This window comes from Hippoglossus stenolepis, chromosome 4 (genome assembly GCF_022539355.2).
Source record: "Hippoglossus stenolepis isolate QCI-W04-F060 chromosome 4, HSTE1.2, whole genome shotgun sequence".
NCBI lineage: Eukaryota > Metazoa > Chordata > Actinopteri > Pleuronectiformes > Pleuronectidae > Hippoglossus > Hippoglossus stenolepis.
In genome coordinates this window covers 19,480,066-19,552,154 of record NC_061486.1, presented here as the reverse complement: position 1 = coordinate 19,552,154, position 72,089 = coordinate 19,480,066, and the positions used below count along the sequence as shown (strand labels likewise).

Below are 72,089 nucleotides of genomic sequence, written 5' to 3'. Positions count from 1 at the left end.
ACACACAGTCCTTTAAAATCATTGTGTCAAATGTCTACCTTTGGTGCCCCTCAATAGAAAGCAATACATTTTTGCTACAACTTCCTATAAAAAAAGCAAATTAAGGGGTCAATCTTCATATTGAACATTTTAATCAATCAAATTTCATTTATTGCCCATATTAACAAATCACGATCTGTCTCAAGGTGTGACATCCTCTGTCCTTGACCCCCAAGAGTAATGAAAACCACCCAAAAATCCCTATTAACAGGGGGAAATGTAGCAACTTCAGAGAAAGTCACATGTGAAGGATCCCTCTCCCAGGACGGAGAGAAGTGCAACAGATGTTGCATTTGAAATTTCAGAAGTGATAAAAATGAGAAGTTCATTTTACTAGTAGCAGGGTTCTATAGATGCTTATTTATCTTGTGATGTTGTGTGTGTGTGTGTGTGTGTGCCCTCATTCATAGAAAGCATGAAGCAGCCATGAGTCAGTCTGATTGTCTCCAGTGATTCTTCAGATCACTGATCACTTCCTTCGCCTCTCTTTGATATAACCCCATCACAAGCCCCTGTAACCCCGAAGTAGAAGAACACCAGGTAAATGACTTTCTAACTACCCCCTCATTGTTTCCCTCTCCATTGCCGCAGTCTTTTCCTCATGCTGTCCTGCTCTAATTGAATCACCATAGACTCAGTGTATCAATTCTAACTTTGCTATTGAGATTTAATCGGGTGTGCAGGAGACCGGCTTGGCGGGCTGAGGGGTCCTTTTGTGAGAGGCCCATCTGTTAGTGACACAAGGGCCCCAGATCTGGCCGGGCTCAGACACAGAGCGGGGGGATATGGGAGTGATGACAGGACGGCAGGATGGACCGTTTGCCTCAGTGCAACCCAGGACCTCCCGCCCCTCACTTCTTGTATATCTGTTTAGGATGCTGCTGTCATAGCCAACACAACCACACAATGAATTGTATCACTGGAAACATAGAAACCGTTATTTGCATAGCCAGAATTCACGAATCACAATTTGTGTCTAAGGGCTTAACAAGGTGCGACATCCTCCTCCCTTAACCATCAGCAAGAGTTAGGACAAACTTTTAAACAGGTAAAATAATGTAGAAACCTCAGAGTTACAAGTGAGGGATTCCTCTCCCAGGTCGGAGAGAAGTGCCATTGATGCCACATGTCGTAGAGCACATCAATACAATAACAATTGTCACAACATTTCTGAAAAAGACAGTGTTACATAAATTAAGAGGTGTATCACATTTTAAAGTATTTATACAAAAGAAAATATCTGACAGAGATGGAGGGAGCAGCAATGCCAATTCTAAATATAGCATTATTGCCAATAGTACAAGTATATGTGAGTAGATTTATTACACATCTTAGCAATATGGTTGTAATTATATTTCATGATCAGCTGCCGCCACCGTCGCGATCCATCATCACGGTGATCACTGAGAAGACGAGGAAACAGTAGAAGGAAATCAACCTCAACTGGAGGGGAAAACAAAGGTGACTATGACATATTATTCAGTTTCCATCCATCCCAGTTCAAAGACCCACTTCCTGGTTGAATCTTGATCTGCTGTTATTACCATTAAATTGACTTCCTATTTTACTTCCAATAAAATTCGAATAGATAATATATATATACTATCCTTTAGGTTCCTGCTCAATTTAGGAAGTTTGTCTGTTTAGTTTAATGCCCGCAAGCTCCAACCTTCTGTCCACTTTTAGCTCCACCTGTCAATCAGCAGGTGTACCGGACCTTATATGGCTCATACGTAATTTGCACAAATGCAGCATGCAACTGAGGCGGCACAATACACCATAGAGCGGCACACAATGTGAATGAGAAAATCAGCTCTGTGCTTCTCAAAAGAAATAGATCATGACAGCATTCATACAAAACACACACATGTGCACACACTCCCTCTGCTGTTATATCCCCTCCTGCCAGTCACGCATACTGACAGATCTGTGAGTGTGTGTGTGTGTGTGTGTGTGTGTGTGTGTGTTGTGTGTGGATGGGGGTTGTTGGTCATATTGGCAGCGTTGATAGGTTCCAGCTCAGCATTCCCATCATTCACTGGGGTTATGACCTCTCTGTAAATGGCCTGATGGCAGGGAGGTGGAGTGTGTGTGTGTGTGTGTGTGTGTGTGTGTGTGTGTGTGTGTGTGTGTGTGTATGTGTGTGTGTGTGTGTGTGTGTGTGTGTTCGCACTGAGATGTTCATGAATAAGTAAAATGAAGAACCACAGGGTACCCTACCATTGACCACGACGGAAAAATCACCATGGTGATGTGAGGATGACAAAGGTGGTGACAACCCTGATCAGGATCATGATGCTGAGGTGGAGGCAGACAGATATTCGGACCGAATTGACGTTTTGTTACCACTGTGTTATTCAGTCGGTCTCTGCCTCCACACAAGCATTTTTCTCCATTTCTTTTCTGGTGGTCGGGTTCCATTTCCCACCAACCCGACCATCAGTGGCCTACACCGAGCACTTTATTAGGAACACCTGTACACCTGCTTATTCATGATGTTATCAAATCATGTGATCTTGTAGATAATCAGGGAAATGCTTTAAATCATGCAAATACAGCTCATGGTCTTCAATTCATGTTCACATCCAACAAACCAGAGAAAACAAAAGATCTCGGTGACTCTGACTGTAGTATGATAGTTGGTGCCAGTTTGTGCCAGTTGAGTATTTCTGAATCTGCTCATCTCCTGAGATCTTTCCACTCAACAGTCTCAACAGTTTTAACTGGAAATCAAAACCATCCAGTGAGCAGCAGTTCTGTGTTGATGAGAGAGGAAATCGGGGCAGAATGGTCAGACTGGTTGGGGCTGACAGAAACAGAAAGGCTGCGGTGACTCTTTACAACTGTGGTGTGTATTGTACCAGTCCCACGTCCAATGATGGCCCTTTTGTGCAAAGGTTAAGTATCAAACTTTTTCCAAAAGAAATGAACCCTCCAAGAGAGCTTGCTAGATGTCCCTCGATGATGTCACACATTCATTTCAATATGTATGACAGCACGATTTTTACACAAAGCATGTATGTGGAGGTGGCTCAGAGAGCACATCCGAGTGAACCAGGGTTGATTGGCTCAGCTCTCCTTGGTCTCTCATTCTGCCTTTTGAATCCAGTTAATTGGCCAAGTAATCTGAGCTTTGCCAATCAACTCTCCCTGGGTCACCCAGAGGTGCTCTCTGAGCCACCTCCACAATTTATTAGTACAAAGTGAAACTCAAGTTAAAAAATATAATCAAAGTTAGCTTTTTATTTATGTTATATTTTTTAAGCTACAATCAGACTATTAGGTAAGCATTTAAATCTATATCATAAATAATAATTTCAATATGTCAAGTGTCCAAAATCTATATTACACCCAATCAATCACCCTCTTGGGAATTCTGTGTTTTGAGAAAATAGTAAAACTTGTTTAGAACAGAAAAAAAGAAGTTGGTTTCCCACATGGACAGCTCCTTCAGGTTTCTGTCTGGCTGCTGATTGGTCAACTGAACCTGTGGCTGCTTGATACATCCATGCTCGCCTTTCCAGCCACCACCAAACAGTCAGTCAACAAGGTTGCAGGAAAGGACATTCACTGTATCAGCTACTTTCTGCAAGAGAAAGGAGTTTAGCTCTGCCCAGAGGCTATTACCTTTTTTTTAACGGAACAAAGTTTTGGTAGTTTGCAATGCATGACCTCAATAAAGGTTTTTTTTGTCTACCAAGAGATAGCCATAAGTTTTGGTTGGTACTGAAGAGTATAGCTGTTACCCAGGCCTGCTGACCTGCCTGATGAATACAAAGTACATTTCATGCCTGGCAGGGACACAGTGACTGTAACATTTTCTAGAAATACAAGGGGCGAGCCAGACAGAGACAGATACATTGTTTTTATATGATGATATAGACTATAATGATGGATTCTGTCATCAGTTCACAAAAGAGAAATTCGGCAGAAAGTCGGGAGGTTCTCACTTGGACATTTGCGTTCTCACATACAGCCCCTGAGGAGAATTTCCAGAGGTTCTCCGGAGTGCATTGTCTGCAAGAAACTAAAGACAGCTAGATGACCCAAACAGCACAACACTGTTCCAGCCAATCAGCAACAAGGGTATTCATGCTTGTGTCTCTGAACCAGAAACAGCAGTTTCCCCAGGAACGTTCATAAACAGCTAATCCTCTTTCTTAGAGCGATGTTAAATAAAACGTGGGGAAACATCACCTGTTACATCTCAAAAGGAGATAATGTCATCATTCATCTGCCTTCTGCTATCGAGGGATGTGACCACGACCTGAACAAAAGGCCTCAGTTAAAGTAAACCGCCACTGCTACTACTGTTTACCACTGGAAATCCTAACAACGCTATGTCACTGGACGCTATAACCACAATAATTTCCATAGTAGCGTATCAAATGCTAAGTGCTGAAGACCCGCTTGAACATCTGTGAGCTATTTCAATGGAGAGACCACTGGGAGTTGCTTCTGACCGTGCTGCAGGCTGCAGCCTCCACACACCGGTCCGTGAAGTCAGCTACAAACACGGTATTTCAGTGTCCGACTGTCTGCTTTTTCAATGGCAGACAAACACTCACTGTCATGGATGATTCTGGTCGTTGAATTTGTCGCTTGTGTAAATTAACTTGTGTATTTTGTGGAGATATAATGCTAATGTTTGTGATGCATAATTCTGACTTTTTGCAGTGCGAATTGAAATGAATGAATGTGGGGGGGTGGAGCTTCTGAAGGAGCAGTACAGGAAGGGGTGTATTTGTTTTCACATGTCAACTGTCATTCGCCGGGATCAGAAACCTTTAACTGATTTGAGTTCATAAATGTGATGTTGAGGCTATAAAAAGTGACTGGAAAACAGATATTTCAACCCCTGCAGGTTTCTGCCCATGTCAATGGCCTAGATTACAAAGTGGTAGCTACATGGAAACTGTATGGTTTTCTTTTGCCTCATAAGTTATTTTCATTTTTTTATATTTTAATCACATTGTCGGGAAAGCAAGCTCGGGTGAAGCTATGCTGTCTTGTTTCATGGCCACAGGGGGCAAAAAAAACGATTGTGTTCTTAACTCAGGACAATTTATGACATTTACACATTTGAGCATTGACCTGTTAATCTAATAAACATTTGCTAAAATGCTGCCTGTGTCTACTTTCACATTCCTGCTCCAAACCCAGAGTCATTCAATTCCTTATTTAGAGGAAGAAACCATTCGACTACAAACTACCTGCACAAACAAAACACAAGTTTGTGAGAGTGTAGTTTTTGTTAAAGGAAAAACAAATGGATCAGCCTGAAGTAAGATCAGTTATTAATCATCTGGCTCATGTAGCTTGTTGCTAATGTTCCATGACAACTATTCAATGCTATCAAAAGAAAGTGAGGTCTTGTTTTGGGCTTTGGCTAAATGCAGAGTTGTGTCATGAGAACTGATTTGTATTGACTGCAGCTTTTGTTTGTGGCGTCCTGATCTGTGTGATAACACCACCAACTGCTGCTCGGCCCTTGGAGGGTGCTGATTGGCTCAGTTGTTTCTCACGAATAAGATGACATCACCTACCGACTCACAACTTGAGCTACAGATTGGTGATCAGATGTTTGGAACAGGCTCCGGTGGAAGAAGAAGAGATGACGCCAGGTTTGATGCAAGGAACAAGAGGACGATTGTGGTTATGTTAATGTTACTGATTATGGTTATGGTGATGGTCATGGTACACTAATGATGGCAACAATAATGAGCGCATAGATGATAGACGTTAATGTTAATGAAGATGATGATGTGTATTAGATTGGATTTGTCACACTGTTCTTTTAAAAATTCTGTTTAAAGAACCCTTTTGACCTGGAAGGATTTCCTTACATCCCCAAAGCCGTTACACAACACCCACGCACACACACAAATTAGCACAATGCACAGGCAGTGCACCTCAGCTGGCCTCCACACCCCAGCTGACACGGGCCTGACCTCTGTTCTGCATGTGTGTGTGTGTGTGTCTGGCCGGTGGGCCAATCTCAGGGTGGGCTGTCACTCCACTCACCTCTTGCTGCCAACAACAGACGATGGGAGGGTCGAGGGGGGCAGTCTGACATGGCTTGAGACATGGAGAGGGAGGCGGCAGGAGGGTGACCTAAAGGCACGTGTGTGTGTGTGTGTGTGTGTGTGTGTTTGTACTTGCCTCCTGGAGTTTGCAGGTCAATTAAATTCACATTGAGGATAAATGATTTGCAAATGATTTACAAACAAGTGAGCGTCCCGTCCTAAAGAGGCTGTCAAGGTGCAGGATCGAAATGTAAAGGCACGGGGTCAGAGAATGTTCACCAATGTGGACGTGACTTTTAGAAAAAGAACCCAAAGAAATGTGTGGGTGTTTTCAGATGTTTTGGTTCTTCCTAATGGGAAATATGAAGAGAAAACGGAATGTTTGCACCTACCTCTCCTCTCTACCCCAATTCTCTCATCAACAGCTTTGGTTGGTTGACAATGTAATGATTTGTGTTTTTAGTTACGAGTGGGGTCTGGACTCTTTATATTGGTATTGCTGCCTCTTTGTGTTGGTTGGAGGATGTGAGACGTGATGATTGGCTGTTTGAGCAGTGCTGCCAAGAGTAGAACATACTCAAACCTAAACGAGGCTCCGATAGATTTCAATTTGACAGCTGTCGTTTTTCACCAACTGTAATTTTATGATTAATGTACATCATTACCCCAACAACAGCATCATCAGGGATATTATCAGGATAGAAATAAGGTCATAAATAAGAAGGGAAAAAAATGAGGAGGATGATTTTTCTTTTATTGTCTTTTCTTTGGATTTTAAGTAGAAAGTTGAAATACTATTTTGCTTCTACTCTCTGCTCCATCAAATCCAGTTAGAGGAGTGACTGACAGCTGTGTGAGCTGACAGTGTTGGTGTAACCATCAATATCTTTGCATTTGTCCGTCAGCTGCTATCCAAGTTTGCTCAAATGTGACCAACTCTTCCCAAATCTCTGTAATAATTTCTCAAATAATTTTAATCACCACATTGTGTTGATTGTTAAAGGATAAATCATTGGCAGACAGGCGGCGGTGGCTCAGGAGGAGAGTGGGCCGTCCACTAACCTGACGGTCTGCGGTTCAATCCCATTCTCCCCCATTCTGCTTGCCGCAGCGTCCTTGGGCAAGAGGAGTGAGTGATGTATGATTGAGAAAGTGCAGCATGAATGGGGGAATGGCAAAACGGTACTGTAGAGCAAGATTAATGACTCTTTAAATACAGACCATTTACCATTTATAACACATCTCTCTCCCACACAAGTATGTTCTAATGTTAGTAGTTTGTTTTGTAATTAAAGTTTATTTTCAACATTTCGACTTTATTCTTGTCATGCCAACTCAATTCTCGATATGCATAATGGAAAAAACAAACTTCCTCTTCTGGCATTTCCTCATTTCTAGCCCTACTACTCTTATTAGAATTATGTTTATGCAAACACAAAAGTATGCTAATTTTCATTCAAAATGTTTTTTTTAAATAAAAAATAAAGTAAACTGACCTAAAGAGCAAAAAAGCACAACTAGGTATTTTTTCCTATAAAGCAATATATGACAGTGTCTGCTCTAAAGGTGTACATATGACATTTATGAGGTGACATACAGGGAACAACACAGTGTAAATGGGTGAAGGACCGATATCTGATGTTTCTGTGTTTAATTCTGCAAAAGCTGCACTTAGTGTGTGTGTGTGCGCGCACGTGTGCATGTGTGTGTGAATGAGACGGAGAAGGAGAGACAGAGAGCATCAGGCTTGGAGGAGACCCCCTTCTGGCTATCCTCTGAGGGGTTGATGATACTAAAGACACTGGAGAGCGCCCCGGCTGTGACCCACCCACCCACACACACACACACACACATGCACCAACCCTCCAACCATTCTGTTCTCTTTACAACTTTACAAAATAGGCTTTTAATTTAGCTGGGCGGCCGGGGCGTGTGGGGCCCGCCAGCATCAATCATCATGAGGAGGCTGAGGAGGCCAGGCTGTCCCCTGGGCCCTCTCACTGACGAGGATGTCCCTGTGCACACACACACACACACATACGTGCGCACACACTCACACACACACAGACTCAACACACTTCTTCCCTCTGCTCTCTTAGACAGACAGTCTTTTGCAAGACCCCAAAACCTTATCATTCTCTCAAACCCACACACATTCACATGTACAAGCATGTGTAGAAGCCCAAACGTGCGCACACATGCGCACACACATGCGCACACACAAACACACCACCCATCCCCTCCAGGCTGTAGATGATGAGACCAGACTGAACACAGATGGGTAAAGGGGGGAAAATGTGGAAATGAAGCATCTCTCCTGCTCTGTATCATTTCAATTTCGTATTATTTTTAATCACAAACAAGCCCAGACTCAACAACATGGCAGTACACACACACACAAGTGTGTTCATTGTGTATGCAACATAACCAGAGTCTCCTCTCCAGATCATTTCTCTTTCCCTCATCTTTTTTGGAACCCTTTGTACAGTCATGTTCTTCTCTAAGCCAATTTGTATTTACATTGCAAACATTCATTTCCATTTTGGGTTCATGTACACACCTTCTTTGTTAATTGGATTTGGATCATTTCCAAATGTTCAGTGTGTACCCAACAATAATTATATTCCCGAAGAGATCGGTATGAATTTTTGTCACAGACTTTGAAGTCCTGTCGGCGCATCACCAATGTGACACTGATGTTTTATTGCACGTAAAAGACCTCACATGAACCAAAATGTCAGCAGAATGTCTGGAAGAGACATTAGCGCGTTAAGACAGTGAGATGTGATGAGCCTCCAGACGGTTGTGATTTTATAGTTAATTTTACGTTTACTCAAGTACCGTGGAGAATATCTATTTATTGCACTCTATTCTTCTACCTCCCTACATTTGTGTTACTCCACACCACTCACTTGAGAGCTACAGTTTCTTTGCAGATTAAAGGTGTTGGCCAATAAGTTAGTGTCACACCCTCAAAAGAGACACAGTTAAAATAAGGAATGCTACACATTGATGTCTGAGATATCCTGACTTTTATTCCCTGTTATCTCCAAACACACTGAATCATGTCTGTCCAATATGACCATATTTTTCATAAGATCATCCTTAGTTTGAAAAAGTCTTTCAAATGTCAGTCAAAATTTAAATATATAAGAATCTCTCAGACTCATTTAAATATGGCATCGAAATGTGTTTATTGTCCACATTGTATTATGTTGTATTCGTTAATGTCTCTTTTTGACTGCCCTGTTGTTGCTGTAATGTTGCAAATTTTAGGGTTATCTTATTTTATCCTAATAGTTTTCCCATGTTTCCATAGTCATAATTAATTACATTCTAATATTATCATTTGCTAAGACATTCACATAAAGATGCATATGTATTCACTGAATGTATGCAAAACCAATGAGGAAGTTTGGTCAAAATGTGCAGTACAGTACATTCGACAAAACATGTTATTATATAAAGTATACAGGGAGAGTAGTTTTTCCTTGAATGGGCAGTTTGCAAAGAAACTCATTTGACCTCCAACAGGGAGACAAAGATTGCAGAAAGCCGACCAGTAAAGCCATATTCAAGTGTTCGAGAGAACCACTGCATTTCCTTCACTGCAACAGATGAAAAGGAGATCTCAACACATCTTCACACATACACACACTCAAGAATGACAGTCAATGCTTATCCATACAATGACGGGAACAACATTCAAACGCCACACCTCAAATAATGATCCAGTTATTGAAAGGATCCAAATACACCTTTTGCTTGCCTGATCCTGGCAGTGGTGGTGCGGGTATCGACATCCTTCACTTAAGTAACAGTACTAATACCCCATTTGAAAAACACTGCCCTACGACTAAAAGTCCTGCATTCTGACCCTTGCTTTAAGTTCAATATTATCAGTAAAATATCCCTTAGTATCTAAAGTAAAAGTACTTCAACGTAAAGTAGTCCCTGCCAATGTTTTACTCTTAGTTTAAGGATTAAAATGACCACACCATGAATGTGTATGTTGCACTTTACTGCTGTAGATGTTTAAGGTTGAGCTTTTTTTTAAAGTATATTTATAAACTGTTGGTAGTAATGTACAGTTATGCATCATATTCTATACTCATGTTTGTAGCATCACTGTTTTGTGAAAACCACGTATCTCTAAAAAGTCAACATTTCATGAGCTCAGAAAATCGGCCTGTTTTCAGCCGTGTGAGAATGCATTTCCCAGCTAATCCAGGAGGGTTTTAAACAGTTTAAAGGAGAATTTTCTCAGCTCATAAAGGAAAACTTAATCCTGCACTTTATCGCAAACACTCAAAATCAACATATTTGGAGATATATGGTTTTAGTTCTGGACAATGGAGGTTTAAAACTCTAATTTGTAAAGTAACAAGTAATTAAAGCTGTCAGACATACAGTTGTAAATGGTGCAATATCTACATTGTAGTCAAGTACAATTACTATATATTGCATTAAATGGAAATACTCAGGTAGGTTAAAAGTACCTCAGGTTTGGACTTAAGTTCATTACTTGAATAAAAGTTAATATGGTAAAGGATAGATTTTGTCCTTGTGCTTTAGTACTTGTATCTGAAATTGACCTAAACTTAACTTAAACATCCAATCTGAGGGTCAAAGTATAAATACCCTCATACGAAAAAGGTTCTTCATCAAACTCCTAATCATTGTTTCATGTCAAATGTGCTGGAAAATATAAAATAACCAAAAAATGGTGTCATTGTCCATTAGAGTTGTAACAGTATGAGATTAGATAACCGTCTCAGACAAAATCACAGTATATAAGGGTATTTCATGATTTATATTATTGTTTTCTGTTCCAATGGCCCAGAAAAAGAATGAAAACAGAAGGGTTTTTCTTTGGGGGACCATGTTAGAACAAGTCAAATTAGGATAGTGCTCGGACTTTATTTTTTTAATACATACGGTATATGACCTAAATGTCTGTATATCCCAAACCAACCTTTCAGGATTTCACAAGTGGATCAGGAGATACAATGGGTAGTCGACTAGAAGGTCAGTGGTTCGATCCCCGGCTCCTCCTTCAGTCTACTTGTCAAAATGTCTTTGGGAAAGACACAAGACCCCCAAATTGCTTGTGACGTCTGTCGTGGCTGACGGCAGCGTATCAATGGTGAGTGAAGTGCAGCAAATGGAATTCCAATGTGAATGTGTGTGGAGTGTTAGACAGCACTAGAAAAGCATTGTATAAATGCAGTTCATTTACTATTTTACCATATATGTTTCTAGTTCATTATTATACCCTGAGCTAAAACAAATGCAAAACTCAAAATACCACAAAACAAATAATTTCATGAAACACAACATTTATAAAAAACATTTCAGAATGAGAAAAAAAAGTTAGAAAACACAACCTTTGAGAAAACATCACTTAAGCAGCAACATTTCAGAAGACAACATTTTACAAAACACATTTCAAAAAAACATTACAAAATATATTTTCAAATATATATTTCCAAAATGTAGAGATGTTCCAATAGCATTCAAACAAACGTACATCATGTATTTAAACAGCTCTATGCTATTAACCCTGTGATGATTGTTATCATGTCCTGGTTCAGCCTTTGGAAAATAAATACATACAGAGAATATTTGCTATAGAACATCATGCTCTTTCATATGATGCTTCTTCAAATGCTTTTTAATATTGCTTGTGCTGCAATTGGTAACACTGGTGCCACCCCTCAAAACTGAATTCTTGTATACAGTACACTTGCAAGTGGCAGTACAGCGCAACTGCTGTTTTGGAGTGATTGATCGCGAGTGATTTCCGGGAAAAGAAAATTCTCGTTTTATCTGGGTGAAACTAAAATATTTTCAAAGACACGGTACTGGATCGGCACTTAGATTTGTGTACTTGCCACTGCCCACCCTGGCGTTTTCGGTCATACCTGAGGCATTTCCGATGCTGGGATCGGCATTCATACCGAAATGTTTTCCAAAATATTCGGAAACTGGTATGTGGGTAGCCAATGACGGTGGGAACTTTAGGATCTAGAATTTCTAATTGGACCTGGTGTGATGGGACATAGTAACAACAGAATCAAAAAGTTTGACATGTTACCTTTAATAATCTCAAACATAGAAACACACTAATAGAGTCAACCACGTTATTCTGTTTACATCACGACAAATATCTGATGCTGGTGACAGTGATTGAATAGGAAAAATAATTTGCCATCAGCACCAATCCCCAGCACTCCATTCTCTCTCTTCCTCTACTTCTGTGTCTCCCTGTACCTCCGTCTTCCCAGTTGTGTGTAATCAGATAAACTGAGCCGAGAGGTGCGATAAGGAAGGGTCTCCCTGGGGTGCTATGTCGCTCCCTCCTCCCCTCACCTCACCTCCCTCCCCACAACCCCTCTTCCCACCACCCCTCTTCCCACCACCCCTGCTCCCGTACACCATCCCCCTCCACCCCACAGCTCTATCTTTGCCGCCGGTGGCGATGGCGGTTTTAGTATGCATAGAGCTGAGCTATCTGCTCCGCTGCACCTTGACTCCACCAACACACAAATACAACCACATTCACACCACTCGCCACCACAATATTCACCCATGCACATGCTATTTTAACATGGAACACACAGCACAACACACACCCATACACACACAAACACACACTGCCATTACTGACGCCAAGGAAAGGTTGTTCGTAGCCTTCATAACGATTAAAAAACACACACAGTCTACGTACATTCACACAATAGGTCTGACTTAGAAACATTGTACGTTGAGCCAGATGCTGTGATGTGTCAGAAAACTGAAAGGAAGTGGCAGTAAAGTGGCAGAAGCTCTTTCATATGTCAGAGCTCTGAACTGATGATGTGAGCGACAAATAAACACAGCTTCCCTTCCCTTATTGGGCCTCAATCACAAATATCCTCTAAGGACTTTACTTAAATGTTCTCTTAGAAGGTCCTGAAGAAAACTCTACGATTCATGATGTGTTGGGTTCGCACACAAAAAAACAAATGACTGTCAGGTTCAGGTTGGGCTCGGTGCACGGTGAACCCACAGACCTGGGTACAGTGAGCACCGTGTGGTTGCATCCCCTGAGCCCTCTCTCATCTCAGAATCAGAAATAAACTTGTGTTTCAGAATTCACAGGCAACAATTAGAGGGAACAGTTCAACTAAAAGTTGATGCTGTAAAACAAATTTATTTTGTAAACACCAGTGTGTAAAATCTAAAGATGAGTCACTATGAGTGTCCACTCTTCTACATGTCCATGTGTTTAACACTTATAGAAATTATAAAAAGAAATTCAAAAAACTAAAAAATGCACTGAAGCCTGTCTGGCTTTTTTAAGATTAAAATGATTAAATATCATGTTCATTTAAATTGTATCCTACAAATACAGAGTAAAAAAAAACCTACTGATTATAATGTTATTTTACAAAAGCATGCCAGCAGTCAAGTGTGCATAAGACAAGATTCTGTTTTTAACAAATCCCGGACAATAAAACATTGGTGAACGTCAGAATCATCGTAAAAACTCTGGAAGTGGGTTTTAAGACTTATCACTGAATCTTCGGCTTCCCTTAGCTTTATGGAGCTTTATACTATGTCTCTACTTATTGTTTAGTTGTCAGGCCCACAAATCTATTTGTCGCTCTCACTGCTCTAATGGCGTTGTTTCCAGCCACTGCCATTCTTTTCCTAGTGCCACCCCCTTTGTACCATGCTCAGTACCAAGACTAGCTGTTAAACATAGTGGAGCATTTTGCAATTAAATAGTTAGATATCTCTCTCAGGAGTTGGCTGACACCAAAAACAGAGCTACAAGAGAGAGAGGCTACATTGAAAACGAGAGCTTTAGATCTGTGTCAGAAACGATGAAGGTGGAAATGTTGCTAAAAGCTATTGTTAACAAAGCGTGTACTTTGCAATGTGTTGTTATTACAAGTTCTACCTATCCTGCTGAAGTCTACCTGTTTTAAACTGTACTCATCTGGGTGTGTAACATTATTTATGTTCTACTGTGTTGTACTGCGTTTCTTTATATGACTGGCAGTTAGTTAACAAACATATAAGCCTCAAACTCTGACTTTATTTAACTTCAGTAATTGCTGAGACAAAAAGTCTAAGAGGGTAAGAAGCACAGAGTCTTACAATCAGACATTTTGTAAACAAATGCACACAAGAGAAAAAGAAGGCAAATTTAAAATAATAGAGAAATTGTAGTTTAACAATCCACATTTTCTTTTTTAAAGTACTTACAGAAAAATGTTGTCCATAATTTGTCACCAGTTTGTTACAACTATAGTGTGCTTCAAAAACCAACCACCAACAACCTCCAAAATAGAGATATTTTAACTGAATTATTGCAGCTCCAACCTGTATGAGATATACACTATACTATACACTGTACTGTATGTGAATGGCACGTACAGTATAGCAGTATGAACATGCATGAACCTACGTAACCGCTTTAATACTAATTGTGCTTCACACATTAAAGAGCAGTTTGCCAAAGACAGTCAACGTGTTTATTCTGTGAATGGAATTGATCAAACCCAAACTTTGTAACAGCACAGTAAATTGGAATTGTCAGGTAGAGTGATTGTGTGTGTGTGTGTTAGTGAGTGCGTGTGTGTGTGCGTGCGTGTGTGTGTGTGTGTGTGTGCGTGTGTGCGTGTGTGCGTGCGTGCGTGTGTGTGTGTGCGTGTCGGTGTGTGTGTGTGTTTAGCCTGGGCAGCTAGAGTCTGGTGATAAGACAAAGGCAGGTTGTTTGCTGTCTCTTTCTGTGCTGCCTGTCATTAACCCATTGGCTGATGGAGGCCAGGCTGGACATGACCTGTCCGACTGACCAAACTGGACATACTCAAGACATGTGTGTTTGCTCACACACATACACGTGTGTCTGCAGGTATATGTGTCTGTCTGCTCTCCAAATGTGGTTTTAGAAATATTTTTTCTATACAGCTAATCTGCAAAAATAAACGTGTTTTGCAGGACATGTAATATCTAGCTAGATCATGTTCGGAGGCAATATCATTTAAAAAATGTATAAAAGGTAATATTTAAGGCTGTGGAGGCACCAGGAGGTGATTGGATGCAAACCAAGTCTACAGCTATCACAACAGTGACCAGGACTCCCAGCCAGTCCTCTGTGGTTTGGTTTAGGCAACAAAAGCACTTTAGTTAAGGTTAGGGAAAGATCACGGTTTCAATGAACATGTATTTAAATTCACTTTGAACATGTGTCTGTATTAAACCAGTCATTTATCTTTTACATTTTAACAAATGGTCATTTTAGTGTTGTCCTATTTTCTAATGTTTGTGGAGGACCAGTGAAGAGAGGGATGTATTCGTTTTGGTCTTGAGTTCAAATATCCCCAGAATCACTTACCCCACCTTTAAGTCCTTATATGTTTAGAAACATATATCTGGTTAATTATATAACCTGTAAATCCACCTCTAATCCACCTGTAAATCCATAATGAGTGTGTGTGTGTGTGTGTGTGTGTGTGTGTGTGTGTGTGTGTGTGTGTGTGTGTGTGTGTGTGTGTGTGTGTGTGTGTGTGTGTGTGTGTGTGTGTGTGTGTGTGCATTCAGGCTTTATAGCTGTGGAGCTACATTCTTCCCAAAACTTAACAAACAAACAAAACATGTTTTACACATTCGGACATTTGCTTACATTTGCTTCTGTCACATCATTTATTAGAATTAGAATTTGTTTGTCGGGTGCATTTTGTATTTGCAAAACAAAATGTATTAATCTGTTAATGGTGTTTTGCAGTTCACACTGTGTTTGCAAGTGAATGTTAGGGGATTTGTAAAACTTCTTTGTTTCTTGAATTTTGGCATGAATCTAGCTCCATATATATCTGCCTTTATACATACCCAGTGGAGTGGAGCTCCAGCTATCGGCCCACAGCACTGCTTTGTTTTGTTCCTGGAGAGTGGATGTGTGTTGTTTTAGAACTGGCTGGTTAAGTGGCTCTTCCCTCATCTGCTGCATCTAGTGTGTGTGTGTGTGTGTGTGTGTGTGTGTGTGTGTGTGTGTGTGTGTGTGTGTGTGTGTGTGTGTGTGTGTGTGTTTGTGTGTGTGTGTGTGTGTGTGTGTTTACACCTGTTTCCAGTGTCCAGTCCTCCAAAAAATACAAACCATTACTAAACAACAGCACTTCAGCCAGTAATTCAGCCATGCTCAGACTTGGTTATGTATATGTATTATTATGTATGTCCATCGAGGTTGAAATGTCCCCTCACCACTTCCACGTGTCCATGGCTGCATGTCATTTGGAAAATCTGTGGAGCGAATGAAGGAAGGTGAACTTTGACCTCAAGCCTGCAATCACAATCACAATCTGGCTAGTTTAGCAGCTGGTAGCAGCTTTTCATAGTACAGATTTAAAATAATAATATGTAAACAAATTTAGACAAAAGAGTCTCAGGTAGGGAGTGCTGCTTTGTCTCTGACCTTCAGGGGAATATTCCAAAAATATTTAAGCAAAACTACACAGTAACAAAGTCTGTTAGAAATGTATGTCATGTTTAATTGCTTATAACATGTTGTCTTGCTAGAACTTAATTGAAACTACAAAATACTGCTCTTACAAAAAGGGAAACACTGAGTCACACATCCAGTCCTCACAATACAGCCATTACACCCTGGACACGTCGCCAGCATTTGGGAGCGTATCGCAGGGCTGACATAAAGAGACAAACAATCATTAACTCTCACATTCACACCTTCAATCACCATCAATTTAGAGTCTTCAATTCATCTAAACCCAATCTGCATGTCGTTGGACCGTCAGAGGAATCCATGGAACACATTGTCCACAGACTCCACACAGAAAGACCCTGTGTTACACATTTCACCAAAGTGCTGCCTACTCAAAAAACAGATCACTATGTGTGTTTGCAAGCTTCTCTCCTTGTTTACATTTTTTTACATTTACTCCCCAATAATTGAGTCAACATTGAGCTGAATACATGTGGACATTAGTCCACCAAGAGTAACACACTGCCTTAAAAACACACACAGCATGTAGCATTACAACAGGGCTCAATGTTGTCTTTAACATATTTTATATATTTAACACAAATCAAGATTCAAAAAGACTGACACTAATTTATTGCACAGATTGAGCTACCTATCAGTATATCTCACAGGAATGAAACAGAAACCGATTTGAAACCTCAACATTTCAGTGTGAACGTAGCCAAAGTGGTTGTAAAAAATGTTACCAAAAAAACCCACATCACGTTATTAGGCAGCTTTGTTGTCAGCAATAGACGATCAATGTACATATTTGGGAATGGGATATCTTCTGTGTTTCAGACAGCCAACATTCTTCAGTCATTGTGTTATACACTGCACAGTAAATGACTGGCAGGTCTCTCAGGACGGATGAAAACACCATCTTTCAATTCTCAGAGTAGGAACCTGTGTGCCAAGTGTTGGAATAAACCCGTGATGAGAAACATGCAGCTACACAATCCGTTCACTTCAGTTTTATTTTATAAGGATCAGTTTCAAAGTCATTAAAAGTTTCAAGAAATTCCAACTAACGTATGCCTCCTATCTGCGGCTGCTATGATTCTCCGTGAATGTGCCACTTATGTAAATCTCATGGTGAACGTGAAGCTACTGAGATGAGGCCTTCACTGTCACGTTTAAAAGATGTGATTCCTTCTGATGAAAGTAAACAGGATATAGGTCTTTATTTGCCCAGATCAAGAGAGAGCAATGCCTCTTTTACATCAAAATTACCAGGTAGTCGAAGAGAGACACAGAATGCGTCGTGTTCGACGTCACAAGTCCACCGACAACCGACGGTCTCACTCACCTCGCTGTCTTGCCAAATTAGAGCGTTCACCCAGGTGTCATGTTTCCATCACGGCCAATCGGAGCCGATTAAAACCCACGTCTACTGCAGACTCATTTGACCTGAGAGTGAATGCCGATTAAATGCATTCCCATTTCAGACAAAAAACAGATGTTAGCGGGTGTCACTGGGTTTTTTAACCAGTGGAGAAGTGGCTTTACTGACAAACTTTTACTGACTTAATGAATGAGAGTATCAGAAAAGAATCACACGAGGGATATTTGAACCAAAGCTGAGCCTACAGCAATGTGGAGGTGTATGGAGTTTGAGCAGACATCAGAATCCAGGCTTCTGCTGACCAGAACAAAATTCTAAACCAAAACACACACACACACACACACACACACACACACACACACACACACACACACACACACACACACACACACACACACACACACACAGAGTGTAGAGGGCTCGGCCAGTGGCAGCAGCTTCTCTGAGCTGTGGCTTGTGCTGGCTTGGCCTCATGCAAAGCTGCTTAACAGGACTCATCTGGGATCAGTGACCGATGACAACCTGTCCTGGAGGCCAGGGCACCACCCAAGCTCCAGGTGACAGGTAAACCTGGTCAGAGCCCCGTGGGGACCCTTGGACGCTAATAGTGTAATCACAAGATTTAACTGTCGAGGTGCAAGTGCAAATGACAAAAGAGTGTGGCTGTATGAGTTGGGGCATGGAACTCCTTCAAGCTGCCTCCAGGGGGCTTTGAGGCTTTTAGAAGAATTAGTTTTTTTGTCATTTCACTGACTGAAATAAAACAAATTACAGGGAAAAGTATAGTTTTCCTTCTCTCACTTTTCACTTCAATGTTAAGGAGCATAAACGTCAATGCGTCTGCCATGTTGGACCTGCTCTGTAAACACATACATGTAATTGGGGGAGCTGGGATTTGTCTGGATAAAAAACTCCATATTTAACATCTACATTTATCAATTGATTTCAATGGTGTCTTTGTCCAAAAATTTTTATCGGCTTTGATCACTGCTAGACACACGAGAGAGGAGTGCATATCAATGTTACGCTACATGAACTGATTTACTGATGTGACGCTCATTGTCATGACATAACTTGTTTGTCATCATGGGTCTGGCTTTTTTTTCTAGAAAAAGACGTGGGTAAAAAGTCCCTGTGCAACATAATCTAACGGAATATGCTGTTGTGGTCAGTATTTTTCACTCCATATTTTTAAAAGGAAGAGTATAAAAACTGAACTTTTTAAAAGTGTCTTCACCAATTAATTGTCTATATTTAATCAATACTGACTGTTGTAATGTTTGTTGTACAATTACACAATATTATTATATTTGTATTACACACTCCAGAAAACTGCAGCTCCCCTGTTTACAGGCCAGTCTTACCTGGTCCAATGTGGCTGTAATGTTAATATATGACCCAGGGACCAAAAATGTATATATATGCACACACACACACACACACACACACACACACACACACACACACACACACACACACACACACACACACACACACACACACATTCTGAGATGCATGAGATGGACAAACTCTACATTCAGGTCTTGCCTCATAATCATGAGGCTCAAGAGTTTGGTTTTGATCACAAGTTATCCCAGTGATCGCTGTCCCTACATTGAATAAAGGCTCTGGTGTGTAGTCCACAGCCAGGAATGGAAGGAGTATTGGAAACTCAAGCAGAAGACAGAAGCGGAAGTATTTTACAGATAAAAGTAACAAGGGAAGTCAGTTTAAATGTACTCAGTACATTACCACATTACATTTTTAAAAGGGAGAAATGGGTGATGAAGACAAAAATGTTATAGGGTATTAATAATGTCATAAAATTGACCAATTAAATTAAAGAGCGAGCTACAAAAAGTACATTAAAACATCAGAGTATGTTCCACAGAAACATCTTCACACCATTACAAAAAACTGAATTCTCTGTGAACAGGCACTCTGCATCCATTGAATACAAGTGATTATCAGTGACAAATACAGGACAGAGTGCCTCTTTACAGCCTCAATGGAATTTACCATACATTTTATGTAGAGATAAAAGGCTACATTAATAAAAGTCTGTCACTTATAGAATTAACAGAAGAATAAAGCATAAGTTAATCAGACAATGTGGACATACTGACAATATAAACATTGCACATAGCCTACAGCCCCCCCCCCCCTGGTATTAACATGTGGTTTTTGTGATCTGATCTCAAGTCGACAGCTCTAAGTACAGGTTTGAACGCAGTCAGATCAGATACTGATCTGTTCACTGCAGACCACATTCTGAGGTGTTCTGGGCCACATACTGTATATGGAGCCAGATCCAGTCCAATGGAAAAATGGAAAAACTGAATCAAAATTATATTTAAACCAAAAAAGAACTTTGAATACATTGTTGTATTTTTCAAAGTTCAAGATCAAAACTTGAACTTTCAGTTGTATTTTATAATTTTTTTTCAAATGATCCAAACCTGCATTTGGCTCCATATACATGTGTCCACATTGTTTTGGCAGTGTGTAAGAAAATCGGTCCTGGGCCACATACATGTATGTATTTCGTCTCTTCTCTTTGATTGGTTTGACCACTTCCACAATATCAACACTGATCACCACATAATGATTGATACTTTCCTTAAACTGGTAAAATCTGCTTGTACAGCAGTCATTCAGACTCATCTCTTACCTGTCCGACACACACACACACACACACACACACACAGTGACATCAGACACACTTGTGTACTCAAGACTGGATAAAAACAACAGAACTTGGTCTTTGTGAACAGAAATGGCGTACATGTTTGTGAACACGCACTCAGAGCTGGCCACTTGTGATCGGATCACAACATGTTAATACCAGGTGTATACGTACACACACACACACACACATTTAAAAAAGAGCCTTTTTCACACACACAAAATGCAGTGCTGCTACAGGTGGGCAACACAGTAGGATTCAGTGGCTGTTGATGTTCTTCCCTGGACAGTGAGTGACAACAGTGTGTTGTACTCTGTTCTCCTCCAGGAAGTCCTCCACTGTCTGCTCTTGGTCCAACGTCTTTGGTCGCTCATTCTCAAAGCAAAATGAAACGGGTCCACCAGGCCTCTCTGTTTGTCTGTCTGTGTTCGTCAAGGTGTCCAAACACTGAGCTGGACAAAGGTCACACAGAAGTCACAGCTGGAGGGTCCACTGTGAGCCTTTCAGCATCCAGCATTTAGCCTGTTGGTCATGCAACATCATGGGGGGCGTCTGATTTGGGTCACTTGCACGCATGCTGGGTGGTGTATTAAATCAGTGATTAATTAGGATGCAACCCTTTTCTCTTTTATTTTTAATGCTAATTTTAAATGATAAAGTCAGTGATTTTCTTCATTTTTGTTGTAAGTAAATCCCATGAAAAGATCTGGACAGCATTATCTCTGTGCAAACCCAGATTTAGTTTTTTCCCATGTGCCATAAAACTCTAACGTTGACCAACAACTGTTACACTGAGTGAAGTCCTGCTTGTAATGAAAAGCTCCACAATCTCTTTTCAGACCCTGGAGATTAGTTCCATTTTGGCCATTGCGAAAAAAACTTTTTATTTGCTTTGCCTCCTCAACTTGTACCAAGTTATCATTAGAACATGAAGCTCCTTAGCTGGCTGCAGGAATGTTTCGGATCACATGAGTATCCAGTGCAGCATCTACAATCTACCTCTAAACACCCCAAAACTTAAACCATGCAAAAAAATCGACATTGTAGCTTGAACGGAATAAATGTAATTTGTAACCTCCTCCCCTGCAGCGAACTCATTCAGTGGCAACATTGTATTAAAACCTAATGGAAACTCTCTAATGTAATGTAATGTAATTACCCCTACACAGGTCTGTTAATGAAACTCTGTCAGAGCATTCTGGTGCTGCGTGTGCTTAGAGAGGTGATGTAGCACTTTAATTCAGACAATGTCAGTATGTGAAAGTGTGTGGCTTTAGTCTATTTGGCTAATTGCCGTTACGTATATTTATAGAGATCCTGATATGAGATCAGTTTTCACACATGAACCAGCAATGACAAACCCCAGTGGGTAAACAGAGAAAGAACAGAGCGGGATCCACAGAAACTCCTGCACAGCAAACCGAAGGAAAAGTAAGCCACAGTAATGGCTGTGACAGACAATTTTTAGGTATGTGAAATGTAAAAATGTACCATACTTATACATGCATTAGCAATGGAGGCAAAACCTAAAACAACAAAGCAGGGGATGTGTCACTGACACACATATAGGTTGTCCCTAAAAGCTGCCATGTCTATGATGGCAGTATATAGCGAGGATAGCCTCCGTGCTGCCTCACCCAGCACTGTATGCCACGTTGCATTTCACACTCTTTGGGGTCGCCAGTTAAGTCATCAGCAGCTAAAGGATGGAATTAACTCCATTGCTGTCATCCTTGGCCTCTTGTCAATGGCTCTTAACGCATTTGTTCTTGTTTTTGCTGTTGTTTTAGGTCCAAAACGGTATGTGTGGCAATGCCGGGGTGGTGCTGGATGGGTATGCGGGGAGGGCAATAATTAGTGTTGGTATTGAAAAGTAATAACAGTATGGATTAATGTGGGAGAAGTGGAGTGGAGCGCATCATCGAGTGAGACAAATCCAATGCTGGGAATTGGCAGACAAAGCGAGAGGCAGTCAATAGGGATTATGTGGGAGCTAAGCCGACCCACTTTGGCTGGGGGAAGGGAGAGGAGGTGGTGGTGGTGGTGGGGTGCCTTGATAGTGGTGGTGGCAGCTTTTGGACTGGCATCGATACACGCTCATGCAGGTCGGCTTGCCGCCGCCGCCGCCGCCTCAGCAGACGTTGCACATGCTCTCCGGTAAACAGTGTGGGGCAGAAGGGTGGAGATGGCGCAGAGGGGTGGTAGGAAGGAGGAGGGAGGACGGGCATCTTGCTCCATCTATTTGGCTCTACTAACTCCGCCCACCCAGCCCCCTTCTCCCCTTCCATGAGTCCGTGAGGCCCGAGATCCCTTTGCCCCCTGGGGGAGGTGGTGCATTGGCGATGCCAGAGCCGGGGTCCGTGCCAGCTGGGCAAACACCCAAGTCGTTGACAGAATAAACACCTTGCAAATAGAAGTGGAGATGACACAGCTTTAGAAACGGCGAGCAGCACGATTCCCACCACATCACTCACTCCATCACAACATGAGAGGAAGGATCCATATACCCAGTATCTGTTCTGACTGTATGAAGTGTAACGATGTTGTTAATATGTGAACTATGACTTCAGATGTTTGGCTAGTTTTAATGTGGTTTCCATTATTATCCCTCTGGTACTCTCCATTATTTAATTAATTTACTAACATACAGTATTTCAACAACCAATGTGCAGATCATATGCATATGGGAAAAGAAATTGAAATGGGGGGAAAAAATGGAAACACCAAGGATGCTTAAAGCCAATACTTTTACTCAGATCTAGACACTTGGCTATTTCAATTTTCACGATTTTCATGTTGGTATCATCACACGAGTTGAATCGAGTCCTGAAGGTTTGTACCGGCCACAAACAGGAAGCTTATGTGACTTGTGTGCTGCTTAGAAACCTCCACTTCCATCTAATGCCCCTAAACTGTTAAAAAACATGCTTTGTATACAGTTATGAGACAGGGAATGTGTAAATCAGAAAGTAAAACATGGTCACGGATGACCTCTTCAGTATGAAAGCTGCAGTTTGACATGTCAGGAAGTGTCGAGGTCAGCGGGTCAGTGTGTGAGCTGGTGTCAGTCACTCGTGCTCCATACTGTTTAAGCAAACCAAGCTTTGTCACAAATTGCACAAGTGCGTTTGTAACACTATGAGTGGGGATGTAATGCTTTCATATATAGCTGTATAGCTGATGGCTAGTTTGAGAGCATAAAACAAATGACTAAGCCGGAGAAGTTGAACGTTTTGTGTCAGTGCGGGTCAGGACCAGTGTGTGCCAACAAATCATCTTTTTCCTGTTCACTGTTTGGCATACCCATCATCCACTTGTTTAACATACCCTAATGATTACTTTATCCACTTGACCAGACTACGGTCAGCCAGCACAACCACCCCAGTCACCTCCATCTGAAGTTGACACTTATTCTGTCATATCTTGAATTTGACACTGGACACTGATACTTCTCAACACTTTCCAGTACCACCAAGAATTAAGTGCACACTGTGATATGTAGTACCATGAACGAATGCCATGAATACCGTAACACTATAATACAAGACTTCTGTCAACTGTCCACCTGAGGTTCTCAAGGTGAACAACTTCTTTAGAAGAATTCCTCCCAAGGCTTCGATCAGTGGAATGTCCCATCCTCTTTGCCTCAATGACAGTTGCTTGTCCTCTAAGGAGAAGAAGAAGCAAGGACTTGTTGTTATGAATTCAATCTAAATGAATTAATTCAGCAGGGGAGACGGACACAACAGCATTTGCCGGTTGATCTGTGTAGAACCTTCAAGCCGTCTACCTTTATACTGTCATGCAACTGGATAAAGGAAACACTATATGCTGACTTAATCACAGTTTAACAGAAGAAGAACCTGGTTCTAAACTACATTCTGTAGTATTTACTGCAATACTAGTCGTTGTACCTAGAGTGACAACAGCAGTTAATTTCCTCTTAACAACTAAGCATTCATTCTAACATGTTCAGGATAAGTAGGGTGGTCACGGTATACAAACCTGATGATAAAAGTGAGAATTAGGAAATTAGATATTGACATGTCAATAATACACATATTATATGATATTGTGTGAATATTTGAGAAACCCCATAAAGGTTCAGGGTGTAAGATTCAGGTGACAGTGATCTATTGGCAGCAATTGAATGATTGATGTTTTCACATGCAACTTCACCACTAGATGTCACTAAATCTTGTCACACTGAACCTTTAATCCACGTCCATTTCTCTCCAATGTGTCACATTTTTAACATAGCAAGTGTTATTATTGTCTGATATGTAGAGTGGAATTGATTTTTCATAAAATAGACAAACACGCAATGAGTAAAGTTAAAGATACAACTTTTCAAAATCTCTTTGAATATTGGGATAAAAGTTGACGTCGACTGTAGTGAAAGTCTGATATTGTGAAGGTCCTGAACAAACATTGAGATGTCAACTTCATGGTTTATCAGATCTAACATGTTAATTTCCCAAATAAGCAGCGACTCAGATATAAAAATGTATGTATTTTAGTTGGGAAACAGTCACTAAAAATCCGTAGGAAAATAAATAATGTCAGGAGATTCCCAAATTCAAACTATTCGACATGTATGGTGTTACATAGCCTTTTGAAATTTGGTCTTGTTTCTCAAGGCTGTGTGCATGGAAAGTGGGGTGAATGGACAACTTTCACTGGAATTTTGATACGTTTCCGTGCATGGCAGGTGGTCAGCATTTCCTCTGAGCTTCGGAGTTGATCAGTTTTTGAACTCAAAAACATTTACAAGCACATGAGCTACTGCGACACCTCGAGGGCGCCTGGGCGAGCAACATCCGCTCCCTCCCGTCCTGAACAAACTGCTCACTGTCTGTTCACATCTCTGTCTTCCTGTAAGTCATTTGTAAACATGTGTTTAGGCTCACTTCTAAACAAATAATCCAATAAGATAGGAACAGCCTCATTCTGTCACTTTCTCTCAGCAAAGAGGGGCGACACGGAACGGACCAGGAGATGGCTGGCTGGGAGATTTATACATTTTTCATTTATTTATTCATTCATTCATTCATTCGCTGCCCATTTTATCTGCATATAAGTCTTTAATTTTTATGTTAATGGCCACATGGGGTGGTGGCCGGGTTTTGATTACATATCTCCAGTGGAGATCCTTGGACGGCTTAGCCCGCCCAGCCAAAAATAGCTGTGAAATCCGACGAAATAATGGAAGGGTGGTGGGAGCGGTGGAGGGGGGCAGGAGGGGGTGGATTTGCAGCAGCTGAGGCTTTGCATTCGAATGGCATGGTCTGTCTGGAGTGAAGGGACCCCCCACCCCACTCCTCCACCACCACCACAACACCCAAGAGAGAGAGGGAGAGAGGGAGAGAGGAGGTGTTATCGGGTCCTTGCAGCCAGTGCCCCGACTTGTTCCTGAATACCAAATGTGGCAGAGGACCAGAAAAGTGAGTTGTCTTTGTTTTGTCAAGTGTGCCATGACAAAATGCCGGGGAGCCCCCTCCTCGTGACCCCTCCCTCTCCCCGGCCCACACCCCCATGCACCCACACACACATACATGCAGGTGAGCTTGCTTGGCAAGGGGACCTGCTTGTTTGACCTGCTAATTATCTTTGCTTAAATAAAAGACACACACACACACACACACACACACACACACACACACACACACACACACACACACACACACACACTTAGAGGATGGGGAATTCAGGTGTCTTTACAGGAGCGTCCACAGTACCTGAGGCATAAGAATAGCGGTCCCTGTGATCATCATGCACACATGCTTCCATACAAAAAAGAATACACACATGGAGAAATGCACAAATACAATTTTAAGAAATCTGTTAAAGCGTGTACACACACACACACGCACAAAGACAAAGCAGAAACACAAGGCACAGACTCTTGGGAACTGTGTTTGAATATATACACACACTTACTCAAACACACACAGAGAGAGAGAGAGAGAGAGAGAGAGAGAGAGAGAGAGAGCAAACCTCTATCTTCACTCCAACAAGTCCTGCTAAATATTCATGAAGCTTGACAACAACAGTGTCCTCCCTCTCCCCGTCTGCCTCGCTCTGTCCCTGGTGGTCTTTGTCTTAGTCTCTTGTCCATGTGGTGATTTTATATCTGTGTGTGTGTGTGTGTGTGTGTGTGAGAGAGAGAGAGAGAGAATTTGTGTCACTTCAGACAGTCTTTGAAGGGTTTATTATTATTAAGCAACTGGTTGCCGTCTACCTCTGATAGTCGACAATGACATGAGCACGCACAGCCGTACATCACACACAGCATCTCACAAACACGCAGGAGGCCGCAATGCTTGTATCTGCGCACGTTCGCACGTGTCCGAATTGACCACTCACACCGACTAAATCCCAGATGCATACGCCCAATGTGGGAGCTAAAGCATGGTTCAGCCATGTGTAGTGTCATGGCAGGCATAGTGTTGTGCTTGTGAGAGAAGTTAAAACCCTGGCTGCTTCCTCACCTACACAAACCTGTCCACTGCACAAAGGGGCTGTGAATGTTAGATCATTCATTTTTGAAAGATACATCAGGCATTACCATTACCAGGGTTTGGAGGCCATCCAAGTTCTTCCATTCGAGTCTTCTGGTGCCACAGAGCTTTTGTTGATGTTGACTACCAGTGTACGCAATTCCATGTTTTTAGCTTGCTGGCAGTAGAGTTCTTGAAACGTTGAGGCTACGGTTTGGATGTTTCACTTTAGCATTTGCCTGGAATTAGCATTAAAATTGCAAAAATAATTCATATTCAATAATAGTCAATAAGTAGTGACATGGAGGTGCTGGATTTTGGTTAAGGTCTCAAATTTGACAATGCTAGTGTATATAAACGCGAACATAGAAGTTTGCTGATATTATATTGTTTGTTAATTTACCCAGACAGAAATTTAAATAAAAAAACATTAACAAGTGGATGCTGTTGGAGTGTAATGGAAACTTCACCCGAGGAAGAATGACAGAATGGTTGTTCATATATATCAATGTGAAGAATGGACACTAAAGAGATTGTGCTATAGGCCTGCTGAAGACCTTTAATGTAAACTCCCCATTCTCTTGGCTGCACCACATTGCCACTCTAATCTTTTGTTTCTCTCCGTACTATCAACACAAGGTACAAACTGAGGTAGTGGTGTACACTTTCAATCTCTCCTTGAAGGTATTCGTCCTTTTGCATCAGTGGGTCATAAGACCAATCACTGCATTCAACTGTTGGACTGTCCGTTTGAAGATGCAGCCCCCTGAAGTCAACCAGTCAGATGACGTGAGACAGTCCAGCAAGAAGTTTGTCCGACATGCCTGGATCACACTTTCAGGAAGCACTATGACTCCACCATCTGCTTTCACAGTCTTGCACCTTGCAGAAATATTATCAAAAGTAACCAAGGGCATCATCCACAGCATCTTCCACTGTTTATGTTTGTGGGCCCTGATTTCTGAGCATTTTTTTCAGGACAGGGTACGAGTGAGTGTTGTAAACTGCCACATCTGATGTCCTTGAATTGTCCCTTGCAGCTGCAAAAATAAGCTGCAGTAGTCCACTGTTGTCGGAAGTGGATAATCCACAAACCTGAAGGTGGACTGCTTTCACTATTTTGGGAAAAAAAAATTTCATGTGAAAACTGAAGTCTGTGAATTGTCCACAGAAGGAAGGACATTGTTTCTGGACAAAAACATGACTGTTGTGTTAATCAAATGTCAAAGCTAATGGTTGAGGTAGTGCTAGGGCTAGGCAGTGAGGGGTAAAGTTAGGTTTAAGGTTTAAAGAAAAAAAGGGTCAAATAATGCTGATAGCAACATAGCACGAGCACTAGACTTGTGGCTTAGACGTGAGAGCAGATTGTCAACTAGTTGGGGGTTCAATTCCCCAGCTCCTCAAGTCCACATGTCAAATTGTCCTTTGGCAAAATACTGAACCCTGAATTGTGTGTGTGTTAATGAAGAGCTGTATGTATAGCATAGTGTTAATGAGTGAATGTGATTTGTACTTTAAAGTGCTTTGAGCGGGCGATTAGACAAGAAAAGTGCTATATAAATGCAGACCAGTCAAACTGAATTCATGTTTTATAGTGGAGGTGGATAAACGCTGCTGATATCCATCAAACCACCACATTGGTCTGACTCCAAGACACACACTCACAGGGTAAACAGGCGGCCCCTATTGTCTGTATGTGCTTGTGGGCATGGTGGCCGAGGTGTGAATGTGTGTCAGATGGTTTGGTGGGCAGCCTGGCAGCCCACAATGTGGCGCTGCCCACACCTACAGGAGACACACACACACACACACACACACACACACACACACACACACACACACACACACACACACACACACTTGCTTGCTTGACCTGCATATCAACCTTGCATGAATAAACACACATACACATTGCCACAGGTCACTTTTGGGCACATTACATAGACATAAATACATACATTTTATAAATAAAACTAACTCTAACCATAACCACAACTAACTAAGCCTACCTAAACCTAAGTTTAACCTTACCTCATTTAGTAACACACACAGACACTTACATGCACACTGCTTTTGTCTTTCATCCAAATTTTTGTCTTTACTGTATAATTGTTCCATATTGTCAGTGGAACTGAACTGATGTCAAATGCACAAATAACATTTGTGATTGCTTCGATATCACTTCATAGTTTAAACGGTTAATAGTTCAGTCTTGGGCATTGACATATGTTGTAGTTCTGGAAATAGCTAGAACTGGAGCCTGAGAACAACAAAATTGAGGCAATTTAGTCGTAATCATTTATCTCTTCATCTCTTTTTTTTGTATCCTGGTCAACCTGACCCAACAGGCATTGGGTTTCCATGCAAACGCCGCAGAGAAAGTATGTACCAGCTCATCTACAGAACTCATTTATACGAGGCCACATATTGTAGCAGCTGAAAACATACTTTTGGTTTGAACTGGTATATTGAGATATTGACCTTTTTAATCTCCGAGACTATGCAGTAGCTTTCTGGGGATTTTTTTTTAAATTATGGGGAATGTGATTAATTCCAGTTCCAGTGTAACATAACCCTTTCATGGTTACAGTAATAGCGTATCCGGCCTGCAGACCAAGAAGAGGACACTACATACCCATAGTATATATAACTATCTTTTAACCATTTGCTACTAGGGAAAACAAAGCTCAAGACATTTTTTAATTCTTTGGTGTAAAGGCCAATTTATAAGAGATGACTCAAGCTACCAGTAATGACAGAGTTAATTTGTTGTTATTTCACTGAAAATGAAGATTGATATTCGACCTAATATTCAACATCTATGTTAGAGATGGTGTGTGTCAAGATTTGTTTGTCTTCAGCCAATCAAATCACTTATATTCTAATGGATTGCACTGTCTCCAGATCATGACAATGTATGCTCCTTGTTTGTATGTTGCTCCACTCTCAATTTTTCATCCCTCTCCTGCCCTCATCATCACGGCCCCCTCTCTCTGTCTTACTCTCACTCTCCCACTCCCTCTTTCTGTGCCCCCCCCCTCCTCCCCCTCTGTCTCTCTGTTCCCTCTCTCAGCAGTAAGCCCTCTAATCTCTCCTGTTCAATTGCCTGGCAGACACATGCCCTCTGTCTGCAGAGCCAGCGGGGATGCTTCCTGTGCAGGTGCACCACAGAGCATGCACAATAGGTACAGTGAGCGCGACACCTTTGGTACGGCAAGCAGGGCAAGGTGAGGTAGTTTGGTTAAGTATGCTCCGTGTCCTGATATGGTGAGTAAAGCAAACATGGCATGTATGGTGGGAAACGCAGCGATGTGGGACATTGTATTCAGCGATGAAGGTGATTGGGAGGGATTTGCACTGGGCAGGGTGCACATGGGAAACCAGGGTGGGTGCGGCGGGCGTGGTGGGCACAGTGCGACCGGCAGATGGTGGACACAGTGAGAACGGTACATGGCAGACACTTTGAGTACAGTGAGCGTGGCAGGAATGGTAGCCATGGTAGTCACAGTGTGACCCCATGCAGGGTGGTGGGACCAGGGGCCAAGGTTGCCAGTCATGCCTGGACTTGCGCCCAAACTGCCTGACGTCCAACATGACGTGTCCTCTCTTGCTGAGTCATTAGTCATTTCTGATAGTTGGTCGCTTTTATCCCCCCTTGTTGCTGGCATCTCTTAATCAATGTTAATTGGCTTGGAATTAGCATATGTTAATTAATGATATTTACTTCAAATTAAAGGTATGAGTGGTCCCACAGGGTTTCCTGTTCATCTAATTAGAACCAATTAGCTGCAATTAACACGTGTAAATGAGACGGTACTGAGTCCAAAACAAACAGTGTGTACATGCAGGCTGCTGCCCAGCTTCCCTTGTGTTGCTGAGCACGCACTGGGCCTGTGTTTTCTTTTGTATTTGTGTCTTTCTGTGTGAATATATGTTTATAAATATGTACTCAGATTACATTCATAACGGTTAGGTGTGTTATTGCAAACCAGATGAAACATAAAGCCATTCTAGCTCAGACAAATAACCATTCAGGACCTCCTTGCTCCCAGTTTTCCTGCTCACATCGTCAGCGCGTCTCCTATTTTTAGAGAGTGCTGCCAAACTAATTTGCTTTACAGACCTTTCTATCAAGTGAAGAAAATCCCGGAGGTGTATTAATTGAAATTCAGTCGACGGCACATCTTGTTTTGGTCTAAGAAACCACCAGCCGTGCTGAGTGTGGAGAGTAATCTCACACAGGGAAAATTGCCAGGAAATGAGAAGATGTAAACAAGGGAGAAGGTAGAAAATAAACAGAAGTCATTCAAGCATCTATGGCATCTCACCATACTCTATTAAAAGTATGCCGCCTGTTTTAGTTTTAACTTGTTCAGTATACTAACTAGCTATTGGTTCATTCTTTCCCCCAGTGTTTGTTTGGTCACACAGTAAGCCAAGATGGGAGAGAGGACATGTCCCTGTTTGTAGATACTAAGTGTAATGTGGGTTGGGCGTCACAGTCAGGGGCTTTGTTTGCAGCTGTGTGTTGTCAGTCTGTGTCCCCATCAGCCAATAGCAGAGGAGTTGGTTTCTGCAAATCCATTTTAAAATCAAATGATTCCATTGTCCCTATGCAACGATGTGAACTCCAAGAGGCTCCTCTGCTGGTGGATGGAAGCTATAAAGCTATCATTATGTATTACCAGTATTTACCATCCAAGTTTACTGGGTTGTCTTTGTAACATATTGTGTTTACTCATTACCTTTGCCAAGAAGGTAAGACAATGTGGTGTTGCGTTGGTTTGCTTATTTTTGTGAGCAGGATAAAAGAAAAAGTGCTGAACCGATTTGCACCAGACATGGTGGAGGGATGGGGGAAGGGTCGGGGAAGGACCCATTGCAATTTGGGGCAGATCCAACCAAAAATGTCAATAATAATATTCCGTTTTTTTCAGCTGGACTTTTAAAAGTCACATTTGAATGCGTGTAACTCAATTGTGCCAGGTCATTTGTATTATATATCCACGCTGTTTGCTCCCTTCTCTCTGCTCTTGTATCTGGATTACAGGTCTGTCCGGATGAGTGAAATCCACAAAGAACTGCAAAACAGCATTCTCCGCATCCGTGCTCGGCTCCTAAACAGACCTAAAGCACTGGCTGGAGTGTTTTGGCAGACATAACACTCGTCTTTTCATTCCACCTGGGTATTATAAGTTCTTCCCTATGCACGTCCCTTTTGAAAATCCCCAGACTTCAATTATCCACCCAGCATTGGCAGGGTCTCAACGAAGAACCCGGTAGTGACATCCGCAACTTTCCACACTGTTCTTTAATGATAAATAGATGCAGATTATATTTCTTTTTGTGTCGTTTCATCGCCCTCACCTAAACCCCGCCACCACCACCCATCGAGGTAAAGGAAGGTGTCTTGTTGAAATCCGTCTCAGCTCAGAGCAGTGTCTAATCTTGAGTTAGTGGTTGTGTGGATGCAGCATTGACAGGTCTCTCTCTCTCTCTCTCTTCCTCTCTGTATGTAGCATTTGGCAGACTCCCCCTATTAGTCTCCAGGTTTAGCGGCAGGAAGCGGCAAGATGCTTCTGCGTACTTACCAATATAACAATCAGGGGGATGGAGGCTGTGGGGGTAACATTGCAGGAGGTTTTTCGCTGCTGAAAATACAGCATCCGCCTCCTTTGTTGGGCGATAAGGGAAGGTTGGAGGGTGGGGGGGTGGAGGGATACATGCACACAAGGAGCGATCTTGGGAGCTGAACAAATCTGAGAGCGGCATTATGGGTTGGTAAACATGAATGCCATAAGAGGCTGCAGGATTTGCCAGTTTCCTATTTTCTTTTCTTTTTTCCCCCCTCTCTTTCTTTTGGAGGGGCTGGAGTGCAAGACACAATGATGAGATTGGAGGTATGGTGTGAGTGGAGAGATGGAATGAGACAGACGAAATGAAAGGCAGGAAGAGAAGAAAAAAAAGGGGGAAGGCAGACATGGGAGTGAAGGGGGCGGGGGTGAGGGGGCAGAGGGATAGGACAGTGACTGGAAAAAGTAGTGGGCGAAAGAAAAGGCATGACAGAGGAGGACATGGAGAGAGAGAGCCCAGAGATATCCAAGCGCATCATAAAGGCGGAATTTAGTGTAGCTTTAATTCACTTTCACTCACCTCCACACCCGCACGGTGTCACTCCACTGTGGATCTGTGTGGCCTGCGGTTGTAGCTAGTTGTCACAAATCTGAATCCGCAGCATAAGCAATAGGCGCCTGAACTGCACCTGTGTTGCTTAAAGGACAACTCTAGTGCTTTTTCCTTCTTCTACATTAAACAGGAGATTTTCCCAAAGCTTTGTTGCTCCCAGTTAGCTATTAGTTCCCATTACTTTTGCTACTAATAGAAAAAAAAATACATAATTTAACAGCATTCCATCACGTTTGACATTGTGTATCGTGCAATTTCTGTATGTTTTGTCAAGTTGTACCATTGTGCCAAATATGAATGGAGAAAACGGTCCCTGTTGGTACATCCATGTTTGCTAGGTGTGTCTCTGAGTGCCATTTTCTGACAGTAACATCTGGCTGCCCAGGTTAAATGACTCATCAGTAAACACAGGTTTTTATCAGCTCTGGCTGAGATTGGCAGTTCCCGAAAGATGACACCCGGGTGAACGTGTACATTTCTTTTTCCAGGTGTTGGTCAAATAATCATGAACGTTTGTGTACTTGCTATTTTCAACATCATGGCAACAATGTTAAACGGTGATTTTGTTTGTATCATGCAAGATGCAACACTGGCCAGACGGCGAGGTGAGTGAGCTTCTCAGTTTCTGGCATGTCTGTGATGTTGAACATGACTCACCTGGGGAAAAAATACAGAAAGGCAAACTCCTCTACTGACAAAGGGAAAGGAGTCAATTACCTTATTTAGTGGCTTCACATTTTAAAAATCTTCTTATACTTATTTATTTTTGTAAAAAAGAGGTATAGGATATTTGTTTCTAAATACAGGGGGTTGGCCCTGATGCTGGTGCGATCAGTGGCATTGAACTTATCTGGGCCCGGTTTGTCCCGTGTATATAAAGCCAGAGAGTAGAAGCCAGCAGGGTTGAGATCTCCTCTCCCCATAGGCAACAGATGTGGCATTTGTTGCCTTTTCTATTCATTGCCACTTTCCAGCAGGTAATTATTCATCAAACACACTGAATATTCGTCTGGTCAGAAATTCCCCATCGTACAGCAGAGGAGCTCGCATCATATGCTCTCGTGGCACAGAGTTATAAGTCCAGATGCAGTGTGGGCTGTTGTTACAGGTCAGAGTGAAGTCTTAACAGACAAGAACTAAGCACATCAATATGAAAAGGTGGTGCTTGTGTTTGTATTTACCTATAGAATCCATTTCATGTAAAAGTTTACTTTTTCCCATCAAATATCAAACTGATGTTTAAAAAGCATACTGAGTGGGTTTGAGGATAGACGTGCATCTGTGCAGCGTGCACACACACAGGTCTTTAATCCGCCGTGCTTGTGTCTGTTGTGATTTGTTCTGGTCTCCGTCATGACTTGAATCTCCTTTGAAGCTGCTCTTAAAATTGACTTGATGTTCTTCTCCACAGATCTACATCCACAACAACTGAGTGAGTTTAAAGCATCTGTTGGGACTTGTGGGGAAGAAGTACATAACAGCTGCATCCCTGCCAGTATTCAGTGTTTTGGCTTGAGGGAAAGGAGAACTCTCACCCTGCCGTCGGCTGCTTGGTGGAGATAAAAGATTCCGAGTTTTTTCACCTGCGTTTGTCTCTGCCACTCTCTATCTGGGAATTACACCAGGGAGCTGGTCGATAACGCCACTACAATCAGGCTCGCCACAGTGAGTAGCGTGTTCTCCTTTCAGGGCTGTCACAGAGGAAAGACAATGCAGCACACCTGTAGGCTCCACTGAGAGCTTCCTCTGTTTTATTGTCAGCTCAGCGTGCTGGGACTGAGGTGTGAGCTGCTGCTAGCCCCTCTGGATACTCTCTTACATCGCACAGAAAAGACTCTAGTCAGTCTTTCTGTAAGACATGCACTGCATGCGTTGGATGCAGTCATGAAAATGGAAATCCTACTGCTGTAGTGAGGATTGTTTTCCAAATACAAATATAATAGTGTGACTGGGAAAGTTTATTCTTCACCTTGTAAAGTGTAACTCAAGCTTCACATACCAACTTTTGCTGTTCCTTTCTACTAAATATCATTGTTTTCAAATAGATAGCAGCTTAAGTCTACGTTCACACTAACACAATTTTTGATTCTTGGAGACTTTTGGCAACGCAAGTGGCTTCACTAATGCTCGAAAACTGGGGCTTTGGAAACTGAAAAATGAGGCAGACTCACATGTTCTTCATCAGTCAGGACCCAACTACCAGTGGTGAATGCAAAGCATTGCTAAAACTTGTCAGTGCCAGTTCAAGAAATCCCTGCTCTTAGTTTTCACCATTCCTTTTCCTCAATTGTATTATTTTCTGAATCTAAGCAGCAAACTACAGAGTAGACAGTCTGCTTCCTGTTTACACAAGGCATGCACATGCCATATTCACGTGCATGTTCAATTGATATGTGTTGCACAGTGTGAACAGAAATCATGTCTGATATGGAGTTTAAACGCTCATCTTGACAAAGATCGTTTTCATTAGCATTAGCGTGGATGTAGCTAAAATATTTGCATTTTGAACGCTCAACATGTTGCAAGCAGTGTTTTACGTAACTGCCCCACAGGGCGCAGGTAATTGCCAATTCAAACTAATCACTAAGCAATATAGTCATCTATCACTCATCATGACCTGCTGGCTTGTTTTTCCTTTTTCGGATTCAGTGATTTTCCCGTTGAGTTGCTGTTGTTGAGAGCAGATAAAAAAAAACACATGCAGCTGTGTTGAAAGCTAACAGATACACTGTCCTCTGAGTTTCCCATTTAGGACAACCACAGAAAGGAAATGTGTCATTTATTTCCAAATGTGTGATATCTGTTGTAAAGTGTGCATGGCTCAATTTTTGTTTTCTAGTTTTTAACACAAACATAAACTAAGTTGTTAGCTCATTTGGGGGCGTTTCTGACTTGATTAAATAAGAGAGATAAATGGAGGACAAATATGCCTTTTTCAGACATGACCTCCGGGCAAAATCCGGAGAATCGGCTACGGAGTTGACAGTTTGCCTTTCACACATGTACAGCAACGCAGGAGGTTCTCTGCACAGACACATTCACAACAGCATCAAATCCTCCACATTATTCAGGCGAGAGGTGGAGCAGCCGGTTGCAGCAGACACAGGCAGGAAGTGACGTATTAACGTCGCTGTGTAGATCACGTGACCATGTTTACAGCACCTCTCACGGCGCCGCTTTTTCACCGGGAGATATTTGTTTTCTTTCTGCTTTTTTAATTTTTGCCTCTGTCGCGTGTTAGAAAACGCTGAGCTATCCCTTTCACATTATATTATCAAAAAGATGATGTACAGACTTGAACCAGGGCTTCTGCTATGGTGAAGTCATTGGAGTGACAGAATGACTGTTGACAAACAGTGATCAATAGACAGTGATCAAGAGTGATCAATAAACCACTATTATATATTATTACAGAGTATTGATTTGACACTAGCCCTCAGTGAATGTTTGTAGAAACACTGTACATCCAATGCTGGATGAATTCACCTTAAAGGTCCAGTGTGTAAGATTTAGGTGAAAGGGATCTATTGGCAGAAATTGAATATAAAATAATCCTAGTGATGTTTTCATTAGTGTTTGTTCATCTAAATTGCACGAATTGTCGTTTTCTTTACCCTAGAATGGGCCCTTTATATTTAAATACTTTATACTTACATAAGGAGCAGGTCCTCTCTACGGAGGCCGCCATGTTTTTTACAGTATTCCAGACTGGACAAACGTTTTAGTTTTTATGACAACTGAAGGCTACCACAGGTTCTCTTTCGTGTCTGGAAGGGGAGGGGTATTCAGCAGCAACATGAAACTTCACCACTAGATATCACTAAATTCTACACACTGAACCTTTAACTATGACAAGGCAACTGCTATCCACAGTGTGACTATTGGCTTTAGTCATTAACACAGGACAATACAGTGCTGCAGTTTGTTTTCGGGTTTGGATTCAGTCTGTACCATGGAATTGACCTAAATCCAAACCTTGAGGTTAGTATCATCTATTTGAGAGAATTTGTCTTCACTTGTCCTTTCATGTTCTGTGGTAGTGCAGTGTGAAAGGTTAGTGTTCTTGAGGTGTCCATGTGCTGTCGAGAGGCTCAGATCTATGAGAGTTGAATGATGCTGTACTTACAAACTATGCTGTGCTGATGAAACAGAGAAACTCACACACGTACATGGTGGTATATTTGTTGTTTTTAATTCAGTATGATAATAGAAGATAGTCCAACTGTTTCTGTAATGCATCAAGATCCCAACAATCACTGGTCAGGTCCATGGTCTGGCAGGATGACTCCTGGTGGGAAAGAGAGAGAGGAGGTTTTGCCTTATTATCCTCATTATAGGCCCCCAGCTGCTCTAGTGGCGAACCTGCCTCCTAAAAATGATGTCTAAACATTACAAAATTGTTTCCCCAATTATGTGGTTGTAGCAAAGGCAGCATAATATTCAGAGGAACTGCTTAAATGTGTTTTCTTTAATGAATGAATGAAGTGAGGCATTTACGAACTGCAGGTTGCCAATGTATTCTCTGGGGTTACACATCATCATCATCATGCTGGGCAGCGTTCAGGTGAGTTCTACAACACATCAATTTAGTAATACATGACCCCAGAGTTTCTAAGCCTAAATATTTTGGAAATGTCTGAAAGCTCTGGACCTTTGGGGACAATTGTAGACACCTACGATATCTTCCTGATTGGGTCTTATCCATCACAATGGGATTGGTCGTCACAAGATCACCAGTGTTGAATGCAACATGGATGCATTGTGGACCTTTTCTTTGCTAACAACTGTTGTGTAGTTAAATTCTTCATTCGATAATACGATGGCATGTGCCGATTACGTGAATGGTTATGTGATATGCGTTGTCAGGCATGTCTGTTTGGACGGACATTATTTCTTAAGCTAAAATGCTTTCCGGATGGAGACCATTTTGTATTTGTATGGACGTAGCATGAAGGCTCATTAAGGCTCAATGTTAGATTCGTTTACGGAAACGGACTGAGCATTCTGTCTGTAGTCTGTGTTCATTCTGTCTGTATTTGTGCACGTATTCTGAAAGCTTACAGATACGGACGAAACAGACAAAATGGAGCAGAACCACCGGAAATCACGGGGGGGCAGTGTAGCCAGTAGTTCAAGCAAGACGACCGTAAGACACAGGGAACAAAATCCAACATGGGTAAAGCCTTTTTGAAGAAAACTGCGTCTACATGTTGTCACTTCACCAGGGCAAAAGGACAAACATCCGACCTTGTGTCTCTCTAAAAAGGTGCATAATCACAACCTCCTTCTCAATCGCCATGTTCATGAGGTTTTGACAGAAACTCTAGACTCTGCGCTGCCCTCTAGTGGCTTAACAACCATGCCAACGTTAAGAACATAGAATTATGTGGGAAGTTATGACGTATATCTCTTTTCGTACATAAAGGCAGCATAAATTAGGCTTTAGGCTACTCCCTCTCCAGGTGGAGCCAACCAACTCTGTCGGATCTCCGAACACTGGTTCACCTGGAAAACAGACATCTGGACAGAACTGGAGAGAGCACGGTACGAGAGAGAAGCTGCCACACATGCTTCAACCTGACTGGTGGACAATACTCAATGCTTAGAAAACCATATGCACCTGTGTCCTCTACATGTTTTGGGGAAATAGTTATTTTATTCTTGATTTTGCCTTAAGACATCTTAGCTGGTCATAAAGTATGGGCACATGCTATTCTTGTGACACATAAACTGGCTTCAATACGTATTTATTATTCTCAACTGTACTTTGTGATTGCTCCAAGGGATTAATAAAGTTGTGTTGCGTGCCGTTGTATCATCTGTATGAATGATGGAGCGTCTTCCTTGATCATAATTCTGTCTCTCTGAATTTCTACCTCTCCCTAAAGAGCTGCTGAGCCTAAAACAAACTTTATTATCCTCAGCAGACATGCAGAGTACATATATTTCCCCCGTGAAGCAGAACACGGTCAGCGTGAAACAGGACGAGATATTTTATTGATGTGCGCTGCGACATCATTAACCATTAAAACATGCTATTTTCCAGGGGTGAGAGCCAGGCTACATATCTGCAGCCAGAAGATATTTTTTTTTTCATTTCATTGCTGCTTCTAAACTAAAATTCAGCTTAGATTAGTTCACAATCATTTTTCTCTGCAGACACATTTTGTTTTCTCTTCCTGTGCTGCCTTCAAAACCTCCCTTTAAACCCCCTGCACCTTTTTCTTATTGAAGTTCCACTGGATTTCATCTTACTTTGCATCACTATTCTCATCCCAAAAACCTTGCAACTTGTGAACTTGAGGAGCACTAAATCCCCCATCCCTACCCCACCCCCTCCATCCTGCACAAGGGACACACACACGCACACGCACACACACATACACACGTACTTGCACTCATGCACAATGAGTGGCAGGTATCTTATGCATTCACGGGCTGATGATTCCGATAATCCGAGTGAAAATACAATTCCTGGATCACTGGATTTAAATGACATTATATAGAAATTAGATTTCACATCTAGAGCAACTGAACCTCCCCCGATCCATCTCTTTCTAATTATGCTACTTCCCCCTGAATCTGCACCAGACTCTTTCTTCTGCTTCCCTTTTTGTTCATTCTGCTTGAATACAGGCTGGGATATTCTTTAGCGGCACAATGCATCTATTACAATAGAAAGTAACCCAGGAGCTGCTATATATTCCCAGCGATGGCTCCCCGATGAATTGGCGGCGTGTTTGATGCATGGTGGGCCGCAGTGTTACACAGAGCAGAGGGGGGGGGCCCATACAGTCATCTACCTGTAACTGACACAGTGAATATTTACAAGAGGAAGCCCAGTTCAACTGAATTCAGTTCATGTTTGTAAAGAGTTCAAACTGATATGATAAAGATGTAGAAGTACACTCAGGTCAATTTAAATGTTGCTGTTACATTTACACACATTCTTATGTTAGGCTGTGCAGTAATCATCTGGGTTTACTGAACACTGCTGTGTATACATGTCTTCCTAACCGCCTTTGCCCCCTATCATTTTGATCATTTAATTATTTTATTTTACTATATGACTATAAAACCTTTACTGCAATAAACCAGTATGCAAAGTGTTCTAACTTCACTCTGCCCCATAGACTCTGCACACAGCGTCCTGTACACAAACATTATTGTAGAACTTTTTAAGGAGGGTTCACTAATGAAAAGGAAGAATTCTCTCCCTAACCTAATGTTGTTTAGTTTAAAAAGTGATTCTTTATGAGCATGACATATGAAAAACTATTATATTTTTTATTTAGGGGGACCTTTAATACGTTTAAATGTCAATATCATTGAACTGATTTCTACAACTTCAGCTAATCAGGGGAGGATATGGAGCTGAGACGTGATTCTGTTTTTTGTATTTTATTTCAACATATCTGTTCACAAGACCAAAATCAACAATGTTGAAGTGGATCTCTCAGTTTTTCTGATTTCCCTTCTTTTCTGCCAAGTCCAATGGTTTCATCTTTCACAGTAATCAAAATAAATCTTTAAAATCAACATGATGGAGCTCTAGGGCACCGAGGAACAAGATGTACTGGGATCTGGATAAACACCCATTAATTGTTAGAGTAATCATTGCTGGTTTGGGAATATTTTGACAGTAAAACTAACAAAAACTACCGAGATGGTTTACTATCCATCTATCAGCCATTCCAATGGGCTGTCTTCTTCGTGTGACCAGGCTGGGCCCAGATAAAAGAACTCTTCCTGATTAGATTAGATCTGCTCCTATGTTTGTCTTCCAGTGTCAGGGATTACATGATTTGCGTGTTCGCGGGTGTTAACTCTCCCACCTACGCACCGTTGGGGGGTGCATTCCAGCAAACTATGCAAATGAAGCCAGCATCTTTTTTATGGTGTGCCCCTGTATCTTGTCTAACTCTATACTCCCCACCTGAAGCACCTTGGGGTGATATATAACTTCCCCTGTTAATGAGCTCCATGATTGCAAATCTGCATCAATTGAAGAAATGGCATGTGTGAAATCAATATGTTCAAAACAGGCCAACCCTAACCCCAATATACTTTAGATTGTGAGCTTTTGTGGCATTAATGTTCTAAGCCTTCCAAAAGAGACTTGTCTTTTTGAAAAGTTAACAGTAAATCTGAAGCTACGTCCACACTCATATGTCTTTGTTTTAAAACACTTCACTTCTGCTACGTTTACGAGTGTTCGATCCCCTCACATCAAGACTTTTTGAAATACGGTTGGCCCCATTTTAGTTTGAAAATCAAGGGGTTGTGATTGAGTCTGGACGGCAGATGACAAGAGGCGTTTGGAAACGATTACAGAGACCCCCATGTTTGCCTCCTATTGGATCTTATTTTAAAATATATGTATATGGTGCTGAAAAAGATTTAATTTGTGGAAAATGCTGGCGCCTCACTGCTCTCCTGGTAGATCAGTCAATAGAAACATGACTTTGCAAACAAACATCGTTCAAGTCTATGAATCCAAACATTTCAAAGACACCAAATATGTCAGACTGCTGGGGAAGTTTGTAGAAATCAATGGACAAGGTATTTACATATTTCCTCCTGACTGAATGTTGCATTCATGAAAAGAAAACCTGCCACAAGCTTCAGTTTTTTAGTCACTGTTAACTTGAATATTGCTGGAACAATATATTGAATAAGAAGATCGAAAAACAAACTTAAGAGAAATCTGTGTGTTAATGTGTTAAACACCACATTGCATTGTCATTATCACAAGCCTTGAATCAGCGTTAAAGCTAGGGTTGGTAATCCTGGAAATGCTAGCAATAGGCAGGCTACACTTAGAAAAAATGCAAACGATACATCCCACCCCTCCCATTGGCCCTCTCTTCACAGCTACGCCTCAAGAACACATGAACGCACACTGCCCGACAACTACGAGAAGCTGACTTTTCATTGACTTGATGGCTAACTTCTGGCTATCATATCTGCTTCAGTGGTGTGTGTGTCCAGCTGAGCAGACAGGTACGCCAGCCAATCATTTCATTCAAATCAAATGATCAGTCGTGTTTATAACAGTCCTGCGAGGGACAACACACATCGTTTTTCTTTTTAATTATCGATGGCTGTTGGGATGTGAAGAGGATTTCAACAAGTAAAATGAAAAGTGTTTCAGAACCGACTCACCAACCCTGACTTTAAGAAGTCCCAACATAAACGACAACTGTGTCCTGAATTAGTGAACTAGGATCTGAACCTACACAGTCACATCTGATGTCCGATAGCTCACACTCCTCCTTCTGGGGCTCAGCTGGCTGTTCTGGGCGGGGGTCAAGGTGGGTGCTGTTCTCTGAAACTATACCGCTGACCATCAGTTTGCCAAGTCAGCTAATTTACAGTCCACCCTCCTCCACCCTGTGACGCTCAACCTCAAGCAACCAGCAACCCCACCCCCCCTCTCCGTCCCACCCAGCCAAACAACACTTTGCCTCTGTGCACACACTCTCTCTTTCTCTCAACCCTCTCTCTATTTATCTCTATTTCTCTCTTTCTCTCTGGCTGGGTGTGAAGACGCCAGCAGCACGCTCCAGTGGAGACAAATCAGACCTTGCCAGCCATGTCATCGTAAAACATCCCCCAGGAAGGTTGTGACCTCCTCACCCTTTCAACTCATCTGCAGGCATAGCAAGTCGGGAGAGGAGGAGGGTTCTCCATGCAGCAGCATAACCACCTCATCTACATTATCAGAGGAGAAGAAGCAGGGGAATGATGTGGACTGAAAAAGAGTTCAGTGTCACACACAAGCAGGGATGGAAATATGACTCAACGCTGTCCAACACATGCTGCATGAGATGCACTGTCGAAAATCAATGTAGAGGAAATGCCAATAAATACTAGATGACTGTCAGCGGTCACCTTGCTCCTGTGTAGTATTTATGTCCTAAGTAAAGGAGCACTGTGCTCCTCGTGCACAGGAACCACCTGAGACCCCTCAGCTTTAATGTTACTCAACTTTAAATATAACCATGTATATATATATATATATATATATACTTCACCCCACATTTGCTAATTTGCAATAACCCATTAATACTTTTTGTTGTGTATTTGTTTTTCTGTACACTTTACAGTGAAAAACTCAATTGTCAGTGTTCTCTCCAGTTTTTTCAACATCTATCTTTCTTGGAAACTGAAGTATGGATAAATGAATAGTTCTTAATTGAAGGGAAGTCAATTCACTGTTGTAACAAGACTGAGTTGAGAAGATTGATATTAACCATTGCTGTGTGCGTGTTAAGTGCAGAACTGGAGTAAGCATATGGCTCGCCTTGCTCAGCATGAAGACTGGAAGCAGGGAAACAGCTGCTTTCAGACATGCACTGAACTCTGCAGTTCCTCCGTATTTCTCCTGGAGGAGGTGCATGTATGAACGATAATGTCCAAGTGAGACGCTCTCCAGTTTCTGTGGACTTTATCTGCCTGGCCTCCGTCCGTAGAAGTCAAGGAGAATTTGATGTGTGACCACAGCAGAGGATCCACCGCTGGATTCACCGCGAGCGAGTGGGGGGTGGATGAAGCTTCTAACGTGCGACAGACACAAAAATGAAAAAAAACTAAAAGAAAACAAATCTCTCCCGGTGAAAAAGAGATGACCTTAAGACTCTTTGTAACAGTGGGGTTATCAGGACTGGTGCTATTGTACCTGTGCAGAGACCAACACTTGTGATATAGGCTACAACCAGAGATACTGCTCAGATGTAGTGGATTACCTGTTAATAATTACATCGGATAAAATGAGATTTAGTGGTGGGATGCTCACATTGCGTAGTCCGTGAGTTCTTTGTTTTGTAGTTTGTCACAGTCTTTAATGTCTAAAGCATTTTGTGTCCATGTTTGGTTCTAACAACTCAGTGAAACAGTATTTTTTTGCACTGGGCTACCGAATCAGTTTTCAAACTCTTTTTAACTGCTCAACTTGGTTGTGCACAGCATCACCCTTTACTCCTGGGAAGATCAGCCTACCTCTCTCAAAATGTCAACGCACACACTCACACACACACACACACATTCAACCTCATCCAGCGTCAGACTCCCTGTTGCTCTAACCTGATGGAGCCATCAGCCAGAAGCCAGACAGGGAGCAGTTGTTCTCATGGTCTCATCCCCGCTGCAGAGCCTTGACACGGGGAGAGACAAACAATTTGGCCTCCCTCCCACAGTCACAGCTCTGGAAGCCAGCAGGGGAGGCAACTAGGGGTTGGTGTGTGTATGAATGCGTGACAGAGAGAGAGAGGGAAAGAGAGGTCCCTTAGTGTGAGTGCCTTTCAGTCGGTGGAAAAGAAAAGACAAGTCATATTTCTGAGAGTGTGTCAGATACAGGCATAGGGGATCGATTTGCAGCCAAATAATTTGTTCCATGAATGTTAAGGGCATTCACTTTCAACAAGTGGGGCTATTTCCGCTGTATTTCTTTGCATATATACAACATCTCCTTTTGTCCTTTCCAGGAGCAGAGTTTGTGCACATGCAGGTTGTTTGGTCAGCGTTGAATATTGCCAAAGGCATGAGAAGACTGCGAGGATTTTGACACAGGGGCTAGGACAAAGGGAAATGGGGTCATGTGGTGAAATGGTTAATGTGAATCTTAATAGAGGCGGCAATGTCATTATCTCCAAATCCCTCTCGACTGGGGGGTCGCACCGTCGACGGCCACTTTACATCCCGAGCGTGTCAGGCCGAGACACCAGGGGCATGACTGCCAATCCCATCCGGAGGATTTGTGTCCTCCTCCACCAAATTCAGTAAGCGCATGCAGGCTCATAAAGGTGTTGAGAATTGAGGAATTTGTCTGGGAGACATGGCCAAAGTCAACGAGCTAGTTTTGCCGTTGGGCTGCAGGAAAAAAATGGGACAGGAGTCGGGGCCTTGTGAGGCACCCTGAACCCTGCTTCTCTGTCCACCAGGACAGGCCCGAGCAGAGAAAGCACGGCTGCCTGCCCCTAAATGAGATGAACACTGTCAGATTTACACACTGCCATGGTTTCAACCAGCCCCTGATAATCCCTTCCCAGAAATAAATTGTCCCATTAAAATGAAATGTTGCCCATATAGGTTTAATAAATTGAAAACGCTTGTTTGAATCCCCGGTAATTTGGACGGAATCCCAAGCATATAGCAGAGGCTCTAGCAAAATAAGATTATTTGCTGTGTATAATAATGTATGCAGCAGTTTTTATGCAACCAAACAGTGTCAGTGAACCCCCCAATGAAATGTGTGCTTATTTATATGCAGTTATTCAGGTATGCAGTAAATTCCAATTACTTCTTAAGATTTCTATTTAGCATGAGGGGGAAATGTGACAGGGAAGCTCTGTGTTTTGAGCAGCATTGTAAATCTTGTTAACTCTTTGCAGCATATAGCGAGAAATCTGCATTCATGTCGGGGGTGAGCAGTGCACACGATTTTAACAACTAGCTAATAGTCCTGTATGGGGACGAGTTAGAGGGATGTGAAGTAGATTCAGCTAATGTATAGATTTCAAGGCTGATTTCAACAAGATTTGGTTGTGCTTTATGTTTGGTAACGCTATACAAAATCTTTAAATTTGACTCTTTGCATGTTAATGTAAATTGCTGGAAGAGAAAAGCCTCTGCAACAGTATTTAGACCATCGTGGGACACTAAGACTCTCCACTAACATCTTAACTATGGAAAAATGCACTAACCCCCACAAATGCATTTATTTAAAAAATCTAATTAATGTACTGTCATGGCAGATTTTTGTGACGTGTGGTGGGAGATGAATTTATAGACACTCCCTCCCCCCCGGCATAAAGGAAACCTACTTGGCAGCTCTTTTTTGTTTGGTTGCAATGTAGACATGTCCTTTTTTTAAAAAATTTTATCCAGATAATTTTTTCTCTAATTCCTCAAATTCTACCGTGTTAATTTCAGGATTTCAGGATTAAACTAACAATTCAAAAACAGTTTCTCAGGATCCAACCACTGAGCTTTTTCCTAAAACTTTCAAGCAATGTCGACAGTCGGCACGGTGAGTTACAGTCAGTTGTCCTCATCAGGTGAAAGCTCTGGAAATGCAAGTAAGTTAACAGTAAAAATGACTTGTCTTATTGTTGTACCCATGAGTTTAATGCTAAACTCCTTGGAACCTTAAGTAGCTTGCGTTCTTTGATAATCTAGGCTGCTGTTTGTTTGGAGTTGCTTTTAAGCATGTTACATTCCCAGTGACACTGGTTTCCCCCTCCAGTATGAGCTATAATAACATGTTTGAACATCAGGAGAAGGTGGGTGGTTGTTTGGGGATGTTCCGAAGGTGATCTGCCTAATGACTGTGACCGGACGTGGATGTTACAGAAAAACCGAATGTGCTGGTCTAACTGAGATGTGCGTCTTTGACTGTGTGCTTGTGTACCATCCACTCAATGGACTTTGCCTGAGCTTCCAGGTGATGACAACAGGAGTTTGATTCAGTTGTCATCATTGGTTGACAGCTCCAAGAAGAAGCTAATTAATTTTTCATGTTTTAATTTGCACACTGTTACGTGAAACCTAAAACTGGTACTGGAACGATTTAATTTTATTTGACATTTTGGGATTCCGGGGGGAGGGGGATACGTTACTTAAATGCACATCATACAATAGTTTAATGATAAAATTAAATGTAAGCGTGTGTGTTTGTGTGTGCGTGTGCGAGTGTGTGTGTGTATGTGTGTGTGTGTGTGTGTGTGTGTGTGTGTGTGGGGGTCCTGGGTGATTTTAGGGCTCTGCATTTGTCCCCAACCCTGGACAACATTCAAAGCTCATTGAGACACGTATTTGACTTTGACTCAACCACCGATCACCAGATCTATTTGATTTATTCAGTTATTGGAGGAAATTCTATTGTTGTTCTTTTGGTGAATAACACAATGATATAAAGAAAGAGAGGGGGGTAAAAAGGAAGCACAGGCCCCTTCAAAACACTGGAGCCGCCCTGTGTGTTTGTCTCAAAAGGCAAATTCACGTCTGAGTTTGTGTATCTTTAACTGTGCTTCTGTTTTTCGACTGTGTCATGAGTTACAGTAGGAGTTGAGGCTGGATGCCCCCCTCCCGCACCCAGTACTCAGTCCCCCGTGTTGGACCCCAGGGGCCCTAAATCCCCGCTGCTCTTCCCTGCAGTCCCCCTCTGACGTGCAGCATGCCGAGGCGAGCAGCGTTTTGCCTATGCATTAGCCATCCATTTCCCCCGGCTGACACCTCTCCAACATAAAACCGTAAGGCAGAGGTAAAATATGTCTCTCCTGGCGAAAATAAAGCTTTGTCTGCCTGCTGATCTATTGGATATAAAAATAAAGCCGCGGCTTTGATGCGGGCTTTACCTTATGCGCGCGCCTTTGCTTTTTACGCACACAAAAGCTCCAATGAAGATGGATAGCGCGGGATCCAGCGTCCAGCGCAGCAGCATCGCTCACTCCACTCCTTCCTCCTCCTTCCTCCTCCTCCTCCTCCTCCTCTCCTTCCCTCTCTTGCGGTGTTTTCCCTCAGACGCTGTTGAGGACTGAGCTGTCTGTTATTGATCAGTGCATGTCGATAATTATGCAGGGATTTCCAGGCTAATCGGCTTTGGAAAAGTTGCGCGCGTTCACATTAAACAACAATCAGAGGCTTCTTGGCTTTTGTTTGATGCCAGTGATTTTTTTTTTTTTTTCTTTTTTTCCAGGTAAATATGGACATCTGTGATTCCACTGGGGTTTATTGTTTGTGGCGCTTTGGGACGAGGGGACATTTGAAATGAGAACAATGACTTTTACAGGCCAGTGACTGCATTTACAAGATGCACGTGTCTGATTTCTCATTCTTAAACCTATCCAGAGATTTCAAGAAAAAAAAGAAAAATTCTCTTCCAACAGTTTGAGCCACAGAGAAATTAAAGCAGCCATAAAATCACATTTTAAGTTTAGCTGTGATTGTTTTTTTCTCTCTAAAGGCGCAGTGAAGAATTCTATTGTGTGAAATCACAGAGTTGGAATAAAATAAAACCTGGAAACATTCACACCACCTCACAAAAAGAGGTGCTTTCGTCACAGGACGGTGACGGCCTTGAATCACAATTTTAAGAATCATTCTAAGCTTTTTTATTTATCTGTTACACTGGTTTCATTTTACGATGAAAGGTTTTAATCAAGAGTTTTTAAAATACACCTCCCTCATTTAATTTCAAGAACTCCCTTCTGGGCTCAAATAACCCATTAACACGGTTTCCCACTGGCCCTAGAAGCATGTAACATGCACAAAATGTTCCGGGAAGAAGACAATAAATCACTATAATAAAAAATTTTAAAAATCAAGGCCTACTGATATTTTTTTTTTTCCACCATGATTTATAAGGTGAGAATTAGAGGCCGGGCGCTGCTGGATAAAAAAAAAAATCCTCGTCATCTCATCTGTATAACACACAGGAGTCCCGGTGTGTGGTGGATGGGCAGCGTCATGGGCCTCTCCGCTCTGCTGTATATTTGTATCAGCAGCGGCCAGTTCTCTCCTCATGCTCGCGGGCTTGTTTTATATCAGGGGCGCAGAAATCCGCTGCGGTGGCGTCAGCAGCAGCAGCAGCAGCAGCAGCAGCAGCAGATATCTGGCGCTCTGCAGCCATGCAGCTCGGTCCCCTGAGCATTGGCCAGCGGGCGATAATATCTCAAAGGCACTGGTTATCGCCACACATTATATTATAATCATTAGTGATCCTAGCCCTTTCACCCCGACTGCAGAATAAGCGCGGAGCACCATTAATCTAAACTAGGGGAAGTGCATTAGGGGCTGCTTCCCGTGCATGTTCATTTCTCAGCGCCTCTGTTTGCAGCATGGGGGGATAGAAGAAAGGAGCGTTTTCACTTTTGATTTACAGTGACGGCTCTCAGTCAGTGATATGATGGGAACGGTGGCGTTTTGTGTGAGCCGCGCTGTTGATTTAACGGGCTGCTCTCTGAGTTTGTGTGAATATTGTTATTTATGGGTGACAGGAGGGGAGAACTTGGGTGTCTCACCAAATACAGTCACTGAATAAAAAAATCTGAAAACGGAATATGGTGACGGTTTATGACTTTATTTACATTTTGTTGATAGATAGATAGATAGATAGATAGATAGATAGATAGATAGATAGATAGATAGATAGATAGATAGATAGACGTGGGTTCTGAGTTAAAATGAAGGAATATAAATAGCAATGCCTTCTTTAGGTGTATAATAGGTGTAGTTATTAGCCTTCTAACAGTGATGGTGATATAATGGCCTGTGCAACCTCCCGTTGCCAGGATTGATTCGCCCCCTAGAGGAGTGTGTGGGACTGCCGTGGTGATGGTGGCCTTGTTTCCGGGTGACCCCGGGGCCTCATGCAGGGTTACTGCTCTGGAACCAACGTCCCCTCCTCACCCCCAGGACCCCACCTCCACCCCCAGCCCACTAATTCACTGAGTCATATGATCTCCTTGAGAAAACACACGGACAGTGGAGACAGCGGTGGATGATGGTGCTGCAGATCATGGCAACCTCTGAGTATTGGCTAGTGTGTGTGTGTGTGCAGGGTAGGGGGGGGTTGACTGACTGAGAAAGGACAGCTGTAGGGAGATGATCTATAAATCCCATTGGATTTCTTTCAGCACAGGCTGGGACCGGAGTTGAAAAGTCTGGAAAATGTTTGCATAGAGTTGCTGTTGGCTCAATAATCCACGTTGAGTTCACATCGGCATATGTTTGGCCCCTGATCTACAGGAGGAGGAGGGACACACACACACGCACACACAAACACACACAGCTTGGCCAGTCGACTGTGGGACTTTGCGTGCTTTGCGGTAGCTGCTGCAGCCCATCCAGTCATGTGGGTTACACGTTCAGAATCCCCCCTGATGTGTCAGCTCCATGGCCTTTTCTGCTGCGTGAGCATCGCGCACCGCGGTGGACACACAGAGGCACGGATGGATGGATGGATGGATGGGTGGATGGATGGATGGGTGGATGGATGATTGGATGGATGATTGGATGGATGGATGAATGGATGGATGGATTTCGGTCCTGGGAGGGCGTGATAACGCCGTGAAGAATGATTGACAGCCTGGCAGAAACAGAGAAATGCCCACCACTCTCTCCCTCCTCCGACATCTCCTCTACAAACTCACTTAAAGTTTATGAACATGACGATAAACTTTGGGGTAAATGTGCAGTTTGCGCACAGAGCTTTTAAATAACAGATTCATTGTGGCGACTGTTTTCTTTAAATGTAAATGTGCATTTTTTTATAAAATAAAAAATAAGAAATAAAATGTTTTTTTTAAATTCGTTTTAAAAAAAAGTTTTTAAAAGGTTTATGTAAATAACGTCAAACCCTTCTTCGAATAATTCATAGTTTTACATTCAGTGATGTTTACCTATAGTGGGAATAGAAATTAAAATGTCAACAGATAATATTAACTTTTTTTTTTTAATGGTCCGTTTATTCCTAAAATAAATGAAGTCGTAAATCAGAATGATCAATACGCCTTAGTATGAAATATTAATACCAGCATCGTATAATAATAATAATAATAATAATAATAATAATAATAATAATAATAAGAAGAAGAAGAAGAACAACAACAATCATCATCGTCATCTTGCAGTTAGGCTGCCACCAGCAGAACCGAGCAGCAGACCGGTACCCCCAACACCCACCTCCACCCCGGTGCGCTCAGCGGATCAAAGCTCCAGTCCGCGGTCCCTGCTCGGTCTCACTGGCCCGGGTTAGGACCTGGGTATCAGGTTCACATCCTCCCGGTATCACGTCCTGGCCACCACGGGAAACTGCTCGGAGTATCTCTCTCTCTCTCATAATTTAAACACCTCCCCCCCCCCCTCTCTCTCTCTCTCCCCCCCCAAACCCATCTAATCACCTGCTCCGTGCAGCATTCAGTCTTCCCTCCGTCCTTCCTCCAGCCGGAGCCCCTCGCACACTGTTGTGGTGACACTGTGTCGCTAAACTGAGCCTGGGGGAGAGAGGGGAGACAAATAAACGTGTCATGATTAGAATTAATGATTGCATGCATCTTCACAGCCTCATTCATTATCTCAGATTAATTATCTCGCAGTGTACCACTTCACTTGTCTGCACTTCATAAACCCCAAATCTCCTGGGCTGCTGTACAACACCGCGGCCCCGATCCAGGAGAGATCCCTGTTCTTATCTGAGGCTGCACGGCCTGCCGGGGTCGGAGTGAGAGTTTCCAGGAGCCGAAACCAACGCCTCGAAAATAAAATGTAAATTTAGAAACTCCTCTTAGAGGGCAGCAGTGAAAAGACATTTTAGATTAAATTGGGTGTTTATATTTTAATTTGTCACTGCTGCTTTGCTGTGATTTTCATTTTGCGAGCAGGCCTGCTGACGAGGCCTCCTGCCATCCAAACCCACCTCCAGCCACTCAGAGACAAAAGGAGGGAGACGTGAAGTTTTGTTTTGTTTAACGTGCGCACAAACGCTGCGCCACAAATTCTAATTTCCAACTTCTGCCCGCACCAGAATGGAAATGTGAGAGCATAAAAAAAATCTATCGCTTATAGTGAGGGATTACAGTGGTAAGGTTAAAACCATTTTTTTGCATTTAATAGTGTCTCTGCCTTGAGGGGAGCTGAGATATTTTTAAGCCTATAGCCTATATTTTGATTTCCCTCTGTTCGTGGATTAATCTTCCTCTGTGCGCCTGGCTTTCTCTCTCTCTGGCTTATTCTAAATCAGGCAGAGATTATCCCCACTGACAGACTATCGAGGCATCTTCTACACATGGAAATAACAACAACTTTTGTCGTTTACATGCTGCATTTACAAGTTCGTGCGGTGGTTGGAGGCCCGCAGACTGCCAGCTCTCAGTGGTTATTTCCAAGCACGTCTGGAGGTTTTAACACAGAAGGAAAAAACAGAAATAGGAGCCCTGTCGCCCAGAAGCTCAACGAATAATATTTTTCTACGCTGCTTGTCCTCATATGCAGAACTATGACCCGCCAGGTTGTCACGGTGCGCAATGACCCACACTGTCCCGGTGATGGAAACATAACCAGACGCTGAGCAGGATGCCCTCGTCCCACAAACAGGAGGAAAAAAAACATGGAAGTATGGTGGTACAAGAAAGGAAAGAGAGAACGGCTGACTGAGGAGGTGGCGGCGTGAAAATTAAAAGAGAAGAGGGAAAAGAGAGAGGAAGAGATGGAGTGTGCGTGTTGCGAAGCCTTATCTCTTGTTCCTCCAGCCAGTAACACATGTCCTGTTGAAGGGGTGCTCCCCAGACGCTTAGAGGCAGCTGGACGGGGACGGGCTGGCGTTTTGCATGAGAAGCAGCCCATATGCAGGAGGATGCTGGCGGGCTATTGGTACAGAATAAATGGGTGTCCCTGGATCGCTCCCCCTGCGTTAAAGTGCGCAAAGAGCCCAGCTGATTCCATCTGAAGACGAACAAAGACAAATACAACATTTCCTTATTGTACTTGTGCGTTTATTCAGCTCGTTGTCTCGGAGGCCACAGCAGAACAGTTCGTGTAAACAAACGTTTCACAGATTAATTAATACAAACTTGTTTCCTGGCAAACGCACATCTTGATTAGATGGTGGAACGAAACGAATTTGTTCAGCGAGCGTACTTTTTTTTTCCTTTCTTTTCCTCCAGACTAGACAATCTATTTAATGAAACCGAACAAGGGAAGAAAACAAACAAATCTTTGAATTGTTAAATACTTCAGGTCTTTAAATATCCAACTCAGTATACTTGACTTGATCTCTTTGATGGGGGGGGGTAAATAATCCGAGAGGCTGTTCGGCTCACGGTGTTATTTACTTAAGGTGGACTTGAAGTGGATTGAACCTCCCTTAATGAATTGTCCGAGGTGTCTGGGCCGCGAGCCCCATGACGAGCTGAGCCGCGCGAGCTGTCAACTTTAGAGCCTTTCTGTCTTTCACTTCCACGCTTCCTCTCCTTCGCACCAAGCTGGAAAGTGCTAAAAGTGCGCTACTGCTGATGCACAGGGAAACACTCTTTCGGTAAATACACCTGACAGCCTGTAATGTTGCCACGGCACTTGAGAGGGGTGGTGTGTGGGGGGGGGAGAAGTTAACGGCAACGTCTCCAAAAAACCCCATCCCCTGAATAAGATCACAGCTTCCGACTGTGTGATCAAACATCCCCCCCCCACCTCTACACCGAGGACTTTATATTTCCACGCACAGCCGCTTTATTTGGGATATTAACAACACACGTACCCCGAGCCAAACATATGCCAAACTCGTGCGTAATTCTCTGGCACAAAGTAACTTCACGCGAATAAAGTGGCCGCGCGCCACGCAACACGCGCCTCCAGCCCCTCGGTCCCGGAGACGCCACCGTATCTACCTGCTCAGATTCCTCCGTCATGTCCCCCTCATGCCCAGGCGGATTCGCTCGGCGGCTGGAAAGTGGCGTCTCTCCCTCCGCCGCCGCTCGCCCTCCGCCGCCGCCGCCGCCGCAGCTTCCTCCAAACACATTCACTTACATATGACAGTTTGCAGGGAAATTCGTGACAATTGGTGTCTTGAGTGTGCGGCATAAATAGCAGGCAGAGCCGTCGCTGGGTTATGATGGGGCGGCTTGATGATTGCTGGCATGGCGCGCCGCTGATTGGTCGGGCCGCGGCCTGACGTCAGGAGGCTGGGAATAAGGCTGGCTTGGAGCTTTAGGAGCAAGACAGTGTACTGGAGACCCAGCGCATCCCAGCATACGCACGGTACTGGAGACTTTGGGCATCCCAGCATACACGCCTACTACCACCGGAGCCGCCGGCGCATACAGCAGCATCTTCCCACCGACACAAGCTGAACATCCCGGATCATCCGAAACAACCGATTGGGGAAGCACTCCCCGTGTTGTTTGAATCTTTCTTTTTGGGTGGTGTGGGATTTTGTTTCTCGCCGGGTTGTGAACAGTGGATACGCTGCCATGTCAAAGTACACTGAATTATTTATAGGCGTGCGTGTCTTGTTGTGTGACAGCTCTGCCCTCAAAGAATTTTACTAGACGCCTTTTCCCAGCAGTGACTGGCACACGACGCTCTTCTCCTCGGCCGATGCATCCCAGTGAAGAGCGCCGGGACAGCAACCGACCTGGCTCCGCTCTTCTCGTCTGAGCCGATCTGCGGCTTCCTGCGTTGAGATCTGCGTTTTGGCCGAATTGTGCGTTTTGCTCCGGATGCAACAAGGGACTGATTTATTTATTCACCTCTTTGCTTTTTTGGCTTTTCCACACGAGAGGGAGAGGACGCCGCTTCCATCCATTCTTGTGTGTTTTGGTTTTTTTCTTCTTCTTCTTCTTCTTCTTCTTCCCTTTGGACGCTCGAGCCTTTTTTACGCATGCAGGGAGAAATCTGTGGTGACACCTGATCGACTGGCTCCTCCGCGCTCATTGACCCGGGAGCTCCAGGCGAATCAGGGAGGGAGGAAGCAGATACTCGGTCAATGCTCGGCCTGCGCTGTTGATTTTGTTTTGTGTGCGTGTGTGCTTCATCCGCGGGGTTGTAGCCCAGCCAGCCAAAGCCATGGTCCACTGCGCCGGCTGCGAGAGGCCTATCCTGGACCGCTTTCTGCTCAACGTGCTGGACAGAGCCTGGCACGTCAAATGCGTGCAGTGCTGCGAGTGCAAATGTAATTTAACTGAGAAATGCTTTTCACGAGAGGGGAGACTGTACTGCAAGAATGATTTCTTTAGGTAAGCGCGGAGAAGGTGGCGGACAAACTCCACAACAGTGTTTCTGTGTATTTATGTGTGTGGTCTAAGTGGACAGCGAGCAGCAGGCTGACACACACACACACACCTTTAATAATTGTTTTTTTTATTATCAAGAAATAGGAAGAGCAGCTTAAAACAAGAGCAAAGACTCGAGGGCACAATCCTTAAAATAGATGGAAACAGTCTAAATATATTATTTAATCATAAGAAATAGTTTTTGTGGATACAGTGCTTATCATAATGATCCTCAATACAATGTACAACTTTTACATGAGTTGTATTGCTCAACAATAACCTGGGGGAAAAAAATCAAAATCATATTTAAAATGAGTCTGACTTTATACAGAGAATCGTTCAAATAAAATAAGTGAAATCCTTTAAAACATTTTTAGTTTGAAAAAAATTGTTAGTTTTGATGAACAAGTTATTAGGAGTAGAAATTATTTTTTTTAAAAACTCTACGCTGCACCCAGTGTTTACAGTGAACTCTGCGTTCAGTTCATTTAGTTTTGCTCTGAATAAGTGAACAGAGTGAGCGGTCCGTGCCTGTAGGCGTGAGTGAGGACTTGCAGGTGATAAGCCTTGATTAAGAGCGAGTAATTAAAAGCTTGTTAATTTGAATTCTTATGCAAAACAACAACAAAAGAGAGGCGGCCACATTAAACGCGTGTGCACTCGCTCTCAGCAGGGTGGTGGGGGGGGTGGGGGGCGGTGTTAGGAAATCGAGGAAATCACAGTTTGGGGTGTTTTTTTTTACAGCACGCAGGGAGCCCGGGTGGGGTAGTGGAGGAGGAGGTGGTGGTGGTGTTAGTGGGGGGGGACGCACAGGATCAAACCCCGGCCAGAGGAGCCGCTGCCCGGTGTGTTTGCTCAGTCCGACTGAGGAGGACGTGATAAGTGGATTTGAATAGTAAACTAGCTGAAAAGATCAAGTCCGCAGACAATGCAATCACAGACGTGCAGTCAACAAGCGGTGCACGCCACTCAATACACATTGTTTAACGGTGAAGCCAATGGCACGGCCGTAATTTATTATTCCACAGCCAACCTGCTGAACCCGCGAGTTCACCGAGCGTCCGCGTCCAGGGAAGTGTAGACGTGAACATTTAGTAGAAGAAGAAAAAAGGAGCTGTGCACTGGACTCTGGAGGAAGGAAATCATTTGTTATTATTATAGAAATCATTTAAAAAATAGGATTGAGTTCATGCACAAAATGATGTATGATATAGGATACAATAATGAACATATTATACCAATGTGACCAAACCACACAATAACAGGTTTTAAATTATTATTATTATTATTATTATTATTATTATTATTATTATTATTATTATTATTATGTCAGCATTGCAGCTTCATTCTTGATTTTTTAAATTGCACAGTGTTTAAAAAAGCTTTTTTAAATTCCTGTTTTGAAGTTTGAAAATAAGCTGTTTTATCATGAACATCTGGAGGTGATCTGTTCTTTTCACTGTTGATATTTATGCTCTGAATATTATATAATAGAGTAAAAGATTTAAAGTTTAAGTGTGGACACCAGATTTTTAAATGGTCTAACAAAAGCATTAGGAACCAGGTGCGACATCACGTCTAGACTCTGTTATAAATTATTTGGTTTATTTCAGGCCTACACAAAAACTGTAAAAAAAAAATGTTAATCAGCGTCTATGTTCGACAAAAGGCGGATAATGCCTTCCCACAATCTCCGCCTTATCTCCAAACCTGACTTGAGGATGATTAGCTTTTTTTTTAAATCCAAATGGGTTTATTTGTGAAACAAATATAATGTAAATACATATTTTATGATAATAATAACCCTGGACCCCCCCTCTTCTCCCGCAGGCGGTTTGGCACCAAGTGCAGCGGTTGCTCGCAGGGCATCTCTCCGAACGACCTGGTCCGGAGGGCCCGGAGCAAAGTGTTTCACCTCAACTGCTTCACCTGCATGATGTGCAATAAGCAGCTCTCCACCGGCGAGGAGCTCTACATCATAGACGAGAACAAATTCGTTTGCAAAGAAGATTATATAAGCAACAGCAATGGAAAGGACGCCAGCCTCCTCTCAGGTACAGAGGAAACCCTGCGAGTGCGTGCGTGTGTGTCTGTGTGCGTGTGTTTGTGTGAGCACAAGGCGGAATAAATTGTGATGGATGTGATGTGTTCAGCCCCACAGTGGCTTCATCATTTCCATGACCAGGACTTAGACGGCATTCTGAGAGCAGAGCCCGACAAAAAAACATATAGATCATTCTGCTCCCTAATGCGTAATATGTCCACTTCAGGCCGTTTCTTGTTCTGAGCGCTCTGAAGATGCTGATCTGTGATGTAAATGTGCTGCATGGGTTTGTTCCATAATAGGTATAAACTGTAGGGTTTTTTAGCAGAGCAAAAAAGAAACGCGCACAAATAAGCTGTTTTTTTTAATTTGCTAAATTAATGCTATGTGCATGCATAAGTGCCGTTCCAATGCGTAGAAGCCAAATGGACATTTCAGAAAATATAGTTTACTTCATATTAATGTATCGTCGCGGATCTGAGGTCATAGTTCAGATGAGGATGGATTCCACTGCTCTGATCGCCCTATTTCCTATCTCTGCAGTAACGGCATGCAGCGACCCGAGCTTATCACCGGACTCTCAAGACCAGCTACAGGACGACGTGGTGCTAAAGGACACGGAGATCGCAGCGCTGTCCGACAAGGAGACGGTGAACAACGAGAACGACGACCAGAACCTCGGCGGGAAGCGGCGCGGCCCGCGGACCACCATCAAGGCCAAGCAGCTGGAGACGCTGAAGGCGGCGTTCGCGGCCACCCCCAAACCCACCAGACACATCAGGGAGCAGCTGGCCCAGGAGACCGGCCTCAACATGAGGGTCATCCAGGTAAAGGCACAGCCGCACCGCAGCGTCCACCCTGGCTCCTGCAAACTGGAGCATTTATTTGACTTTAAGTTCATTAATTGATTTACCAGTAAATACATATTTATTTAATGGCACATATTTAATGGCAAATGTGACTATTTCTCAAACCTGGGGACCATGTGTCCCACGACATAAGCTACTACATGATTTGATAGTAAATCTTGAAAAATCTTAAGTATTATGGAAATAAAATTCAGACACCCAGGGGTTGGGGAGGTGGGCTCGCGCCTTTTTCATTTTTTTTTATTTTATAGGGTGTCACGCACCCATTAAAAGGTGTGATGTAACAGCTTATATTTTATAGGAGGGAGAAAAAAAAAATGTCCCTGCCAAGATGCCAGACTGCCACGACCGCGCAGGCCTTATCCCATCAGAGAGGCTCCACCTCCCCCCCACCACCCATCCATCCATCCCATCCCTTCACCTCACCTCCCCCTCTCACATCTTTCGCCCCTCTTTAAAGGAGGCCTCTTCCTTCCAAAACTGCGCCGTCACATTGATTTCATTAAGCCAAACGATTGGCCTGACCGACGAGGTTGATTTGGAGACGGGTAATTTATATGGGCTTTTTTTTTTTATTTCTTGGCGCGCGGGACGAGGCAGAGTCGCCAACTGGCGCCGGACTGCTGGGAGCGCTGGGAGTCCTGGCACAGCGCTGCCATCACGTTTTGCGCGCACATTTAGCCATGCTGAGAGCAGCTCAGCCAAGTGGAACAGGCAGAAATCGGTTTCAAGGGTCCTCGGACGGTCTCCTCACACCTCTGAATTACAACAGGCCCGCGATAAGTTAAACAAGGAGCAACACAGACAACTGACGCACCGTTGTCATTATCCAATTCTTATCATTATGACCACTGATTTTGTATGAAGGGCAGTTTTAGTTTTGCTTTTGGCGACTTCTAAAAAAAAAAAAGTGTTAAAAAACTTGTTTCATGCGGCGCACCAGAGGGTTGACACAGAACGATAAGTCATGTGCAAACGACTATTATCTCCTATCACACATTCGCAGAGAAAAATAGAGCCTTTTTTTGCATCTTTATTTCGCGGACGGGTTTTTCTTTCCTTCTTTCTGGAGGAGAGAGGGTGATGATGTAGATAAAACTGCGGGGCAGAGCCAAGCTAAAAGCGGTTTAACATAACAGATTAATAGCGATAAAGTGAGAGTGCCGACGCACGGATAGGTAGACTATCTAATATGTATGAGCACGAGGGGGGAAAGGGAAGAGCGTAATTAAAGGAATCCGGCCTATAGATTAGGAAATGATAACCTCCAAGAGCCTGGTAATATATTGGAAACAACCCTCCTATTAAGTATTAATTGGAGATTTTAAACCCCCGCTGCTTCAGCCTCCAGTCGGAGTAAATGGAGGGTTAAAGGACCATTAGGGAGGTTAGATGTGATGCTCGCTCCTGTAAAGATAATTGGGCGCGATCGCCTCCACCGCAGAGCGTCGCGGGTTAAAGGCACCGGCTCATCACGCGCGCCGCAAAACACACAGAGCGCGCGGTTGTTTACTCCAGCGCGGAGCCAAATGTGGCGCAGGCGCCAAGGTAAATATGACACCTAATTACACTTTCTCTTCAATGGGGTCGGGTTTGCACAGCCGCGTTTACCTGCTTAGTCACAAAAATAACGGCCCGGATTTTTAATGGTTTCTTTTCATTTTTATTCCAACATTGTTTTTCTCCATTATCCCCCACCTCCTTTCACCTCCCACGAAAAAAAAAAGCCATTGACGTGCAATCAAAATGGCGTCATCAGCAGCATACTGCGTATTTCGATATATCAGGAGTTGACCCATATGTGTGTGTGTGTGTGTGTGTGTGTCCAGGTCTGGTTCCAGAACCGACGGTCCAAAGAGAGACGCATGAAGCAGCTGAGCGCGCTGGGCGCCAGGAGGCACGCGTTCTTCCGCAGCCCGAGGCGGATGAGGACGCTGGTGGACCGGCTGGAGCCCGGGGAGCTCATCCCCAACGGGCCCTTCTCCTACTATGGAGGTATGTTGACTTTCTTTTACTTTCTTTTATCAAAGAAAGAAAATGTGTCATATATTTTTTGTAATTCATGTCAACATTATGTATATGTGTAATATAGGCCTTATATACACATTGTTTTACATTATATATGTATAATGTAGCCTATTATACATTTTTCTACACTTTTTTCTCCTATTTATTTATTATCACTGGTTTCAGTAAAACGTTTTATTTAACTTTTTTTTCAAATTCATATTTGCATGTTTCCTTATTTCCTCTATCAGCAAAAAAATGTTTTCTAGTTTTCTGTCCTCTTCTTTTGAAATGACACAATTCTTATACATTGTTGTATTTTATCTCATCATCAGCTTAGATGTTGAATAAGTTGTATGATTTAGGTCTTTGTTATTGTCCTATAAAGACACACTCTCAAGGAAATACTCCGCCTGCATATGGTTTTCTTCCTGAGCTTCTTTCACAAAAAGCACACGCTAATTTAAAATGCAAAACCACAATAATATATATATATATAAATCAAAAGTGTAGCCTACAGTTATTATGGCAGCTTTGGATATTCATCCAAAAGGTTCTTTTAAAAACACAGTGAGAAGAGATGTTAGTCAGTGTGCGTCACCTCATTCACTGAGTTAAGTTTAAGTGAAGTTACTTCACATTTGAGTGACTTGATACCACACTCTTCCTTCAAGTGCCTTGGAATATATGATAATTTTCAGAGAAATTCATTTGTGCTCGGGCCTTTGTCTTTTCTGCTGAAGCAAAACGTCTAATAATATTCTGCTGAACTTAAAAAAAAAAAGAAAAGATCTGTCTCAGTAGGTAGAACTGCTGATGAAATGGCCCCCACTTTAATTAATTTTGTGGCCACGTTGTTCTCCCCACCCAATTGCAGTTTTGATTTAAGTGTAACGTGCACTGTGACTAATGTAGCACGGCGAGGGTCTTTCTCCCTCACTAATACAAATCAAGCTATGTATATTGAATGAATTCCTCAACGTCTCTGGATTTTTTTATGCAAACCCATTGTTCTCTGAGCTAACGTTGATTTTTTTTTTTGTTATTATTCTTCGTCTCTTGGATCTACAGATTATCAAAGCGAGTACTACGGCCCAGGAGGGAATTATGACTTCTTCCCACAGGGGCCTCCGTCGTCGCAGGCCCAGACCCCAGTCGATCTCCCCTTCGTGCCCTCCTCAGGCCCCACGGGCACCCCCCTTGGAGGTATGGACCACCCTCTGCCGGGCCACCACCCCTCCAGCGAGGTGCAGCGCTTCTCCGACATCATGTCCCACCACCCAGGGGACTCTCCTAGCCCCGAGCCCGGAATCCCGGGGCCCCTGCACAGCATCTCCTCTGAGGTGTTCGGCCCCAGTCCACCCTTTACCTCACTGTCGCTGAACGGCAGCGGATACAACAACCACCTGTCCCACCCGCCCTCGGAAATGAACGAGGGCACTGTGTGGTAGCTTTTTTAGAGAGCAGACTTTACTGGCGAGAGATTCGGTAATGGACGGTGGAGAGGTTTGGTGGTGATGGGGGGCTGGAATCGAGAACAGGGACTTGGATATCAACAGGGTTAGGGCAACACCATTGAATCTTTTTTTTTTTGAGGGGGGCAGTTTTCATATTTATTTATTTATTCCCCCTCATGATTTGTTGGTCTTATTTGTGGGGAAAAGCTTATCTGGCATTTAAATCATGCTCAAAAACATTGTCTTCAGTGTTGTGTTTGGGTGTTTCAATTGCTTCTTTTGCCCACTCCCTGCATCCAAAACTGGACTTTACAAAAAAGTAATAATATAAGATGCCGAACAAAAAACAGTTACAAAAAAAAGAGTGAGACTGCTGAACAGCCCCCTATTCTCCCCTCTGTCCTCGGACCCGTGGGGCACCCTGTCACCCCTCCTGATGCTGTCAGTGGCCCAGCATAACGACCAAACCCCCCAACACTCAAAGGTGGGGTCGAAAACAACCCTTTTCGAAATCTCCTAGTATGTTCTGAACACGAAAAACATCATTAGCTACTGTCAAAGACTTCAATAGCTTTACAGAGAGAGAATGAAGGGGCTGAGGATTGGTTGTGTGCTGACCTGGCACTGTAGGACGGCTGAGCAGCATTCAGACTATGTTCGAGGCACTAGACACATCCCTTGTATTTATTCAGAAGCTCCTCAGACCTCTTTGCCTCTCAAGGCTCTGCCATATTGACACTCAACCTTTTTGACACTATGTTTCTGAAGGCCAGAGGAAATGACTTTTTTTTTTTCTTTTCCTCTGTGTGGACTATTTGTTTTGTCCTTTTTTTCCTTTTGATTTCATAATTTCCACCAAATCTGAAGAAGGCCGCCTTCAAAAGGCAAACAGTAAAACCCTCTCTGGATTGCAAACCCTTTATTTAAAATGGAAGTGAACTTGAAATGTTGAAATGAAGTCTACCTTCTAAAAATCTTCTACTGGGGTTCTAAATGTGGGACTTAGAACAGTCAACTGTTTACGTAACCTATTTAATTCAGGAGTCCAGAAGTCTCGAAAACCATGTTTTAGAACCTCTTGATCCATATAAAAATGTTCCAAGCAACCAACCAAACTTTTGTATTGATTTCATTTATATTGTATGGAGATAAAAACACATTTGCTGGGGTTGTGGTTCACTGTGCTAGTTTGTACAAGATGTTGTTTACAAAAAAAGGTTCAAAAAGAATAAAAAACATAAGTAAAGTAGACATTTGCCAAATAAAAAAAAGAAATAGCACAAACACTGTTAAAGTGCTTTGCACCATTATCTGCAGAATGTGTTGAGACAAAATGTAAGTGTTAAAAGGAGTAATTGACTTCTTAATTTTTTAGTCTGCTGACGATGCATTCATAAAATTGTTAATACAACATACTTAGACAGGTTTTATTTTTGTGTCTTCAAAGGAGAAAAACTATTAAAAATTGATGGTCAAATATGCAGCTAGTAGCTGCTACATCTCTTTGAATATCGAGCCCTCATGATATGTCTTTTAATGTTCCAATAAACCTAAGCTTATGTGACCTCCAGTGCATATTAGACCATTCACTGTATAAATACAACATGTTGACAAAATGTGTTTCTAATAAAACTAGAAAATATGCTTATGATTTTCTTCAACACAGTTTCTTTGGAGCAGCGGCCCTGCAGTGTATTACATCACAGTGTGTTCATGCATCAGGCAGTGTCAGCACAGCCGTACATCACAGGACTCTCTCTGTGCAGCACTTATCAGGCCAGTGTCACTCATGTCATAATGAACGCTTTTTGTCTACACGTCTCATTTTCCATTCACTTGGAGTGTGAAATAATTGGCTTTCGCAGACACGGTGGCAGGTAAACATTTGTCAATTCTGATTAAAAGGATTCGGAAACTTGGAAACGGCAGTTAGTGGAAAGTGACAAAATAGACACCCAAAAGGAAAAAGGCGTTTGGCTGAGCTGTAGAAACATGCTTTATGCTTTACAGATTGAGTTTTGTAATGTCAATCTTTTCTCCCAGCTGCAGTGTTGCACAAAATCCTGATGTTGTGAACAATAATTAATAGACAAATGGAATAAGGGTCCGAAAAAATAAGAAGAACTCTGTTGATTTAACTTTTCTCCCTGTCACGAAGACACTTATTGGACGGGCTGGCTCCAGCCGACACAAGGGGGAGCGAATTCACAACTTATGCAGGCGCCACTTTCCATGTTCTCTCCCCATCTTCACTGGCTCGGGCCTCAAATTCTTCCATTCAGTTACCCGAGCTCGTCAGCTAATCACAAGCGGTTAGCTGGGCAACTGTGAAGGACAATGATGAAATTGCCGTGACCACGGCTGTGCTGCTTGTTATGCTTTTATTAGCCCGCTCCTACATTATTATTCCCTGCAGCTGACTGTTCTCGCAGTGCGGCCCGGCGGCTGGGAGGGACTTCTCCTAACTTACTTCGGTGAACATAGCCGTAATAATAATCAAGGCGGCCAAACACCGAGGCGTGATCTTTTGCAGGAAGCAAGAGAAAATTATTCATACTTGTAGGGAAATGAGTCGGGCAGTGGGATTGTGGCATGAATCCGGAGGAAGCTTTATCTCCCTAACCCTTTGCGTGCAGTTAGGACTGTATGGCATCCCAGTTTTCTCCCCAGCCTCCAGACTGTAATCCACCATGAATTAATCATGGTCTTGAGTGTTAACCAAGCTTTGGGAGGTGGGGTGGAGGGTGTGTGGAAGGATATAGGTCTCTGTTGAGCCCTTGGGCTTAGCCCCCCCTGTGGTAACACCATGCACCGGCGACTGACCGCCCTGGGGCCACAGCTCTTTAAATTCAAATCTGCTATTGATCGCTCATCAGCTGTTGGTGCAAACTGACCTTGTAGTAACACTGGAAAATAAAACAAGCTTTAACAGCATTCAATGGGTTTTAAATGGCATTTGAAATCTCTGAGTCAGGATGTTTGAATAGTCCACACACCCACTGGGATGCAAAATCCCAAAGTGTACAGTATGTGCATGTGTTTGTGATGAGAGGAGGTTACGGGGGGATAAATGCTTCGAGGACAGTGTGTGTGTGTGTGGGGGTGGGGGTACAAAATGGTTTACTTCAGGGTACAACAGGGGCCAAAATTTTGAGCCAATAGGAAGATCCGGCCCAGCAGGCGAACACTGAGATACTTGCATTCAAACTGCGAAGGGATTTTTTTAGAGCCCCTCTCCATATGAGAAGCATTTGGCTGCTAGCTCTAAATGCAGAGTGGCTCAGCTGGAAGTGAACCCTCTCCTCAGAGCAAACGTACCATAAGCACACAAACACATGCCTGCCGCTCCTTGTTGTTTCTCCTCAAACAAACGACACATGTTGGGGGAAGCCAATTTCTTGGCCAGGAAAGAGAGAAACGCTGTTAATCAATGGAGCAGGTTGGTTGATCGCTGAGCCACATTTCCCTGGCTCAATACTCAGCGAGAGGGTGATACAGAGATATGAAGCCGCCTGATAAGCTGACCACTGCGGACGAGCTGTGTATGGTGCCACCGCACTGCACTGTGCACTTCCTCATCCTTCACTCACTAAAGACAGAAGACATTTAACTCATAGGACCATTTATTTTACTATTATATACTGTATTATAGCATGTTATTAACTATTTGTGTTTTAAGGCCATTCAAGAGGGATTCAAGCGAGTGCCCGAACAAGAAACGTCCGTTTTCTGCTCTAAAACATGCAAACTCAAGTAGAGGACGGGGTGTTCTGATCAGCTGTGGCCATCATGGCTGAAGAAAAAGAGTGGCATCTCGAGAAAGTCAAACATATCCGACAGAAAATGAGAGGAAAGATGAAGCAGAGACAAAAGCAGCAGATAAAACCCAAACTGGAAAAGAACAATGAAAGAAATCTTCTGATGCAGATAAAGTGCGTCCAAGAAAAGTGATTCCTGCACGATTAGAGTTTGGCTTTCAATCTTTCTGTCTTCAAACACCTGACGCAGCAGGAAAATAAAAAACAAAATGAAGTGACATGTGATGTGTTCTTGTTTCTGTGCAAGGAGAGATGTTATGTACAGCTTGGAAAAATCTGATTTATCAGTAACCAGGGCCTCAGGCATGATTTTAGAAACAATGCGCCTCCCTCCAGACAACAAAATAGAGAATATGTATTTGTCTGCTAACTTCTTACTTCTCTCTCCTCCCTCACACAGCCTGGAATTAAACTGAATTAGTTACATTTTCACAAATGGAGTCCAAAAATACCGGAATCAACTTATGAAACTGATTTGACCTCAGAATCACGACCGGTGTGTCATCCAGCTCGTACCCCTGACCCCCATCTGGTGTTTTTTTAAAGTTGTGTTGGGACAATCATTATCTCCAGTCACTCATTCTTCTGTGTTGGGTCAATAGTTCAGAGTGAGAAGGCTGCTGCAGCATCCTGGTATCACAATCACTCAGATGTTTCTGCCAGACAGTACAATGCTTTTAGTTTTAATTACAGTGAAGTTGTGTGGTTGTAGAAACCAGAGCTGCTATGGAGCCAGTACTAATTTCATTAAATGATGTGGACCTCTATAGGCAGAGCCTTGGAGAAATAAAAAATAGACAAAATGAAATAAGCACTGCATGTGGGAGGACTTGGTAATTAAGTACACAACCACAGCAGAGAGACAGGTCAGACTGAATACCAATTGATAGAGGGCCTGACTGCAGTACAGCACTCACGCAGTACTACGTAGTGTTGCCTTTTCTCTTTACCATTCATTTTTGTCTGCACTTTTCTGTTTCCCACGTGGCTTCTTAATGTTTCAGATAATGTTTCATTTAAATATGAAACAATTCCGTATTTCCACCATTGTTGCAATTTGGCCTCGTTATAGCTCTTTGTATTCATGTTATTTAAAATGTTATATCATAGTGGTCGGAGCCGACCAACGCTTCCGATCAAACTACAAATGACAATCAATCATCAATCAATCAATCAAATTTTATTTGTATAGCCCATATTCACAAATCACAATTTGTCTCATAGGGCTTTGACATGGTGTGACATCCTCTGCCCTTAACAATGAGTCTTAATGCTTGTTATTACTGAATGCTAATCCATATGGTCTGCTAATGGCATCCCCATACTCATGCAGTGAGCTAAGACAAGGCGTAAAGGGGTGAGATATTCATGATAAATTGTTTTTTAAATAGTTATAATTGCTTGTTTTTTTTTCTCCTCACATGTCTGTCTTATTATCACATTTTCTATCATATGTGAAGCACTCTGAATTGCACTAACCTGCATGAAAGGTGCTATATGAATAAAGTTTGATTTGATTTGATAACACCCCATCCATCACAAATAAAAGCTTCCAGGTTTCAACAACCATGTACATGCCAAATTTAGCAAGCAGTTGATATAATGATAAACAAGATCCTTCTTCAACACTTCAGCTTTTTCACTTTTTGCAGGTAGCTAACTTGCACTGAGAAAAAAAAGCACTCGGTTTTTAACTTGAATTGAATAAATCATTGTATATATTGAGCTCATTTCTGCCTTTAGTAGTTTGCCCCTGAGAAAATGTGCATAAATGTACCTTTAATTTGCTATTCATAATCAGCACAAAACTGAATGTTTTACTTATAATTGGTTTGTTACCCATTGAAGTGCAATTTACATAAAGAAATTGCCCATGTAACAAACAATGCATTCACCCAGGGAGGAAAGTATACTCGTTTCGCAAAGTGGAAAGTACTAATTTCCCCCTGGAGGATGTCCTGATGGTATGTGAGGTCTGTAGGTTGGCCTGATTAGCACAGAGCATGGAGTGTGTCTACACCATCTGACCCACTGAGTGATATTCATTTGTCATTCACATATTGGAGACCAACTGCTGTGTTTTTTGCTCGGGGCAAGGGTTTTCTCAATGAGCTGTTTGTGTATGATTGCACTGGCAATTTCCCCCATCGTGATATTACATGGACTACATACTTGAGCGCAAAATCTGTTTATAATTTACACAAGCTGGTTGAGTTGGTACATTTCCCTTCATTAATAGGGTCTTTCGTTTCTGATTGAAAATACATTTCATCTGAAAGAGTGCTTTAATGAGTACTGTATGTCCATTATCATGTACAGTAGTCACACAGTTTAAAACAGTAGGGAACCATTTGATATCAGATGTGCTGGGTTGAGTTTGTCTGCAAAACAATTAATTGTCTGATCTCAGAGAAGGCTTCCTTTTGTAACATTTTAATGTCAAATGCTTAAAAGCGGGAAATTGGCATTAGTAATTACCTCCTTCTTTATTTGTGGTGTTGGTCTCATGATCCCTGGTTTGTCCTGCAACAGTCCCTGGTCAGATCACCTGGTCCTAATGTGACTGAGTCCTTTATCAGTGTGTATATATTTATATCGACTAACATCTGAAGAGCATCAGCCTGTGCAGGCCTGACTGTGTAGCCAACACAAAATACCCCCAACATACATGAATTAGAGTTTCACTGCAGGTAAACAGTGTGTTGCTAGCACAGTGCCAAAACATAAAGGCCAATAAATATCTTCTAGAATGCTAATTGACTTTGTTTTGCCTTTTACCATTCTTCTTTGTCAGTTTTTTTCTGTTTGCAATATGCTTTCATGACGTTTTAGACATTTTTACCATTCAAATATGAACAAAAAAAACATATTTCTTCCAGTGCTGCAATTCGGTCATTTAATACTCATTTGTACTTTTTATGCCAAAGCATAAAAAGCCAGCTGATGATACTAATTATAAGTTGGTAAAAATAGTTAATGTTTTGATTCCATACCAACTATCCTGCTGGTTCACTACTGTGATTGACACAAGTCAAACATGGCTCAGCCAACACAGCCTTTCCAAACATTTACAAAGTCTTTGCTTGAATGAAAGGTCTTGTGATGGGTGCAAAGGGGAAAGGGATGTAAGGGAGAGGGTGTGAACCTGCAGCACTGCACCCACTGGGTGTAGCTTGTTAAACCTTTCATAGTTTGTTTGATGCACCCCACTGCAGAGGCACTGCGACCCGGTGCAGTGTTGCATCTCCATTTTTGCAAGTGTTATCCATTGCTTTTGTTTTTGGAAGTTTTGCTTGTCCTGTTCACTGCAGACTCGGTCGTAAACTAGAGATTACTCTGTGTTCATTTGTTCTTCTTGCCTTGACCTTCCACTATGGAATAGCACTGCAGACACTTCAGAATCTACCTTGAACTTGTATTTCGTATATCACCTCCTGAGCAGTTGTTCCAGAAGCCTGTGCCCAAACTGGGCCGAGAACACAAGCCATTCCAATTTTTTTCCGATGTTAGAGAATGTCAGCATAATAGCATCACTATTTAGATGCTCGGATTAAGAAGTATCTACTTTGCCAAAAATGAACAAATAAAATTTGTAATGGAAGTCACAGTATTGTAACTGTTGGAAGCTACAATTCTTAATTAAAAATACAACAAATATACACAGAGTTAGAACATGGAAAACCCAAAGCCAAGACACCAAAGCTCTAACTCTCATATTTTTTAAATAATTTTTCACTGCTCATGGCGCCTCCTGGGCAAATTGAATTTTGTTATGTTCTGCCAGCTCAGCATTTTCTGCTGTGGCGTTGTCTGGGTGTGTTTGAGGGAAGTGTTTAAACGCACCACCGAAGAAAAGCCCTTATCACCCAAATACAGTGTAACTTCAGCTCCAGGTGTTCGCTGCCATGTTACTGTACCCATCACACACTGCCACGTTGCTAATTAAAGCAATCCCGTGCTTATCCTGAGAGGGAAATACCTGGATTAGGGGGAGATTTGCAACTCAAACCTGAGACATGCCTAATCAATTTAAAGCCATTAGACAATTAATTCACTTTGGTGGAGGGTGGATATTGCACACGCACTAATCTGGCCCCTAAGTTGTCACCGTGTGTACTGATGAGTATTGAGCGTGCTGTGTACACATACAGTGATGAGAACGGGCCAATAACCCAAGCAGAGGAATAAACAAATCGGGTTTCCTGCTTAAACATCACGTCATCAGGCGTCCGTGGATGACATCGCGGTTATGTAAGCAACAGCCTGATTTACTGTGATAATGTCAAAGTTATGCTACATATTTATTAATGTATTTTAGACATTTTATCAAGGGGAACCTGATGGCTAATCAGTCAGTTTGGTTATTCTATGAAATAGTTTACAAATGCTGCACCAGCATGGCAGTATACACTGTCACCATCAAACATGATTAGTATATGTAGACATTTAAAAATAGCATTAGTCAAGTCAAGTAAAATTTCTTTAAAATCAGATGGTTCCATAGATTCCTACTGGTCCAATTGTATACCTTTATTTATACGTCTGTTCTCAGGGGTTAGGCTGTACCGACATGGCTAAGATAATTTTTCCATTCAACCATAAACTTTATTAAAAATTACAATAAATATAATGAAAACATTAATAGAATAATGCCTATAAAATGGAAACATAACTGCACATCTTTTTTGCATTGTTTATTCTGTAAAATGAAAGTTTATATATTGCTACATACCAGCAAACATAAATTAACTGATAAATTGTCAGGCTCTGATAATCAAATTCCAAATTAGAAGCCTTTAATAACATGTTCCTAAAGCTTTGTTCTGACAAAGAAGTCGGCCCAGCTGGCTGCCTGCGCAAAGTGCATGGTAGATGCTAAGTTTTAAAAAAAAAATGTTTTACAGTTTATGGATCTCCGTTTAATGTACCTCTCTCGGCTCAATCCACTCCTCCACAGTCACACCAAAGGTCCAAGTTGATATTCAATGTGTCCATGTTGTAACAGTTTGTAGTGAGCTGACTCTGTATACAATGGCATGATGAATTCCCTTACACAATTCAGTAAGTGGGAACAGCTACAATATCCCAACAGCAATCAGACTGGTTGATTTGAGCTCTCCATTTTACACTGTATTGGACTGTTTTATGATGTACAATAAATATACATACATACTGTCTATTTGTTACATGTCTGCAGAGACGGCAACACTGACTGATACTTGATCCACACATTTTAAGTTCAGAAATACTGGCCTGATTTTTTTTTTTTTATTAAATAATAAAAAAAACATTCATTCCAATTAAAGCAGGCCTGTGCAAGTGCAGCCAAGCAGCTCTGTTATTCAATTCCATTAGAATGAACGATGCAGCGGCATGCAGCCATGCAGTTAACAGGAATTAAAACCATAGGCAAGATGACGGATTACACTAGAATAGAGGTGTGTGTCTCTGAGTGTGCATGTATGCATCCATGCACACATGTACCTTTTTTGACTTTCTATTTTGCCAAAATTGTACAGATTGAATATTTTTTACAACATGTGTACTTGAATATTAAATCCAAATAGCTTGAACACTGAAACATGCTGTTAGGTCTACGCTGTGGCGCGGCTTCAGTGTACTTGTCAGTATTTGCCAGCTGTAGTTATTGCATGATATATGGCTCTGTTCTTGATGCATGCATGACAGTTGGCAGTCATTAATCATGCTTAGAAGATATGATATGGTATAAGGTCCCTTTTCTCGCTTGCTGTATAAGTTGTGGTGCTGTTCCTGAAGTCCAAGCTGCTGCACAGGCAGGAGACAAAAAAGTTAGAACATTCAAACGTGTGTGTGGGCTCTGCTTTGAAAAAAAAGTGTGGCTCGTAAACACACAGAAGCTGACAGGCTTTAACAAACACCTTGTGTCTTTCTGTTGATTTTACTGCAGAAGAACTTTCTTGTACTTTTCCTTCCCACACGTCCCTTTGTTCTGCTGCTCAGCATCGTGTTTCTTGTAGCTGCGTGGGTGTGACAGTGGGTACCGGCCTCACCAAGTGTGTCTGTGCTGGTAAAACAGCATTGTCGCGACACACCCACCTTCACAGAATAGACTAACCATGCATTTAATTAGAAACAAAAGCTGGAAATAATTAATTAGACAGCAATTCCCTTTTTTTTTTTTTATCCTTGCCAAAGTTTATAATGGAGTAGATAGGCTGCTGGAATTTCTCTGAAAATAATTCATTAAAATTAAAAGTGAGTGGAGTCCACAAAGACAAATGGTCACTGTTCCACTTCAGTGTTCCTCGGTCATGCTTGGACATGTTTTGGTGTTCTCTTGGTGCTTCCACTGGTGGTCAATTCTGTTTATGAGATCATGCAACATACCAAAGGACTTGTGCTCTAGTAGTGTTTTTATGGTGGATGTGATGACCTCCCCACCACTAAAAATGTGTATTTTTATCATTGCGAAACCCACCTGTATAATTAACCGTTAGAGTTAATTCTATGACTCTGTACAGGATGTATACAAGGTTGTGATTCGATTAGTTTATGTAGATCCTTTTTGAGTTGTGTGTTGTATTGTTTTACAGAATGTGTTAACAGTTTATTTAGTTATGTCTGTGATGTTGCTCTGTTTGATTGTTGTGTTGCCAGGGTTCAGATCAGCAGGTCGATCAGGGAGAGTGACAACAGGTTTGCAGGATCAGGACTCTGAGAAAGGAGGGGCTGGGCAGACTCAAGGTGACAGAGAAGGGGTGAAGTGGCTCCATTGGATTACATTTTAGTCAACCTATTGCATTCATCATCTGTATTTGTGCAGATAGATTAAATT

At 42.4% G+C, this 72,089-nt stretch overlaps 1 protein-coding gene and 1 long non-coding RNA gene across 3 annotated transcripts; one reads left to right on the top strand and one right to left on the bottom strand.

The window, feature by feature from the left end:
* Positions 1-37,478: 37,478 nt before the first annotated feature.
* On the bottom strand, positions 37,479-53,925 carry LOC118105755. Of its 2 annotated transcripts, none has more exons than XR_004695154.1 (3): positions 53,695-53,925; positions 51,214-51,306; positions 37,479-37,598 (listed from the first exon to the last, which is right to left on the bottom strand). It is a non-coding gene; the product is annotated as an uncharacterized LOC118105755 (long non-coding RNA). The 2 variants fall into 2 exon arrangements; XR_004695153.2 differs by lacking the exon at positions 37,479-37,598 and adding an exon at positions 43,620-43,869 and having other exon boundaries at positions 53,695-53,923.
* On the top strand, positions 53,912-63,102 carry lhx1a (LIM homeobox 1a). The gene is made up of 5 exons (XM_035153556.2): positions 53,912-55,041; positions 56,908-57,131; positions 57,665-57,948; positions 59,820-59,985; positions 61,069-63,102. The coding sequence occupies exons 1-5, from the start codon at positions 54,872-54,874 to the stop codon at positions 61,446-61,448; spliced, it is 1,224 nt and encodes a 407-aa protein (XP_035009447.1). The 5' UTR covers positions 53,912-54,871; the 3' UTR covers positions 61,449-63,102.
* The last annotated feature ends 8,987 nt before the right edge of the window (positions 63,103-72,089 follow it).

Bases quoted from the DNA above. Each gene is read 5' to 3' on its own strand.
- lhx1a (XM_035153556.2), top strand. From the start codon at position 54,872: ATGGTCCACTGCGCCGGCTGCGAGAGGCCTATCCTGGACCGCTTTCTG. The intron at 57,132-57,664 runs GTACAGAGGAAA...CTATCTCTGCAG, and splicing joins GGACGCCAGCCTCCTCTCAG to TAACGGCATGCAGCGACCCG. The intron at 57,949-59,819 runs GTAAAGGCACAG...GTGTGTGTCCAG, and splicing joins TCAACATGAGGGTCATCCAG to GTCTGGTTCCAGAACCGACG.